The 72,089-nt window shown below is 37.6% G+C and overlaps 1 protein-coding gene and 1 pseudogene across 2 annotated transcripts; both read right to left on the bottom strand.

The window, feature by feature from the left end:
- Positions 1-5,692: 5,692 nt before the first annotated feature.
- On the bottom strand, positions 5,693-5,811 carry LOC120599023 (uncharacterized; annotated as a pseudogene).
- A 22,156-nt stretch (positions 5,812-27,967) lies between these two features.
- On the bottom strand, positions 27,968-60,047 carry MAP3K7CL (MAP3K7 C-terminal like). 2 transcript variants are annotated; one of them, XM_039857685.1, is made up of 5 exons: positions 59,784-60,047; positions 57,620-57,728; positions 47,271-47,332; positions 37,730-37,845; positions 27,968-29,108 (listed from the first exon to the last, which is right to left on the bottom strand). In XM_039857685.1, exons 2-5 carry the CDS (start codon positions 57,687-57,689, stop codon positions 28,928-28,930), a joined length of 429 nt encoding a protein of 142 aa, XP_039713619.1. In that variant the 5' UTR covers positions 57,690-57,728; positions 59,784-60,047; the 3' UTR covers positions 27,968-28,927. The 2 variants fall into 2 exon arrangements, with proteins under 2 accessions (XP_039713619.1, XP_039713620.1); XM_039857686.1 differs by lacking the exons at positions 57,620-57,728; positions 59,784-60,047 and adding an exon at positions 47,812-47,882.
- Positions 60,048-72,089: the final 12,042 nt, after the last annotated feature.

The raw sequence follows: 72,089 nt of genomic DNA, 5'->3' as shown, positions 1-72,089 counted from the left end.
AAAAATATCCTTACCCATCAATTTCACTTGGAACTGAAAAATATCAGAGTACAAGATAAGCAATTGTGTTTTAATTGCAGTCTGTCATGTTAGGTTTAATATTCTCCGGACGTGACCCACCAGAACTCTCTCTGCTTTTTCTCTGAGTTCCCTACTGTTTTTCTGTATGTCATTTGTTATACTTACAAATAAGCCACTTGTTTTTGTTTTATCATCTTAGGCTCTTTAATTAACTCGAGTCAACTATCCTGACACCACGATCCCCTCTCATATCATCTGACCCTAAAACACATCCCTGCAAAGTTGAAGAATGTGTTTTTCTTTCCGAGTTCTCTTGACAGGTATCTGATTCCTCGACTAAAGATTTATAACTAATGGAAGTTCAGGCATGAAGAGCACTGGGTGAGAAAATCTTTTCTTCGGGGCCCCTGTGTCCAGTTGCCCTTTCTGCTCCAGTTTTTCTCTTTCAGTTAGAAAAGAGATTGTCCAATCTCTGTACGGGGAACGCTGTCCACAGAACTCAAGTATAATCAGAAGGGACTTCCCAGGTCTCTGAGAAAAGCAACAATGGAAACTTTATCAGAAAGTGCCAGGAAGTTATAAACAACTCATATATTTTTTATCAGGGAGATTCATTTCTAAAACTATAAATCTTTTGCCTGATACTTGTTCAGACACGAACTCAAATCATCTGAACTCTTTATCACATACGATTTTTCAGTATCATTTCTTTCGTGATACCTGAAAAATCTTAGTCCAATTCTATGCATGGCTAGAACACCCTAAGCAAGGTTGCCAATCATTAATTAAATGCCAACCATTTAATTTCTAATACTTTTAATAACTTCTACCATGTATTTGAACATTAGTCTAAATACAATAGTTCAGTCCTGAAAAGAAAAGAAAAACTTTTTCGCTCAAATAATTCACATTATCCTTCACAAGTAATCTCATCTCCATAACCATCCATTTTCTGAAAATCACTGTCAGTGTAATAGAGCCAGTTTATTGCAGCAAAAGAAAAGTGAAGTTCCTTCTACTATACCAATTAAGTCTAGTTTCTTCTGACCTCCTTAAGGCTTTTAGAGTGTGCCATATTGGCGACAATGTAAATTGTTAGATAATTTTATAATAGGTATATTCTACTTGAGGGACATTCAAATATTTTAAAATAATTTTCTCTTGAAGAGAAGAACCTCTTCTGGACTTCAGATAGGATAATTCTCCTGCATTTCTTTAATAGTAAGTTGCATCATCAAACCCTAAGTGCCAAACCCTCAGGTCTCTACAGAAATAGTCGTTTTGTTTGTTCAGCTGCCCATAACCCCACATATCTCAGCCCCAAGCACACTTGGTATCTTTAGTAAGTGCTCAAGTTGCTTATCTTTCTTTAGCGTATTTTAAAAATAATCCTAAGTAAGAAACTTCTACTGCTCTAAAAGTTTATCCCTATTTTGCTTAGAGTCAGTGAGTCTTGTGGTTTGAGATCCGCTCACCCATGCTTTGACTCAGAGGTTATCACTTCTTCACAAAATTCCATTAAAGGCATTTAGCTAAAAGATGAGATCATATTAGCAGTGTAGGAATCACCGGGTATCTGCATCCACAAGAATAAGCATTGTGGTAACGACGCGTAGGCAGTATAAAAGTCAGAATGACTGGGTCAATGGAAAGCATTGCTTTGCTGCAGAATGTCTTAATTCTTAACATCTTAGTCAGTGATAAGAAGAGTGAGTAAGGGCCATGATGAATTTGTATCAGTATATCCAAAATATTGGTAGGTGCTTTCTGAATTCCAAAGCAAAAGGATATATTAAACCCTCAGTTTTTGTTCTAGGAAGACAAGAGAAGGTTGCTATATTTGTTCTTTTTATTATTGTTATTATTTAACTATGAATAAGGAATGAAAACAACAAGGAAACAGCAACATTCGAGATCTAGGTTCAATTGTGGAAGGATTTTTAGGATGTTTAATTAAATATAGACATGATTTACTGCATGAGGTTATACACCTCCCATGTAGCAGGGTTTTAAGAGGATCCTGAGCAGTCATTAGATAAAAATTCTTTATTTCGGACTTATGAATAATTGCTTAGAAAAATCATAGATCCAGAAGCTTCGATATGTCTCTTTCATTAGTGTTGACAGACTAAGAGTTTGGTTACATGCATGGCCTCTGGAACCCGAGGACTTGAGCTCAGATCCTAGCTCTGCCATTTGTGAGCTTGATCAAGTTAGCCTTTTGGTGACTCATTGTCTGTAAAAGTATCTACCTCAAAAGATTGATTTAAAAATTGAATGTGTTAATTCAATGTGCCTGGCACATGGTGAGCATCACCTGTAATTGCTACTATTATTTTCATTGTGCATCTCGCATTTCACTTCTTATCAGAATAAAATAGTTTGTTTATATTTGATTTTCTTCCCTTTTTTTCTCTGCTATTTGGGTATTTTTACTTTCCCTCTTAAATTTAAAAGTACATGTCTTTATAAATATAACCTACTGTGAAAACCTGACATAAAGGCAAAGACAGATTATTAAGTTCTGTTATTCTTTATTTATTCACTCATTTTATGTGTTCTTTCATTTATTCATTATATATACATGCATATAGACATGTATATATATGGAGGCTGGAGCAGAGGGGGTGTTGACAAAGACATTATAGAAAAGGGACGTTTGAGTTGACTCTTGAAGGCAGAATAAAAGTATTCAATGCAGGAGGAATTCTGTAACTGCAAAGATATATATTACAAAACAATGTATACATATAGATAGTGCAGGACCTTGAGAACACAAAGATAAATAAAATACAATCTTCAGGGAGAGAGAGTCATGTACGTTATCAAGCACATCAAAGTCATAGGCCTTACAGTAGAAGAATGAACAGTGTGCAGTGGAGGTATGAGTGAGAGAAAGATGAAGAAAAATTAGGAAAAGCTCCATGAAGGATGGGATGCTTGAGCTAAGTACCGAAAGATTAGCGAGTTTCCTCTGGGGTCAGGGTTGGCTTGAAGACAGAACATTACCTGTAGAGGAGGACATGAGACAATCTCAGTGAGTAAAAAGTAAGGCAGAGGCCCTCTAGCAACCTAGTGGACAAAAATGACAGACATGCTACATAAAACAGCACAAGAAAAACTAACCAAGCTCGAAGAAAAGAAAGGAAACAAATCACTAAGTTCAAGAAATAAAGAGGGAAATAAAACGCAGACTGGTAAATCAAGCTGATGTAGCAGCCTCCCTTGAAGTTGTCAGCCCTCAGGAGTGGAAGTCATTTCAAAATCCAGGTAGGAAAAGTAAAAAGACGTAGCTATGTGGGGAAGCGAGCTAGAACTCAGACCTCTGCCCTTCACCCAGCCCTTCTATGAAAGGGGAAATATAAATGCTCTACCCAAAGGCCTAGAGAAGTAACAAAAGAAGCTTACTATCTTCCTGGAACTTGGGGTGGGAAAAAATTTGAAAAGTCCAAACATAAGGCACACATACATATGAGGGTCCAATTTATATTTTCCCCATGGTATCAAAATCTCAAATTAAGGTATTAACATAAAGCTAGTCTAGGACCCATGAAACTATCAGCAAACTGGCAAAACTGGTATTTCTACTCCCTTGGGCACTACTCCCATGGAGAAAAAAAATCGACCCCAACTGAAGATGATCTCACAATAAAATAAATAAATAAAAATAAAACATTTACACAGAGACATACTAGGAAACAATCCACCATCATGAGAGTCAGTAAATGTGACAAAGGGAGAATTCATATCACAAAACCTAGATATAATAGATCTGAGCAAGACTACAAAATAAGTAAGGTTTAAATAACCAAGGTGATTAAAAAAATAAAAAGGATTAGAAACAACAAGAAGAAAGAATAAAGGTGAAAGAGACAAAGAGCAGAGGTTAATGCAGCATGGTCCATTTGGTAATTAGATAAAACTCAGCATCTCTAAAGTGGGTAGGTGGGGTGGGGAGTAGAGGAGTGTGAGGTAGTTATATATATTGGTGGTAGGTTAGAGGAAAGAATGAAAAAGACCATCAAAAGATAAGTCCTGAAAGGTAGACAGAATCTTTCTGTAGGATCTTGGCTGTCATCCTAAAAAAAGTTTAACTTTATCCCTTAGTTTCACCTTCATGATCTAATTACCTCCCAAGTTCTTAGCAAAGGGAAGCCTCTGAAAAGTTTTAACTGAGAAAGTAATGAATAGATTTGTTTCATAATGTTTTGGGGGTGGAGGGGCAGTAATTGTAGAATGATTGAAAGGAGACAAGAATGGAAGTATAGAGACCACTCAGAAGATTTTTTATAGTAGACCAGACGTCTTCAGTTCCAAGCTGCATTTACAGCCTCAAAGAATTTTTGTGTACATTTACCAGAGCTCCAAACTTTGATTGCCCTACAAACACCAGCAGAAACCCAGAAGGTGCGGGACTGCTTCCAGATCTATCATACGTGGAGTGATTATGCTGCCAGATGGTTCAAATGTTGGGGATTCGGAAATAAAATTTAAAACAAAAAATGAGCTCTTTGTTTCTCTCCTCCAAATGCTCATAAACTAGCAGGAGAATGAGACACGTAAATAAATAACATTAAAGGATTTGATGTGTGTAAGAGAAGTATGAACAGATGTGAAGAGGCTGGGACAGAAGGATGTTGACAAAGGCATTACATAAAAAGGGACATTTGAGTTAAATCCTGAACAGTAAGAGCATTCAATGAAGAAGGACTTTTGTAACTGCAAAGAGTCATAAGAATAACATTAATAGGATGAAATTTATGGAAAGACTTCCCTTAAACTTTATCTCTTGATGATATTCTGTTATATGAATCATTATGTGAAAAAAGGAAAGAATAAAACTGCATCCTCAGGAGCTTTTAATGTAATGATTATAAGTAGGTGTTTAATTCGAGTCTGGGGTACCCTAGGTTCAAGTGAAGGTAAGACACAGGAGGAAAAGGGAATACACAGAAATCAGATTAATATCTAAGATCGCTCTGCCATATGTGCTGTTGCATGAGAAGGCGACTGGAGTTCAGAGAAGGAATAGCTCATTTAAACTTGGGAAATGTGCCAAGGCAGAGCTGGGCTGGAGTGGAAAAGTGGGATTTGGGGACAGGAAAGGAGCTTATAAATTTGAGGACTGGCGAGATCTTGCAGATCTTGGAGTCTGTTCTCCCACCATCCCCATGACTTAGTGCAGGCAGAAAGAGCCATACAAGCGAAGATCCAGCTTGGACCACATGGAGCTCTGTGAGGAGCCAGGCCTACCAAGATGTCATTAATGTCAAGAGGGACAGAAAGACTCAGAGAAATACAGATCTGTGAGTAAGGAGTACTTCTTCTGACAAGCAGAGGCAGCATTACAATTTTATTAAGTGCATAATTCTTCTCCATTAAAGTGTCCATTCTCTTGATGGCCTGGGAGACCCTAGGGGAACAGATTGTGCTTAAGAATGTACTATTTTCTTAAACAACTGGTATTAATTGTATCTTCTCACTCACAAGGACATTAGAATTTGTGAGACTTAAACTGCTTTCTCTTAGTGAGGAAGCTACATCTTGGTTGTATATTACATATCTTTGTTTTTTGTTTTTTGTTTTTAAGGTGAGGCAACCCTTGGTTAACCTCACAGATTGCAAGGACCTTGTCAGCTTACAATCCCTTATTTTTTTTTTTTATTTTTTACACCTACAGCACCTGGTCTTCCTAGGTGGTCTCCTATCCAAGTACTAACTAGGCCCGACTCTGCTTAGCTTCCAAGATCAGATGGGACTGGGCTTGTTCAGGGTAGCATGGCCATAGATGTATATTACATATCTTTGACTGAACGTCAAATCTTTAGGCCACTGGATGAGAAGATGACTATTATATCATAATACATTTTAATTCAAAGATGTAAAAATACTTTGAGTTCTGAGGAAGAACAGTCATGTACGAATAAACTCTAGGTGTGGAATTAAGTAAAATCAGTAAGTCAATCTTAATTTAGTGCAAGAGCTGGATCCCTACGGCCAAAGCTGGGTGTTGCCTGTTTTTGTCAGTAAAGTTGCATTGGAACACAGCCAGACCAAGTCATTTATGAATTGTCTATAACTACTTTCCCATTACAACAGCAGAGCTGAGTAGTTGTGAAAGTGACTGATGGCCTACAAAGCATAAAATATTTACTATCTGGTCATTGACAAAAAGAGTTTGCCAACCCTTAGCTACTCTTAGTTTCGTTGCCTTCAAATTGTGACTAAGAATACTTCCCAATCCTATCTATTTCCTTCTATCCAACAAACATGTATTGAGCCCAACTATGTGGTAGGTGCCAAAGTAGACACCGTGGGGGAGGGGTACAATGATAAAAAAGACAAGGCTCCTGCCAAGAACATTCGAAGGGCCGAGAAAGAGGTAGTATGGGTAATTTCGAGGTGCGTTAAATACTGAGAACAAAGTATGCTCTTTCATTACGAAGGCAAAATAGGAGAACTCACTGGAAACTGGAGAAGGCATTCTGCAGACATTAGACCACAGCCAAATGACAAAGAATGAGTAGAAAGTTAGCCAATAAAAAGGCTGAAAGGAAACTGGGAGGACTCAAGAGCCTATTTTGGCAGTCAAAAGCCAAAATTGGACTCTTTCTCGTGGCATTTCTTATGTAAAAATCTTTGCTGAGGTAACGGATACAGCAGGCTGGAAGAGGGTGGGGTGTCTTGTACATTATATATTTTGCATAGATTTCCTTCTTAATACTTGTTACTTAAAGACTAATGAAGAGGAAGGGAAGAATGAAAAGCTTGAATATTTATCTTGTGTAAAATGAAGCTTTTGTCTCCACGAAACTCTAATCATATTTTTGAAGACCCTTAGAACTATTGATAAATAATTCTACTTGCAAAAAATGTAGACATCATATTTTTGTAATGTGTGAAAATCTGGACAATATCCATTATGTAACAGGGTATAAAATAAAATTTTTTTCTGTCTCATATTTGACCGAGTTCCCAAAACCAATTCAATAGGTGAAAAATAATCCCCTGGAAGAAATTAATTGTAAACTTGTCTACATGGTGTGAATTAAAAAGAACAAAGGAGGTCCGAAGCTCCGGAAGTAGCTCTTCTGCCAGACACTACAGTGCCTTAAACTCTGGTTATTAGAGGCTCTCCTGTGGGTTAGCACAGTAAAGTTCCAAGGCCATTTACTGTCCAGGTGTGCACACTTGATACCTGGGAGGTATCAACATCAGGGTCTTTCCTTTCACAGAGAACATAGCAGGAATTATTTTTTTCTGACTAGCAAATGAAAAGCAAATTTGAACAGCCTAGGACAAAAGACCACAAATCTTGTTAGAGTTTAGGAGTCAGGAAAAATCTGGAGCATGAGACACAGCATCGGAAGATTTAAATGTATTATATGTTATAGAAAAAAGGCCAGAGAACAAATAGAACAAATATGGAACATAAAGACCAAGGGCTTGTTTTTCCAGATATGTGAATGTGTGTGTCTGTGTGTTTGTGCATTTGTGTCTCTATGTTTGTCATGGGCAGGGGTCACAGAGAGAAGGAAACTGGGAAAGTACCAACAAGAGGAAAGAATGGGTGAGCAGAGTTTATCAAAGAAAATATTTTAAGTTAACAATGGAAAGAAAATATTTTTAGCGTTACATTGTCTGACAATAGCCACTGGCCACATGGAACTATTTAAATTTAAATTAAAAAATTAAATAAACTAGAACTACCACATGACCCAGCAATTCCATTTCTGAATGTTTATCCAAAGAAAATGAAATCACTATCTCAAGAAGATATCTGAATACGACCTAATTTATTCATCATTGACAGATGAATAAATAAAGAATATGTGGTATGCACACACAATGGAATATTATTCGGCCATAAAAGAAGAAAATTCTGAAGTTTGTGACAACATGGGTGAATCTTGAGGGCATTATGCTAAGTGAAATAAGTTAGACAGAGAAAGACAAATATTATTTGACACTTGTATGTGGAATCTTAAAAAAAAAAAAAAAACCTCATAAGTTACAGAGAACAAATTGGTGGTTGCCAAGGCATAGAGGTACATGTGTTGGGGGGAGGGCAAAATGGGTGAAGGTGGTTAAAAGGTATAAACTTTCACTTATAAGATAAATAAGTCCTAGGGATGTGATGTATAGCATGATTGTAGTTAATGATACTGTATAGTATATTTGAAAGTTACTAAGAGAGTAGATCTTAAAAATTCTTGTCACAAGAACAAAATGTAATGGATGTTAACTAAATTTACTGTGGTAACATATATATATATATATATATATATATATATATATATATATATATATATATATATATAGAATCATTACATCAAATACTTAAAACTAATACAATGTTATATGTTCATTACATTTCAATTTTAAAAAATAAATTTAAAAAATTAGATATTCAATTTCTCAATCACTAGCCATGGTTCAAGTGTTCAATAGCCACATGTGACTAATGGCTACCATAGTGAGTTGTGTAGACATGGAAGATTTTTATCATTCTAGAAAGTTCTATGGGACAATATTATTTTAGGGTTTCAGGGCTAATCATTTTTGACATCGAGAAAACAATTCCTGTTTTCTCTGCATGACTAGTTTCTTAATATTTTAATCCTCACTGAATTTGAGCTTTCATAAAGCATAAAGATGTAGTATCAGAAGCTTGTAAGAACAGAAAATTATTCCTAATTATGAAGACAAGTCATGTTCTCTTGAAAACTTTATTTTTAAACAGTCTTATTTGGGCCAAAAGACAGAAATTCAGAGTTGCAAAAATTTTCCTAGAAGCCTGAATGCCTTTCAGATTGCTTGCAAACCATAAAAATTTAGCACTGGGAGATTTAAAATGTTGAGTCAGTGACCTCACACATTTAGCTTTTCTCAGTTTTCATGATTTCTCCTCTAAACACAGAAAGTACTTCTTTGTATCACATTCTTTTCCCATATTTGTAATTTTCATTTCCCTTTTACATAATACACATTTTAATATATTAAGGCTGTGTTATTTGCTGGCATGGATAGATATTAGTGTGAGTATTGAGAAAGAAAACTTTAAGGAACATTTTTTGAATTCTGTCATCTTAGGAGCTAAAAAACCTACAGACTTGTTATTTGCTTGAAACAACAAAAAATTATGAGTTTTGAATATTTTAAATTTCACTATACAGCTGTTCGTTCCCCACCAAAGAACAAACTGAATGAATCTTTGTCAGAATTAAAATTTTTCTCTTCTGGAAAAACTTGGAGGATTGGATCATCAAAAACCACATTCATCGTTTAATGAAGACATGTTCAAATTTCAAAAATTTTATCTAATGTCTAACCAAAATATGTTATTTAATCTGCCTGGAGTTGAAAAAAATCTACATTTAACCTATAGATTCTTGTTATAATTTTTTTTAAATTTCAGTGGATTACGGGGAGAGTGAAAAGACATTGTCACTTATAAGCAATATGGCCACCAGCAGAGCAACACCTCTATCCCATGCTGGAGCAGTGAAGTCCACAGGGAAGTGACCTTGCAGGAGAATTCTACATATGGGCTTCTATGTTTATTGTGACTACCACTACATGATCCTGACAGATGGACTTATAAAAATAAATTATTGTGATAAAGAATGTTATTTTCAAACATGCAGAATTTATATTTTTAACTCTTAGGAACCTTTTTTAAATGTAAAGAGATTGTTAATACACATGCATGCACACACACACACACACACACACACACATGCTGTAATTAAAGAAAGACTGACAGAGACTGACTTTGGAAAACTAATTAACAGTGTTCAACAATTTAGGGAATATTATTATTTTTTCTGAAGTTTACCATAGTCCTTTTAGAATTTTTCCAGGCCCAACCATAATATTGGTGTAAGATAAACCACATAGGATATTAGAATTCAGAGAAGGGAAAGAGGAATGAAGGTTTCAATTGAATTAGATGGTAAAGTTTTTAAATTTCTGGGAAGGGAAGCATCTCAAGGAATTTTAGATGGAGTCGGCAGTGAGAGAAGGAATGAGCTCAAATCAGGAAGAGTAAGGATGCATGATGCTGTAATCAGTGTTTTTTCAGACTTTAAAGTGCACAGGGATCATATCTTATTCAAATGCAGCTTTTGATAAAATAAATCTAGGTTAGGACCTGGGATTTTGCATTTATACCAGGTTCATAGGTATTGTGACACTATACTTCCACAGATCACATTTTGAAGAACAAAATGATCCTGACAGATGGACTTCCAAAAATAAATTATTGTGATAATTTATTTAAGCTGTGTAGATTCAATTGCCATTATCAGTAAATAATTCACATTTATAGCATTACTTTGTTATCTAGGACTGTCCCTCACATATTTTACTTTATTTGATCATAAACGAATAAAATAGGATTCTATGAAATATCTGATTTTATAGATCATCTCAAATCTTCTCCACTTGTCTTTCCAAAACTGGATGGGATTAAATACGCCATTAATAAAAATGTCATGTGCTCAAAGAAGTTTGGGAAATGTTAAGAACAGTTAGATAAGTTTCTTCAAGACTCTAAGACGCCTTAATACAAATATACACTATGAATCTTCGAGAGAATTGACCACGCATCACGCTTTCTTCATCGTACACTTTTAACACTTCCCAGAGAAGCTTCTCTACATCGTGAACAGTGAGTTTTGCATACAAGTTCTGAGGTCTCATTGGTTCTTAAGTTCTTACTTTGGTCAGTGTAATTGGTGACCTATACTTAAGTGTAAGTCACTCATGATAGATTTCAAAGATACCCAAGGCATTAGGTTAGAAATAATGACTACCTTCACATCAGTCAATCACATAGGGTTGAGCAGAGAATGGCTATTGTAGAAAACACTGGGAAGACCACTATTTATTGAAGAAACTATCCTTTTCCCATTGAGTAGTCTTGGCTCCCTTGTCAAATATTAGTTGACTCCACATGCAAGTGTTTCTTTCTGGGCTCTTTCCATTCTTTTCCATTGATATATGTGTCTATTTTTATGCCAGTGCCATGCTGTTTTGATTACTATAGCCTTGTCATATTATTTGAAATCAGAAAGTGTGATATCTCCAGCTTTGTTCTTTCTCCAAAATGCTTTGGCTATTCAAGGTATTTTTTAGTTCCATACAAATTTTAGAATTTTTTCTATTTCTGTTTTAAAAAATGCTATTGGAATTTTGATAGAGACTGTATTGCATCTGCAGATAACTTTGGGTAGTATGAACATTTTAATATATTAATTCTTCTGATCCGCGAACATGGATCCCAGTCAGGTGCCCGAATCACCTCTCTTCCACAACAGGAATCAGTGTCTTATCCTCCCTTTTCTAAGTCCTATCTCCATGGCAAGTACCATATTTCCAGGATAAGACCTATTTCCATTGTCCAGCCAATTGTCAAGAAGTTTGTCTCCTACCAGCTGTTAGAAGCACAATAAAAGGTGAGAGAACCTGTCCCTGGAAACCAAACCAGAAAGCAGAATGTATCTTCCCCACAGAAACAGCACTACACATACTTCAGCTACCTGAGGGTAGCAGATGCTTTGGTGTGCTAATCTAGGAGTTACAGAGGACATGTAAGAAATGGAAACTGCATTCAAACTTCCAAATAGCCAACTTGTAAACAAATGTTTAGATCAGATCCATCTTCTGCTCTTCAGTCAAAGATTTTTCGTGTGTCCTTTTTTCTATTGTTGTTTTTAATCAAATCAATGCTACATTCCTATAGAAAACTCCTGAATGTATGTTCTGAACACTTATCTCCTATGACCCAAGACCTTGGGTAAAGACAGCACAAGAGGAAGATGGAGCAGGGGTTTTCCTGAGGGTAATAGTAATGACTCATGCTACTTCCTTATTCTAACCCTTTCCAACAGTGGGGTGGAGAAAGCTCACAGCCAGCCCTAGGGGAAGCCATCTTTCTTTAGGGAGATTGCTTTTCGATTTTCTTTTGCCACAGTGCAAAGCAAGAAAATAAAAACGCAGAGCAAGATAGAGTTTAGATGTAACTACAAGACAAGGAAGAGTCATCTGTAAAATAAATGTAACACATACTAAAATTAGTTCCCTACTGCACGCAGAAAGGAAAGTCAAACTCAGCATATTTCTCTCCCTCTCTCTCTCTCTCTTTGTGGTCAGGTACTAAATGAATCTTCCTACAAAGCCAATACAGAGAACAGAAAGAAGAAAAAAGGAGAAGAGCGCAAAGAAGAGGATAAGTGCAAAAAAAATTAGCTTTCCAAGTGGGTAGTCTACATAATATCTCCGTTCCACAATGTTTTCCAAAGTTTTCTCCAAATAGTTACAAGTCAACAGTTCCAGACTCTAAATCTGTTAAAGCGAAACACTCAAATCCTTTTCAGGTCTCTCCATCCATTAAAAGAGAAATGAATACCTTGAGAGGTGTCTTGAAGCATTGCAGAGATTAAACATCAGCAATTATATAACATTATCCACGCCTTAGAATGAAAGGGAAAGAAGCCAAGCTGTTGAGGAAGCCAGATCCAAAAAAGGATTGTCACTTAGTTTGCAGAACTGTACTGCTTTTGAAATACTGTAATTCAGAACATTTTATGAAACATGTTTGCTTATATTTTTTCTTCTTTGTTAAAAAAAGAGGGACTTAGAGTGAGGAAGGCATGAATTGTTATTCATTAAATAGGCATATATTTACTACATGTGGTATTACAGAAATTAAATTTAAAAACCTATAAGTAAAATACCTAAAACATTATTAGTAAAACACAGTGTCTGAAACACGTTAAGGGATCAGTAAGACTTGTATGTCTTAATTTTTATTATTATTGCTCTTATTATCATTGTTACTATTATAGAGGTGGATCTGTGAGCAACAGTTGAATAACTCATCCAAATCATTCAAAATGCTTATATTGTGTTTCATGGACTATAACCAGAAAATAGAATGATATTTCAGTTTCTGTGTCAAAGTATTATTAGTTAATGCCAGACTCTCAAAAAAATTCTCAGTTTTTGTTATTATCTAAAATGAATTTCCATGCCAGATTCCAGTATGTGAATATTTGACCCCCCGCCAACTAATTTTATTCACTAGCTTATTGATGAATCTTGAATTATTTATACACACAAAGATACCAGATGCACCAAAGAACCCTTCAAAGAAAGAATATTTGAGGGAAAAAAAAATGTGGGACTAAAATTCATTAAGTGTCCTGTCGAGCTCATGTATCTGGGTTATCTATCTATGCCTGTATTCTCCTCTAACTAGGCAATTTTATGACTTCTTATTTACAGGTGTTAGCTTGGAGAAAATTGATTGTAATGAAGATAATTCCTGTCCATAGAAATGTGAATTGTGTTTCTATGAATGTTGACCAGTTTTACCACTTTTGCATCTATTTGTAAATTTATTTCACATTCATTATCCGACTATAACTGTGTGTGTGATTCTCTTTTGAATTGGTCATAACACCTACTATTGGTCCCTTATTAATTCTTGGGTTAAATAAAATCTTTGATACATGCTTGTTTCATATTGTATAAAAATTGTGATTTTATCCTCAACGAGAGTTTATCCTTTAGTAAGTATAAACTTGAAATTTATGTAACTCCCTAAGAAACACATCTGAAATTCAAACACGTTAACTTCCTTGCAAATTCTCTAGTCAGAATTACACCCTTCTTCCTGTGGCTTCTGAACAGTCATGGTTAGAAATCAGCCAGTCAAAGATGGCTGTCTAAGCTTACTGAGTAAAGAGCAGTGCCCTGGGCATTTTTGAATAGCTTTTTCTATGCTAGAAAAATGTGCAAAGCTTCGAAGGCAACATACAAATAAGTTAAACAAAAGGAGTTAAGATCTGTCTAGAGGGCTTTCCACAGAGAGTACTTAAAGCCAGAATTGGGTTAAAAAATGATAGCAGTATTAGCTTACCTCACAAGAGGTATTCAAGACTAACACTCTTTGATGTTTTACATTAAATTTTGGTTCATGTCTTTTGAGAAAGCAAACCATTTAAAAACATTTTGTTTTCATATTTTATCATTATAGTTGTATTTTTAAAAATCAAGAAATAGAACTCCAGCTTTTCTCTAGAGAATATGTTGCTAAAACTTCCGGCCTTTCTTTTTACTTACTTTAATCTTACATAATTACAGAATTGAATATTTTACAACTATAATATCATTCCAGTTATGTAAGTAACATTTTATAATTGAAATAATTATGTGGGAGGAATTTAATCAACCCAACTATATAACCATTCATGTAGGTTATAGAACTATGAAGATATTTTGAACATATTTCTATGTGAATGTTTAGTGTTCTAATAAAAGAGGTACCAAACTATAATCATATAAATATCTGAGAATTATAAATAATGACCATCTAATAAATATGACTAATGATATTAATGGATGTTTAATAGGAAAAGTGAGCAAGCACGAAAATTTAAGTGTGTGCCATCAATGTGGAACATTTAATAAAAGATTACAGAAACCTAACAAGAGCTTTTTAGAATGAATTACAATATCTGTTTTAACTATTGATACCTTTTTTTTACTTGTGAGTATTCTTCTTACATTGCATGTTATCAATCTTATTAGAAGGCGAAATCATTTTGTCAATCGCTACTCAAGCACTGCCTCCTCTACAAAACCATTCTTGCTGACCATTAAGGCAGAATTAGATGTTGTCTCCTTCCTGTTCCCACAGTGCATAGCCATAATGCTCAGTAATTGTTGTTTATCCTGGGTCTATATCTCTAAGTGTGATATAGTGGAAACAATATAGATGTTAGAGTCAAATCAGATTTGAATTCCAGAATAATTTATTGCTAGTCGTGTGGTCATACAGGAGCAAATAAAGATTATGAACCTCAGCAAGATGAATGTAATGATTGTTATAGTATTATATCTACTTATGTATACAATAATGTTATAGTATTATTGTATATCTTACACATACAATAATATTATAGTACCGTTGTTAAGATTAAGGAAAATTGCATATGTTGCCTCCTCAAAAATTGCATATGTTGCATAGTAAGTGCTCAATAAGGTTATATAAATATTTCCACTTCTTTCCTGTATCATAAACAAGCTATTTTTTCTGTTTTATTATATTTTAGCTATACGGCATTATATATTTACTATACAATGCTAAATAGATGCTATAATAGAAAATTGAAAAAAACTAAAATTGCAGGTATCTTAGGTTAGAAGTTGTTAGTATTTCCCATGCCATCCCATTTTGTTTTGATAAGCCATCACTACCATTCACTTTTTCCTCAGCTTGGCTAGAGATGCTGTTTTACACCAGTGTTTGAAAAAAATGCAAATGGTTGAGCAATTCATGAGCCTTGCAAAATGTTCCTGGTGTTTCTTCTTCATTGTTTACACAGAGAGACTAATGTCCAGCCCTGCTCAACTGAGTAAATGAAAATTTTGCCCATGCAGAAAGATCTAGTCCTGCCTGTTCATAAGTTTGACTAAGACAAAGCGACGGGGCTGCTCAGGGGACTAAGGCTTTGACACGTGTGGAGTCACCAGGTCCTGCCCAACCATCCAGCTGGGTTTCTCTCCACCCAGCTCATACCTTCTCACATCGGCCAAACCAGATTTCATCCAATCTCCGAACCTGCCACTGCCTTCTCACCTGAAAAGTCTTTACCTAATTGCATTTCCCTCACATTTTGGCTTGCATCCTTTGCAACTCTACTTGGTTTTCGGAGAAACTCTTGAATCATCTTGTTCTCTAATATCCCCCTTATGCCGTCCTAAAATAACAGAAATAATTTCTTATAGCTATGTTCCTCTCTTGTAGGGTTGATAAAATACAGGAGGCCCAGTCTAATCTTAATTTTAATAAATAACTAATAACTTTTAGTATAAGTATGTCTCAAATATTCCGTGAGATATATATGTACTATTTGATGTATACATGAAATTCAGATTTAATTGGGCACCCCGTATTTCTATTTATTAAATAGGATACCCCTACTCTCCTCACTTGTGCTACAGTATGTATTGTATGTATTATATCACTTGTCTTGTATTACACCATGAGTCATAGGTGTTATCCAGCTCTTTGAGGCCAGGAACAGTGTCCAGTTCCTTTATGTCACCACCATTGTACCTCACTCTTCTTGATGCTCCACTACTAAACACCCAGCGTGGTGTCTTAAATACCATCGAGAGAGCAGGAGCAGGGTTCTCCTTCATTCTTTCATTCTTTCTTTCAGCGAGCAAATATCTCTTAAACTCCTACCAGGTCCTGGGCACTGAAGTCTAGTCTGAAGATACAACTTTAAACAAGCCACAGCCATTGTCAGCAAAGAACTCCCAGCTCGTCTAGGAAAACAGGTATGTCGTAAAGCAATTTCAAACAGTATAATTTCCGAAACAGAGTGAGATGAGAACACATGGGAAGGACACCAAACCCAGCCTCCAGGGGTCAAAGACTTCTGAGAAGAAATAGCAGTTAGGCTATAATACCTAATAATCGTTATTTAATAATTGTTACATACCTAATAATACTATTAAAATTATTAACAATAATACTACTAATAATTATATACCTAATAATTAATAGCAGTTAACCAGGTGATGGCAGAAAGCGAAGGCATCTCAGGCAGATAGAACAGCATAAACAAAAGCTTAATGTTACCAGCCTTCACGTTTAATTAATGGAACAAATCTGCCTTTTAATTTTTAGCTTGTTCTGACCCATGGATGTAACTATCTTTTGAGGCCTCACGCCTCTTAATGGTTTTTCTCAAGGAATTCAGTAATGACAGCTCATTTATCTCTTACCATAGCAGCTCTAGGCTAGTCTCTTTCTCCTTGGCATAATCTAAGCATTTTCTTCAAGAATGTAGGGCTGAAAGGAGCCCACTGTCTCAGCTCACCTCTCTTTTCTCCCATTCAGTCTCTCTCTCTTCTGCTCCACCTAAGGCTCTTTCTTCCCTCTCCCACCCCTGCCCCAACCCCTCTGTTTACTCCTCCCAACTCTTATTGCCCCACTGAAACTGATGCCTGGAACCACAGGTACCTTCTAATTCCAGTCACCCCTCATTCTGTATTTCCTAAAGAACCCGACCATGTGCTATAAGGCAGTGATGAGGACATCTGTAGGGCTCTAACTCTAAAAGCACAAACGCAAGAGAAAACCAAATTGCATCCTGGTGAGAGAGGCAAAAAGTGAAGGCAGGGAGTTCTCAGGTGAAACGTATTTAAATAAAGGTGCTTCTCAACCAGCATCCTTTGTATTAACGCACTGTTCTTAGTCATTTTCGCACCCTTACCTGTGCCTCACACAAAACATGCACTCACTAAAATGTAAGGATTTACTTTTCATTCTAATTAAATATTCGGTTAAGGCAAGATAGTAGAATTGAACAAACATGAGTGGTAGCTAGCTATCTGTACTAAGCAAAGTCAGGAATTTTAAGTGCTCTATAGAGTTTGTGATGACAGGGTATCTGGGATGGTTAATTTTATGTGTCAAATTGACAAGCTACAAAGTACCCAGATACTTGGTCAAATATTATTCTGAGTGCATCTGCAGGGGTATCTTCAGATGACATTAAGATTTAAATAGACTGACTAAAGCTGAGTGCCCTCCCTGACGTGAGTGGGCCTCATCCAGTCCATTGAAGGCCTGAATAGAACAAAAAGGCGGACCCTCTCAGAAATAAGAGAGAGTTCTTCCTGCCTGAAAGATATCAAGTTGAGACATCAGCTCCTTTGGTTCTCAGGCCTTCAGACTCTGATTAGAAGTACATCATCAGCTCTCCTGAGTCTCCAGCTTACTGACTCATCCTGAAGATCTTGGAACTTGCGGACCTTCATAATCACGTGAGACAACAACTTATTATACATGTATATAAAATATATTTACACATATGTATTAATATATATCCTTTTGTTTTCTCTGGAGAAACCTGACTAATACAATATCACAAGGAATAAGGCAATTAGAAGCTACGTTGATTATAAAACTCGCCTTTAATTTGCCCTATAAATCTTCGATGATCCAAGTACATCCCATCTCCCTGGGTAATTAGTTCATGCTTTACTATATATTGGATGATTTCATTCTTATAGGTCATTTTTTTTTCATATTTAATGTGAAGGATCTTTGAAAAATATTCCTAGTTTATTTGATAGGCATTAATCCCCTACGAAGGGCCCCATGATGGTAGGCCACATATATATACAGGATGATGAAGCTAAGCTGCCTAAGGGACTGTGTCATATTAGGGGTGGTCAGAAGACAGAAATGTCTGAGGGCTCTGATCTTCAGGAATAAAAAGGAAAAAATATCTAGGATAAAGCCAATTAATGCTTTCTATAAGACCCTCTTATGTCCCAAGGTGTTATATAAAAGTAAAGATTTCAGAAGAAAGATTCGAAGACATGAGGGAGGGGATGAGGTGAGAGCTTTGCGGGCAGGTCAAGGAAATCTAAGCTAAACATACTATGCTAAAGAGGGCTGGCTCATAGATGTGCCACGTATGCATTGGATTGTGTGCTGGCTTTAATGTAGCATTGTCACCATCTTGAAATTCTTAATAATTTTTAAACAGGGGGCCCCAAATTTTCATTTTGTACTTGGCCCTGAAAATTATGTCATTGGTCCTGACACTAAGTAAAGCTTTCTTTAAGTTTGGTAATCAATTATAAATTAAAAGTAAATGTTTCTTTGATTTTCCACCTATTGATTATTCTAATGGCCTTAAGCTTGGATCCAAGATTAATAGCAACCAAACTGTGATCCTATACTCCCATGCTTTTCCCACGGATGAAAAGAACAGGAAGCAAGAACAATTTTAAGCAACAACCATCAGAGCCATGTACAACTGGTCCTTATGCAGAGCTTGAGAAGACATGCAAGTTTCTATTTGCAGTTCTTACAAGATCTTGGATACCTGCTTCTAAAGTCAGGAATCAAACCCGTAATAATGGGGTGACAACTGCCGCAGCCATAAAATGGCTTCAAAATCTCCAGTGTAGGGACTGAATAATTTAGTATCATTGTCAAAACCTTTTGTCATCCTTTGCCCTCGATGGACTTCACCTGGTGTAAGAAAAAGATAATGCCAGCAACCTGGGCATGTATTACTCGCTATATGAAAGGAATCATCCTTACTTCTATTTCAGGCTTTAAGATGGACCAAATATTCTATTTCCATGTTTTCTACACACACATTTATATAAACACAAATGTGCATCACTACGTGAAGTGACAGAGCTTTCTATTTATAGAGATAATTGTATTTAACATACTCTGGATAGAGATATTAAAAATGAAGGAGTTTGGATCTGACAGGACAGACAATTTGATACAGGGAGAGCATGACCTGAGGACGTGGCAGTATCTTGAACAGCTCCCAAAATGAAAAACTGCTTCAACATCACCATTGATCCACGACTACCTTAAAGGATTTGAATTCCCCTCCTGGGGCAGAATCCCCTATTTGTACCCCCAACATTTCACCCCTTTTACTTGCTCTCCTTCCACACTAAGTACCAGGCAATCGGATTATATTAGTCGGACTTTCCAGAGAAACAGAAAGAATAAGAGATATATACACAAAGAAACTTATAAAGAATTGGCTCATGTGATTATTCAGGCTAAGTCCCCAAATCTTCCATCTGCAAGGTGGACACTTGGGAAAGCTAATGGTGTCATTCCCACCTGAAGCCAGCAAGCTTGAGACCCAGCAAGAGCCATTCCCTCTGTTCTAGACTAAAGGCATAAAAGAACTGATGTCCCAGCTTAAGGAAGTCAGGCAGGAAGAGTTCCCTCTTACTCATGAGAAAGTCAGCCTTTATGTTCTATTTAGGCTTTCAACCGATTGTATGAGGCTCATCCCCCCCACCCCCCACATCAGAGAGGACAATCTGCTTTACTTAGTCTACCAATGTATATGTAAATCTCATGTAAAAGCACCCTCATAGACATACCCAGAGTAATGTTTGACCAAATATCTAGGCACCCATGACCTAGTCAAGTTGATATAAAATTAACAATCTCAGGGATGTAACTGGAAGCATTTGTGGCAGATTCCACTATAGAGAGCCCACTCCCTCGGCCTCTCCTCTGGCCGCAGCCATCTTCGGCCATGACAATGAGAGACATACCTCAACAATGGCAGAGAAATTTGAGACCCTGAAGATTTAATGGATCATAACCTTTTATCAGTCCAAGATTCTAAATTCTAGTCTTTTATATCAGAGAAGAAACTTCTACCTCATTTAATCCACTGTTATTGGTGGTGGTGGTTGGGCAGGGGAGGGTCTACTCTTTGCAGTTGATTCTAATTCTAAATGATTTAACTCCTTTTACTCCCATTTCACACTACAAGATAGAATTATGGATTGGGCAGCAAATGAGCTAAAATACCTATGACTAGAAAGAGAGAAAACCGTAAGACCTCTGTAACCCACCAACTCTACCATGATGGTTATTAATAAAACTTTGTACAGCAAAGCAATATTTTTTTATGCAGCCTTTCACAGCATTGCTTCATTTCTTTCCAAAAATAACCTTGTGAAGCGGAGAAGGCTGATGTTTTATCCTCATTTTCTCTCTGAAAAATCTAGGATTGTCCCTGCTTGAATTATAACTTGGTTTTAACTGATTCTTCATGTTAAGGCTAAGCAAAATCATGCAGGATCAAGTGGACTAATATCTTCTTAAACAGAATGCTATCACTTTAAAATGTCTTTATAAATGCAAATTAAGTCTTAAAGCAAGATATGATGGTAAAATTCTGTTTTAATATGATGGACACCAAAATGACTTCGTTAAATTTAAACTGAATTTCAGTAGAAACCTGTGGTTACTGTGGAACAAAAGGACATTGGGCCTGTTATCTGTTTGTTGTGATAGTTTCTAAATAAAGCAAGAAAACACTGTTATTTGTGTCACAAAACATGTTAGCATTAAATGCCGGAAAAATCACAAAGCTGGGAGAATAAGTTTATTCAGCGTGGTGTTTTTCTAACTTATTTGAGCAAGAAAGAATTTTTTTTCTTTCCTTCTTTCTTTCTTTCTTTCCTTCTTTCTTTCTTCTTTCTTCTTCCTTCCTTCCTTCCTTCTTCCTTCTTCCTTCCTTCCTTCCTTCCTTCCTTCCTTCCTTCTTTCTTTCTTTCTTTCTTTCTTTCTTTCTTTCTTATACTTGACATTTCAAACACTGGTGTTGCAAGAGCACAGTTTTGGAAACGCTATAGCACATTTTACTTCCGGGGCACTTTCTTCTGACTAAACTGCAGTGAAGGATGGGGTTGGTGGGGAACATGTTTACACAGAAACACTTGCAGACGCTCCTCCCCAACACCCTCCCTGGATCACCAGATTTATTCCAATAAAAATCCAAGATTCTTAGTTAAAATTGAACTTCAGATAAACAGTATTTTTTTTTTTTTTTTTTTTAGTGTAAGTATATATCATGTAATGTTTGGGACATACGTATAGACAGAAAAAAGTTATTCATTGTTTATATAATTTCTGCAATTTAATTCTAACTAGACATCTTGTATTTCATCTAACAATCCCACACTTAGCCTAACCCCAGGGAAGAAATAGATGCTACTGGTCCTCCTGGTTCATATTTCCAGACATGTAATGGATTTTATGTCTAGAAAGGACCACAGGATTAATTATAAGCCTGGCCATCTTGCTTTCCTTCTTTTGTTTTTTAATTAGATTTATTGGGGGTAATATCAGTTAATAAAATGATATAAGTTTCAAGTGTACAATTCAAAAATACATTATCTGGATACGGCATTGTATGTTTATCACCCAAAGTCAAATCTTCCATCAGCATATATTTGACCCCTTTACCCTAACCTACCTCCCTATTCTCCCCTTTCTTTTACTAGCTTCTGAGGCATGTCCATGTCTTTAGCTCATTGGTGGTCTGTGCTGAAGACTCTCCACATGCCCCTGCAAATCTACTCCTTTTTCCATCCTTCCCTGAGCTCTGAGAGATGGGCTATATGGACCACAGCAAACAGGCTTCCTTGCCATTTGGCTTTTGGTTGGTTTTGGCCAATGGGAGCCACCAGCAGAAGATAGAAGGACAGAAAGAGAGAAAGACTAAGGTATTTATCCTCCTGGCTTCTGCTTGCCAGTCCTGGGTCGGTCGTGGCTTCACTCCCCAACCAAAGGACGAGTTCTTGGGGAGTGCAGTGTGTGAAAGCCTCTCATACAGACAGCTTCTGCCCCGTTCTCGTACTGCTTCCTCTGTCCTTTGCCTGTGAAGACGTGGGAGAAACTTTCCTAAAGCTGCCAGACCCAACACCTTCACCAGCCCTCCTGATTTTCCTTAACTCTGCCCCCAACTTTGTATATAATCCCTTCATTAAATTATCTTTCATTTGCCTCTTTTGAGTATACTTTTGTTTCTTACCAGGACCCTGATTAATACAGGGTAAGACTGAAATTCCCCGACTTCACCTAAATCCAAAATCTCAAACTCAAACCTAGGTTTTCAGAAAGCCTTGCTTTGGGGGTTTTAGCACAAACAAAAAGAAGTTCCTTGTTTTCCATTTCCGGGTCAGTTAGCTACAAATCAATGAATGCCATTCAGCAAGCATCTTATAAGCTATGGATACTCCTACCACTATTATTAGCACCCTAAATATGTCTGTATTTATAATATTGCACTGGTCATGTACATGTTTGGGGAGCAGGGGCTTAGTGTAATCAAATGCCATCAATAATCATCTCTCTCTATTACATAGAAAAGGAGAACATACAACCAGACAGAGATTTGCATTCAGTCCACAACGACCGATGGTAAGTCTTAAGTCATTTGCTGCCTGGGATCCGAGATCAGACCACTGCGTTCACTGTGTTAGTTCCCAGAAGTCATAAAACCCTAAAATTTGGTTGTCAAGCCACAATAACAAAAAAAAAAAATTACAAGAGAAAAAAAACATAATTTTTTTTTTTTTTTTTTTTAAAAAAGAAGAGAAACCACCCTAACTTACCCATGACCGATTTGTTTTTTTTCCAGCTATTTTAAATACTCAAATCACCACAGTATCTATGGCATTCTGAAGTTTGCAGAGTTTGTGAGTCACATCCTTATTTACAGGAACGATGGAGGGAAAGTCAGCATGTTCAGCATTTACTCTATTTTTGAGAAATGAGAGGGCAATTAAGAAGCTAGGGAAAAAGCTGTTTCACACATAATTTTACCTTGCCCTACTATATCTTTCCCTTTCCAAGCTTCAGACCTGAGAGAACAGACGCTGTCCAGACACATTCAGTGACAGATCAAATTGGTCAAGTGCAGCAGATTGCAAACGCAAATTCTTCCTCCTTTTGGCTATGGAAAAACTTGGTTCCTTCTTTATTCACACTGGCTCAGGTCCTTCCACTCAGAATTCTTGTTCTAAACTCCTTAGTCTGAAAGCAGCCAATAAAAAGTTGTTAACAAACTCTTTAGGAAAAAAAAAATTTATTTTTCAGCTTTTGTGACTCAGGCTGTCAAATGACAGTCATTCTCAGAGCCTGAATAATCTACACATGTAAACTAACCGACACTCGTAAAAGCTTCTTCTGGCTTTATCTACCTGCCCCAGAGCTGCCTGAGAAGTATGCATTACGAGGACTGGCTAGGACATTTTCAAAGTTTCAGACAGCAAAATGAAATGGATAAGATTTTAACGCTATAACTTAAAACTCTCGACTGAAAGACATTTTTCTTTCAGGGAAGATTTGTTTAGAATGATGAAAAAGAATATATTCTCAGTTAATCGAAACATAGAATGTTAGATCAGGAAAGGTCTTCAAAGAATCCGAAGGTTAATACTCTCAGCTCCCTCCTTTGCCTGTGGATGTTTCACTTTCCCTGTTCATCTTCAACATGATCTGCACTCCCAGTTCTGGTTATTTCATTCTTTAAAAATAACAAAGACAGGTGAAAAATATCTTAAGAGTTATAATTGCTTAGAATATTCACTTAGCAGCTCTGGGCTTGGCAACTTTATGCATGAGGTAAGTATTAAAAAACAGGAGACTAAAATTTTTCATAAAAAAGCAAGGTTATTAGTGTCACCTAATTAAATATGCTAATGGTGACAAGCAGAGATAGACTCAGTTTGTCTTTAATTCTGCCAAGCCACATGATACCACTAAGGGTATACTTATTCTGTAGGAAGAACAATATTTATTAAAATAACTTCAAATAAAACATGTAAAATAACATTATATAAGTAGCCCATCATCCATCTCTCTCTCTCTCTCTCTCTCTCTCTCATCTATCTACCTATCTATCTAAATACGTACATATAAATAACACTACAGTCATGCACTGCATGACAACGTTTTGGTCAATGATAGACCACATATACAATGGTGATCCCATAAGATTATAAGGGAGCTAAATAATTTCTGTCACCTCGTGATGTTGTAGCTATCATAACATCACAGCACAATACACGACTCACATGTTTGTGGTGATCCTGGTGTAAGGAAACCTATTGCCTTGCCAGTTGTACAAAAGCATAGTACATACATGTATAGTACATAACACTGGATAATGATAATAAACAACTATGTTACTGGCTTGTATAATTACTATACTATACTTTTTATTATTATTTTAGCGTGTACTCTTTTTACCTACAAAAAAGTTTATTGTAAAACAAGGTACCATATGATCACTTCATAAGTTACATACATGTCTGATGACAATGTTGTACACCTGAAACTAATATAATATTATATGTCAACTAATATAATATTATATGTCAATTGAAAAATAAAAATTATTTTTTTAAAACTAAGAAAAAAAAAACCGGTATGCTTTGTTACACCAGCAGCCACCTCGTATAGCTCCTGTTTTCCACGTCTCCTCATTGCATCATTTTCTCTTGTTCTTTATTTAATCTCATGTTGTCTTTATAGTAACATGAGGTACAGGCTTGTAGCTTAGGAGCAATCGGCTACACTACATGGCCTACGTGTGTAGTAAGCCGTACCATCTCGGTTTGTATAAGTGTACTCCATGGTGCACTCCATGGTGTTACACAATGACACACGTCCCAGAACGTACCTCTGTTGTTAAGTGGTACATGACTGTATTTAGTAGTCTAAGCAACTTAAAATGAGGAAAACTCCTAAAACATGTTACTCTACAGGATAACATGTTAACATGTTACCTGGTCCTTAAAATTCTTCAATGACTTCCCATTGCTTTTAGGATTAAATTCAAAATTCTTAATGTGATCTTCGGGTTCCTGCCTTATTCTACAACCTCACCTTGTACCTCTCTCCCTCCCTCTTCATACTCAGCCACACTGGCCTCCCTTCAAGTCTTTGAATATGCCCCAGGGCCTTCGGACATGTTTTTACTCTATCTAGATTCCGTCCTCCACCTGCCTTCTTTGCCTCTTTAGTTCTTACTCACCTGTCAGACCAGTTACTAAATTGGAAGCATATTGAAGGCTCAGAGTGTGTCTTTCATTTTTGCATCCTCTGTTGTTATTACTCTGTCCTGAACTTGGTTAGTTGTTGAGGAAGCTCAACAAGAAGATGAATTATAATGTTATATACCTGAAACTTATATAAAGTTATTGATCAATATATTACTTCAATACATTTAATTTTTTAAAATCTTTACATCTGAAAATAATTTGTAGGGTAGTTTTTACTCACTTATCTTGAGTGCCTATAATGATTGCTGAGAAATTAAATTTTTTCGTGAATTAAATGTGTGACCCAGGCCAAATAATTTCAAAAGCAAAATTAATAAACTCCTTTTACATTTTTACAGTTAAAAAGAAGTATCACTTGTTTGACCTCAGAGCTGGACCTAGCCAGGACAATTGGAGGCTCCCATCCCCTCCCCTGTCCTTAGAATGTGCATTCTGCTTGCCTTCCCTGCTTCCAGAAGCTGCCCCAAGGATAGAAATGGGATGTTAAACTATTTGGACTGAGGAAGATCAGTTAAAGCCCCCTGGATGCATAACCGAACCCACTTAGAGCCTCCACGTATACTTTGAAGATTTGGCAGGAGGGTGTGGAAAACCATTCATCTCGTTGCTGCCCCAAACAAACCTCATAAGTAAGTTATCTTGCTTTTTAAACCTGTCACCTACCAATCTGGAGTGGCCTGCCTTTTTTCTGAAGTCTCTCCCTGCCCTCAGCATATGGAGGCCAATTTCAGATTATGTCTGGGAAGCTCCTGAGAAGGTTGAAACCCAACATAAGTGTATAATAAACTTTTGTAGAGTCGAATTTGAATTCCACATCTCTTTTAGTTTTCTTATTTGTACTGAGTTAATGATACACCCAAGCTCAAGTACCAGAATGAGATAAACATGCTCTGCCAACACCAATGATTAAAGATTTGACTTCTAGCCACGTGTAACTAGAAGTTTTATGTCTACATAAACTAAATAGCCTACAAATAGCAAATTCTTTAGTAGAGCAATTGCAGAATATAATGCCACTTAGATTCTTTTATTTCTAGCTCTAAAGCAGGCATGTTCACCTAATACTAATAGGATCTCATTGCCCATTTTTAATACTCTATAACATTTTCATTATGCCTAATAGCAGGAATTGGTAAATATATTTGAAGACAGAAAATTCATAAATGATTCTGTTATATAGATAATATGCAGTGGTAAATAAGACTGAGGTAAACTTGTCAAATGAATGAAAAGATAAGCTCAATAACATAAGACATTTTGCTTTAAGATTTCTCTGACAATGCTACAAAAGTAGGTGATGTTTTCATATTATTAATAAATAAAAGTCTTCTTGAAACACACACCTATAAAAATACTTGCTTTTGAGTCATGAATGGATATCTTTTGGAAACACATGGTAAAATTTCAGGCTGAGACTAGCACAGATATGAAAACTATTTACTCAGTGTCTCCTTAATAAAATACCAGTAGTGTTCAAATATTTTGACTCTGTTAAATTATTTTTATTCTGGTAGAACAAAGAGATTTGGGGACTCTATTTCCTTGTCCCCCATTTTCTATAAGAGGCCATGACTGCTTGAATTCTATAAATATATGTAATTCTCTTCAGATGGTCTGTGACCAAAAAGTAATCCTTGTATTTAAAGGTTTGTAACTTAGCCTTCCTCCTACCATTCCATTAACCCTGGATTTGCATAAATTTAGTGAACAATCTTTCCTTTGTATTAGTGTTTATAAGCCTTGGGGTTAACAAAAAAAAAAGTTCTGTTGGGATAACAGGGACTTCCATCTTTGGTGAAACGTTAAAGCAACTTCGGGGTGAATGGGCTCACATAACATTAAAATGTTGAGATCTATTGAAAAACTTCATTTTACAAGTGAGGAAACAGAGTCAGGATGCTTAAAGACCCCATGGACTCCATACCATAGGGCAAGAGACTTGGGGCCCTACAAAGCACTTTCCTTTCTAATTTCCCAAACTGCCCATAATGAGCCCAGCCCGGGTCACACCAGCCTCAGCGCCATTGGCCAGACACTTCTTTGTTGTTGGGGTGTTATCCTGTGCATTGTGGGATGTTAAGCAGCATCCCTGGCCTCTATGCTCTAGAGGTCAGTAGTATCCCCTTATCCCAGCCAACAAAGAATGTCTCTAGACTTTGCCAAATGTCCCCTGGGAATAAAATCACTCACACACACACACACACACACACACACCTACCCCACCCCACCCATATAAGTTGGTAACAACTGGTCTATTCCAGGCCATCTTACTGTTTTAATCAACTTTCTCTTTTATGTTTTCTGGGCAAATACCTTAAGACGTTAATGCTTCATATTCAGGATTAGAGCTGAGTTCTTTATATGAGAAACCACAGTCTTTCCAAGAAAAGGGATTTTGCTGCTTTTTTGACACATACAAACACAACAAATTCTAGCTAAGGTTAGCCAATTCTAATGTTTAGCATAATGGAGGTTAAGAAAGGGACAAAATAAAGACTGGCAGTTTTGATCCATGTTTAATGAAAAAGAAGTTACATGAATAGAAATGGACATAAAACAAAGAGATCAATTTGGGAAAATATGGTGATAGGTAGAATAAGGGCAAAATCTTTCCAATCCTGATTTTACTCATATATTTCTATTAGTTATTACTGATCCAAAACATCTCCTTAAATTCAAAACAAAATATTAGTTATAATTTTACTGATGTTTACATGGGAACTCACAAAAGTGATGTCTAAACGATTCTTTTCCGTTTCTCCCATGCCCCAGAACACACACAAGCAAAGGTGGAGATGTTTACTGGAGGGTAACGTGCCGTGAAGAAAATGCCGCCTTATCTGCTTTTTATTAAACAGCAAGTTAGCACTGGCAAATGTGCTTTTGGCACAAACATGCTTTCTGCTAATATTTTCATGAGAAAGCTTTATGATATGCAACCATTTATTCTTAGTACAGTCAATCACTGAGGGATTAAATCTAACTCTGGTGAACATAAATACATGTGGAGAAGTTTCTGACAGTTCAGATTCGACTACAGTTGAAATATTAAAGACGTGAAATTTAAAAACACGCTCATGTGGAACTGCAGTGAGCATCTCACTGGTTTGTTTCATGGTTTAATTCTGTTTACGATTCTTACTAGAGTCAGTCAATATTCTATTTTTATCATTTTCTATCTCGATGTATAGTATGATCACATCTTCCTAAATAAGATGAAAAATAACCTTTAGAAATGAATTATGACCTCTGAAAACATACTTTAATTATCTTATTTAAAATAAAATATCCCTCCTCTCAAACAAGATCGAGCAAGCGCTAAATTCATTACAGACGTTTGCCACGTGGGTAATAAAGAGAAGTGATCGATTTGACTCACTATCCCTATAAAATAAGAATCTTTCGGCCAGCACAGAGCAGTCACCAACCTTTGACACTCACGCTGAATAACTGAAAGTTAGGACGAGCCCTGTCTCTTCTGATACTGTATTCTAAGTTTTTCCAGTTGCTCCACACACTGTGACTGGGCCAACTTCAAGGTCCGATTCTCCTCCGTCAGTGCCTCGAATTCCCGAGCCAGCTGAGCAGCATCCACTTTCTCCTTTTCTGCCTGATCCAGCTTGGCAATGAGCTCCTTTCTGCAGACCCGCGGGCAGGCAAGGAAGACGCACAAAATTTAATGCAAACAAAATAAATTATACAGTAATGGCATCATGGAAGCAGACTGTTTCATTCTGTTTCTCTAAATTTTACCCATCTCTACTCACCTCCAATTACTTATTTTTATTTTTCCCGCTTCACAAGTCTTAGATCCCTATTTTATTCTAGCACCTCCACTAGACACATCCAAAATACTAAACATATACCATAAAATACTCAATAAATATTTTGACAGTCAAAAAAAGTGATCTTTTTAAGAATACAACACATTGTAAAAGTTATAACTAGTTTAGGGGGAAAAAAAACAGGAAAAAATCTGTTTCTAATTTAAGATGTTAACTATTGTTATTATGGGTAGGAAAAGTATAGTTTGTCCCTTAGGTAATCTTTGTCCTCCAAATTTATTTTTTTTTTTCTGAGTTTAACAAATCTTTACTAGTTCTTTGGACTATAGACTTCCACCTCCTTCCTGCAGCTATTATTTTCCATGTCTTTCCTTAGTTCTTACACGTATCTTGCATCCCTAAGTAACAAAACAATATACTTACATTTGGAGCTAGCCTGACTCTAGAATCCTAAGCAGGTTAAGGTTATTGGAGGAAACTTGTAGTGATAATGCCTTAAACAGATTCAATTCTCAGTAAGTATTTGTAAATAATTCATTGATATAAATACACATAATGAGGAGCTCAAGCTTCGCAGTCCTTATTTAGATTAATTAAACATGACAACCTAAAACAGGTAGGGGGATCATTTTATAAACTATATAAATGTCTAACCAATGTACCATATACTTGAAATTAATAAAATAAAATTTAAAAAATAAAAATAAAAAATAAAACAGGTCCACTCCCCTTATGTGAATTAGTTAATTCTAAACTAGATCTGAGTTCTCCTTTGCCTCAATATAAGCATGTCACGTTTCTTCCTTCTCCGTAGGGAAAAGTTCAGAGAAACCTGGAAGACGACTTCAGTCAAGTGATCAAAACTGACATCACTAGTAACGAGATAGACATCACATGCACCAAAGGATATCACAATATCCTTTCTATGGTATTCCTGCCCAAAATGCATATACTAGACAACCTCAAAAGAGAGAAATTTTACAAAATTGCTAGCCCGTACTCTTCAAGATGTTAAGAACTGTTCCATATTCAAAGAGAAATGATAACTAAATGTAATGTGTGATTCTGAACTGGAAGAAAAATAGCCGTGAAGGACATTATTGGAAATTGATGCAATTTAAATATGGACTGTGATTAGATAATAGTGCCATATCCATGTTAAAAATTCTTCATTTTAATTATTGCACTGTGGTGAAGTGAGAAAATGCCCTTGTTCTTAGAAAATACTCACTGAAGTATCTGCGGGGGATGGAACATGATTTATACAACAGAGACAAAGAGAAGACAATCTGGAACACTGATATGCACCTACGCAGAGTTCCTATGAGCTCTTATGGATCTCTGAATCTTCTATGGCACTTAAATACAAAGGCTCATAATAAATCCATTCAGATAACTGAAGGCAGGTGCCTCTGAGACAAATAACATATTTCAAAGTGTTTAATTTTATCGAAAAAGTCATACAGCTAAGAAGAAAGAGCCAGAGTCAAAGTCTCTTTCTTATTAAATGTTCAGGGCTCTCTGCCTCTAAGTGTAGTTGAAGCAATAAATGTCAATAATTAAACATTAGTAAAGGTCCTTATGTAACTGTCTTAAAGAAATTGATTAGGAAAATTTACATAAGTAAAAAAGAGACATGCCTCTAAATCCTCCACCCATCAAATCCTCTATTCCTGTCTTTCTTTTCCTTTCAAATTAACTGTGTTGCACAAATAATTCAGGAAGAAATAAAGTTTTGCTTTCAAATCATGATTTGAAGAGTTGGTAGTACTGGGTATAGCAATGACTACTGTCCTGGTTCCATATTTAACTCCATTTAAGACTCCTGAGGACATCTGTTAGTAGTTTTGACTGGCAGAGAAAATAAATCACAAAATCACACATTTTAGAACTAAAAGGAAGGGTCATTATTGTCTAGTCCAACCTTCTTGCATCGGAGAAAGTTAGTAATTCATTTCTTCCTTACTGGAATCAAGGAGACTTAATTGACAGGTATCTAAATTAATTTCATATATTTGATAAGCAATTATACATACATTCAATGAATACTGTCAAAACATCTATTGTCTCCTGTCCAGGACCTATTTACATAGATATATTTATGCTCATCCATTAGCAATTCATAATTAAATATGGCACATCCAGCTACAGAGACAATCTTGTAAATAGATGATCTGAGGAACAAATCACTATAATTGGCTAGAATGTAGTCTTGCCTTTGACTTCTTGTTTATCGTTTCTATCGTTCCCCTTCAATATAGTGTGATATAGGGGTAGAAGACCACACAAATCTGTTACAGGAATCTTATTTTTGAAATCAAGAACCTGTTACATAATTTCTCACATGATGTACCTCACCAGTGAAAAGGTCACAACCTCGGGTCCTTTATAAATTACCTGCTGTCCCCATCCTATGCCACATGCCTAGAAAGGATTTTATTTGCTAAAACAAATGAGAGAAGGGAAAGTCCAAGTAAACTGATAAAGAGGACTTTGAAACTTTGTGGAAACTGATTCCAAAATTAAGGAGATTTTTTATGTTGTCGGAGGTTAGGACATGGATTCATCATTAGGATAAATATTTCTCTCTTTCTGGAAAGGCTACTACCATGGTTCTTGAGACTTTCGAAATTGACTGAAGACTTTTATTTGGAAAAGACAAAATCCTAGACAGTTTGGCCCCAATGAGCTAAAGAGTTTTGGATAATATAATAAAACAGTACCTTTATCATAGGGACAGTTTTATTTTAAATAACGATTTAGACTGTACAGTTGGTTCCTGAGAGATATATGTTCCAGTACAAGCATTTATACACAGGAGTGAAGGAGTAGACCCCTTAAGAAGAAAAAAGGGATGTAGAAATCTATCTTTATTTTATTCAGGTGGAGGAACAGAAAATGCAATTGAAATAGAGTTTCCAAAGCACAGTCTAGACTGTGGTGTTGAAGCTCTACAAATGAATAATGCATGAGGAATAAATGTATTCTATCTTTTGGAAGCCAAAGGCGACATTATACCCTTTGGGGAAAATGTGAGATTAGCTCTAAAGAAGAGTTTCTCAACCTTGATACAATTGAACTTTTGGGCCAGACAGCTCTTTGTCGTTGGGCTGTCCTACACACTGGCATTATAAAAGGTTTAACAGCATCCTTGGCCTCTACTCACTAGATGACAGTTTTCTCTCTCCCCACCCCCAGTGAGTACAACCAAACATATCCCAGTCATTACCAGTGTTCTAGGAGTGGGAAATCAAGGAATTGGCCTGGTTAAAAATCACTAGTCTAAAGGAAATGGAGATTTCCACTATAGTCTCCAAAAGAGTTAATCGTGGGATAAGAATAAGGTGAAAGATAAAATATTTCCTCAGTCTACTCTCCCAGAGATTGGAGCCTCTTTCCTTAGCAAGGGAGACCTACTTAAAGAAACTGTCATTGAGGAAAGGTATGTATTTTGTCCCTTTTAATGTCATTTCAGGGAGAGAATTTGATGGGGGGATACCGAGGGGAAAAAATCCAGTTAAAAGATTGGATTACATATAATTAGGTGATTTGAAAGGCTCAGATTATTATGATTGGGGATATTAATGGAAAGTGTAATCTCACAGCTTGATAAAGTCTGGGATATCGGGATTTCACACAAAACTAAACGCTAACTCTGCTCTAACTCTGCCTTCTGGAGCAAAGCGAGGAGCCAAGACAGTTCTTTGTTCTTTTTTTCATTCACTCAACAAGTATTTATGGAAATCTTATTGCAAACCAGGATATCCTCGATTCTTGCTAGCTCTGTTAGTCTCAGGAAATACATCTCGACTCAATAAAGGACAAGAAAATCCAACTTAAAAAATGAGCAAAGGAACTAATGGACATTTCTCCAAGAAGACAAAGAAATGCCAAAAAGCACATGAAAAGGGGCTCGACATTTTAGCCATCAGGGAAATGTAAATCAGTACCACAGTGAGACATCATTCCACATGCACTAGGATGGCTATAATCTAAAAGACATTATAAATATTGGCACAGATGTGGAGAAATTGGAACTCTCGTCCATTTCTGATAGGAATAGAAAATGGTGCAGCCACCTCAGAAATGATCAAGCGGTTCCTCAAAAGGTCACACATTAAGTTATATGACCCAGCAGTTCTAATAGGTACACAACACAGGTGAATTGAAAGCATGTGTCAGCACAAAACCTTGCACGTGAACGTTTGCAGCAGCATTACTCATAGTTGTCAAAAGGACAAAAAACTCGAATGTCCATCAACTGATGAAATGGATGACAAAAACATGGTCTATCCCAAATAACTGGAGTTGACATCAGCGATATCATGCAACCGTAAAAAGGATAGAAGTCTCAATGCATGCTGCATGGGTAAACACTGAAAACTGAGTCAAAGAAGCCAATCACAAAAGACCACATGTTGTTTGGTTCCATTTATGCTGAGTCAAAGAAGCCAATCACAAAAGACCACATGTTGTTTGGTTCCATTTATATAAAATATCCAGAATAGGCAAATCCATAGAGACAGAAAGTAGATTAGCGATTGCTGGAGCCTGGCAGTGGGGAGGGAGGAAGAGGGAGTGACTACATGATGGTACAAGGTTTTTTCCCGGGTGATGAAAATGTTCTAAAATTGTGATGATGGTTACACAACTCTGAGTATGCTGAAAACCACTGAATTCATTTTTCAAGTTACATAACATTTCAACCTGACTTTTCTAAGAGTTTATCACTTTTTAAACGCCACAGCGCCCAGCACAAAGTTTCGTGTATTGAACAGACAAGTGGTTTCTCCTCTGAACAAGATAAAATGCTTCCTCTGGAGCAAAGCCACCTTACTAACTGTAAATCTAACTGTAGATCTAATTGTTTAATGGTATATTTTAAAAACTCTCTGTCAAACAATTCGGTGATAAATTTCAAAAAAAAATCAAAAAATGTCTATATTTCACTTCCATGTGTTTCCATTACATACACAAAGAACTATGTGTGTTATATAAAAATGCTTATAATATATATTGAAAAAAACCATGTACACATTTCACATTACTATACATGTAATTATATAAAAATATTATCCACATGCATATGGCCTAGCAAGAGGCAAAAATGATATAGCAGGAATTCTGTAAAAATGTCAGAATTGTTGGTAATTTTTAAAGCTTTCAACAAAGTTGCCTTTTTTTCTCAATTGAGAAGGAAAAAAATTCCAATAAAAGTAAAAACAAGCTTTTCTTAACATTATTGGTTAATAAGCCAGAGGTGATTCTTTAAATTATTTCCATGCTGAGTTTATAATCCTAGAAAATGTTTGATTCTCTTTACCCATGCGATAGATATGATTTAAAATAATAGTTATAATCAACTCTTTTTGTTCCTCTGCAGTCTCCCAAACTTGATCCAGGGAGACCCCCTCTGGAGATGAGAGAGAAGTTCAGCTTAACTTGGGCCCACATGACTCCAATGAAGAAAAACTCTTCTAAAACACAAAAGTTATCATAGCTCTTTGAACCAAACCCACACTAGACAATCACCAGAGGCAACATGATCAGCCACACTTCATGAAATGATGAAGAAGAAAGTTTTATCTAAATTATCAAAAAACAGAGAGTCAGTTACTTGGGTTAAATCTATTTGGTCCAATTAATCTTGCTTGAAAACAAAAACTATTTAGAAAAATATCTGTTGCAAAATGAATTTCCACTTCAGTGAAGTGTTAATGAAAACAGTGATCACCAATAATCCTTGGAAGACCAACCTCATTCATTTATAAATATAAGATATAACTATACTTTCTATTTTAACAATTTATCTTAGCGATGCTTTATTGCCAACATTGACTCTATTTTAAATAGGGACCAAAGAAATTACAAATAAAACATATACACAGAGGAAGTTACTATCTCCTATATTCAGCCACTCTAAATCATCCAGACTCATATTTGACCCTATGCACAGCTCCCTGCTCAGCGATTAGGATATGACCGGATGTTAATGGGTGTCTATGTCTATAGGGAACTAAACACAGAAAGACAGGACATAAACTTAATTGAATAACTACTGATAGCACTAGCTTTAAAAAAGTACCCATAGAATCTTTCCAGCGAAGTTTCCTCCGCTTGGAAAAAGAGGTGATCACTGCAGGGATGAGAGCTAAGCCTTCCTCAAGGAAGGGTAGCATTGGGCAAGCATAGAGGACGGAAGGATCACTCTCAACCTTGAGCTTGATGAGCGCAAGGGCACAGAGGCAGGAAAAGTGAATAGACCAGTATGGCTGAAGATGAGAGATGAGACAGAACATTCTACAGAAGTACTAAGGCCATACATACTAAGGTAGGTCTTGAAATCCAGGCCAAGAATTCAGTGTCCTTTACTAGCAATGTGAAACCATAGTCAGGGAAACCAGTTATAATATTATATTGACCAAGATTTGAAGTACCAGGTCCCAAACCCAAATGGCAGAAGCAAGAATGGAGAAAAAGGAATTTGAAAGACTTCATGACAAAGAAAGGAAAAAATAATGAGAGAACTTGGCCCTTACCTCGCATCTAGCCAATTATTTAGGAAGGCTAAAGTAGCAGCTAAGTCGGGGGTTTGGCCAACATTTTTGTGGTTTGGCAGGTTGTATAAAGTACTTCTGCTGGTCTGCTAGCCACTGTTTTTCTAGAAGTCAACTTTGCCTTTTTTTATTTTAATATTGTGGTGATGCCCACCGTTATCACTGCTCTAAACGCAAGCAGCAGAAATATGTTTCAATCAAGGACCAGATGAGTCACTCTCATATTGTTCTCATATTGTATTTTTTTTAAATGCAATTTACAAAAACATAAACTTACAGAACATATAATTTGGTGGGTGAGTCTTGCATTGCCCACTCCCACAATAAAAAGCCACACATTGGATAATTTAAATAACAAAGTCCTCCACTAACTTCCATCTAGAGAATTTACATATAAATACATAATTACCTGGGTTTTTTTCTGTCACAACATTACAGTTCACACACACACACACACACACACACACAGGAAGAGACATTTATAGGCTGCAGGTTATATAAATCTTCCTTTAATTTCACCACTGGTTATATTATCAATAAGCTTCTTCAGCTCTTTTCTGAAACTTTTCTTAGGACTCAGATTGTGTGTAAATATGCAAGATGCACACTCCAATTTATGAAAACATCTTAGACCAAAAAGAAAGTCTCAGACATGAGGAGGAAGTTATGTTTCTGATCTCATAAACATCTTTTAATCCCTTATAACCAAAAGTCAAGGTATAATTTTATGTTTAAAATACAACAAAGCCAGGAAGTAAGAAAAGATTTATAATGTGGTAACTGAGGTGTCTCAGTAAGTGCAGAAGTGTCCTAAAGCCTGTACCACTCCTGACCATGTTATATTGTCCAACCGCCATTCTGGAGGCCTCCAGAGAGTCCCAAGAATGTCATAAGTTTCTCAAGACAAAATATATTTCACTTCCTTTGATTGAAAAATTAAGTAATAACTATACTTAATTTCTTCTTACTGTCACGCCAGTAAGAAGTAGAAAATTAAAGACAATGTTTTTAAACTCATTCAACACTCAACGTGTCACTCATTCAACAAAACCTTATCCAGCATCTACACACCATGGACTGTGCTTGGCTTCAGGAATACGATGGTGGGCAACACCTGACTATCTCTGCTTTTGTGGCACTTACCACTTAGCAGGAGATGCAAATATTAATGAAAAGATCTCCCTGATAAACATGTAAACTACAAACTGACCGGTGCTATGACAGAAAGGTGTCTGAGGTTTTGAAAGTAGGAGAGCTTAGGGATCACTGGGGTAAACATCAGCAGAGTCAAGTTCAACTAAAAAGGAAGAGAATTCTGAAACAAAAGGTTATGACTGATTAAATTTGAGTGCTTTCATTAATAGAACTGTATAATTCCCGACAGTTGAACTGTAAGGGTAGTAGATACACTATCTCAATCAAAACTTACTCAGACTATTGGACCATAAAGTGCAGATGGTCAACTGATACATCCATGTGATTCCAAAGCGCTATCTCGCGGCTTCTTAGCATTGGGAACTCCTCCATAAGCATTTGTTAAAATGCGCCCAGCGCCAAAGTGCTCTGGGGCCTCCGGACACGTTCACAGGGAACGCAGCATGGCTCTGGGTGGTATTTTGGCATATTTAATTTCCTGAACTAAAAACGCTTATGAAAAATTAAATTTGGGAGAAGGAAACACTCCTGATGTTCCTCTCACTATTCGTGAAGTTAAGCATTTAATCTACAGCAGTGCCATTCAGGTCATTTCTATAACCAAACATGACATCCATGGAAGTCGTCTAGTGACCTCTGAAACCTGGAATGTCAGTTCTCCTCCCCTCCCTCCCTGTCGCCCCATGCTCAGCCTCTCCTGCCCCTTCTTGCAACTCCACCCCGTCCGTGACCAGCAGACAGTGGACAGAGCTCAGCACTTACTTCCTTTCCTCAAGCAGGGCGATTTCCTTTTTGACCTCATGGTATTCTTCCGCTATTTGGCAGTGCTGTTTGTAGACCTGCATGGATTCCGGGGAGTCATGACAAGGCGGCAGAGGCTTCACAAACAAGAAGAAGAAGTCAGTCCATTTTCTTGCATCGGAATAAATTACCAACCGGCGGAATAAATTTTGCTCTGCTGAAGTTCTTTAGAGAGAGTTTTTTTTTGCACGAGAATGGCATTGTCAGTCAACATCGGACAGAATTTAGCTGATTCTACTTGACTAAAAATAGAGAAGTGGACCGATATTGCCCAGTGTCACTTACGGGCATTGTCAGGCCGGAGCCAGAGCGGAGAGACCCACTACATGTCAGTTACCTGCCACGCATTTGAGTCAAAATAGGTCCGCTCACGATTCTGCACTTCCCCGCAGAAGTCTGGATTTCTGCTTCGGAGAAGGGCAAGGATGGGGAAATATTTCAGTTGTCTGTTCCAATGACCCCTTGCTTTCTGGTCTTGCAGCCCAGAGTCATAATGTCATTGTGCAGAGTGGAGCAGCCCTATAAGAACGGCTCGCTTCTGAGAAATGCATCCGAACTGAAGAAATGGTGGTAGGCCGGGAATAATACAAAGATTAACGAGCCATATGAAAGACCAAACCTCGAGTAAAACAACGTTTATAACATGTGAGAGCATGGAATCATTCGCTTTTCTCCCATTCATGAGGGAATGGAAGGCCAGCACGGCAAACCTTGCTAACCATAACTTGTTTAAAAAGCCCACTTTTAGAAATTATTTTTTAAAGTACTAGCTTTCCCTGAGTTTGTAAATCTGATTTCTAGTTAGCGACACGTTATTAAACCCATTACTTTTAGAAACACCAGTTAATAGTCTTCTAAGGAGTTTGTAATCACCTTTTAAAATTATTCATAGAAAAATATTATATAATATCTGAAAAATACTATTTCATTTTTAAAAAGGCTCTTCGGCCTAATTCTTTCTTCACAGTAGTCTGTACATGTGAGGTATGTGTCTAAGTCATATTCTCACTACTTTTATATTAATACATTGAGAACTGACAAATTTCTTACTACTTGGTCCTCATTAAATTCTTCAAGGACACAGATTTCTTTGGGGGTGTCATATTTAGCAACCCCATTTAGGATACAAGAGAAATTCTACAAAGTTTATTGTCTGATTGATACATGAGATGACTTTTCTCATTTCTCATGAGGCCTCTAAGTAGAAATCTTCTAAAGGAAATAAATTCAAAATAGATTTGGAGAAAAATTTACCTTCATGTGGAACATCTGTTGTGTCTTAATTCAGGGAAAGTCTAATAATAATTACATTATATAGCATCTTTCCCTATTGCCCCATGAACACAGAGCATAAACTCAGCCTGTTGGAACCATTACCTCTTTTTATGTAGAAATAAATTGAAAAGCAGTGCCCAGTAGATTTACAGTACAACTCACCCCATGAGATAAAGCTGTTGCCAAAGAAATTCAGAACTCCTGGCTCCTCCAAGTCTAAGTCCTTGAAATCACCACCCCTCATCAATTTTCACCTGTTACGCTGGCAAATTACCAGGTATAACAGTAAGGAGAATGAAAGCAATTTACTCTGGGCCCCCTAGCCAAGCTGCTATTAAATTATCCATGCCCTGTTAAAGGATTTGCCTATTGGAAGGCCCTCAGGCTTCATGCATCCTATTTCTTGTCCTTATGAAACGCATAATAGTTACTCAGTTCAGTCCATAACTTGCCACACGTAGGTACCTGAACCACAAATTCAGCATAGTTACCTATGTGAGAGCCAAAGATTTATGAGCCTGTGTAAAGGATTTGCATGCATTAGAGGCTATAGATGAGAGCAGCCAGATAAAGAGAGAACTGCCCTTTGGAGCTATAATTAAAAACGAAACTGAAAATTACATACACAATTTTCTTAAGAAGAGAGAGGCCTCTTTTGCTCCCTTAGCTTGCCACCCTGCAATGTTTTTAAGTGGAAATTTTTTTCATTGGTTCTTTTTTTTTTTTAATTGTTGCTTCTTAACTGTAGAAAATTTGGAGATATTATATATGGGTAGCATGATCATGCCGCTAAGGGTATGTGAGGATGGGGAGTATTTCAGGATATATTCAGTGTCCTCATATGCTCTTAGCAGGATAATCATGCTACTTATAGGTAGTACTATTTTCAAGATTTCCCACAATTAAGAAGTAGTGCCAATTGAGAAAGAACAAGCCAAAAAGGACCTAATGGTCAGTGTTTCAGGAAGTAGAAGGAGACCAGGGGTCACTTCAACCTCTACTCCTGTGAGCTGTCTCCACCCCAACCTGACAGAGAAACTCAGCACCACTTCACACTCTCTCGATTTATATGAAAGCATTAAAGACAAGATAGATCTTTTTTTCCAGCAAGTATGTAAGTTATATTGCACAATCCACCACATTGTAAAATTATTTTATAAGTTGCCAAGGGCTGGCGGGAAGAGGAAATGGGAGTTGTTTAATGGGTATAGAATTTCACTTTTGCAAGATGAAAAAGTTCTGGAGATTGGTTGCACAACAATGTGAATATATTTAACAGTACAGAACTGTACACTTAAAAATGATTAAGGTGGTAACATTTATGCTAAGTCTTTTTTACCACAATGTAAAAAGTTAATGCAAAAAAAAAATTTATCATTAAATCTTCCTGCTGCCCCTAGCCCATTTTCTAAGCACTGCTATTAGGATTGCCCATCTGAGACTCACTTCATTTGCATTCAAACTTTCTCCTCAGGGAACTTAAAATTTCTCACCCCTTTATAATCCGGAGCCATTCACCACCAGGGTCCTCCTGGTCAGAGAGCATTTTGATTAATGTTGCTGGACAAATCAAAATGCCCTCTGACCAGGAGGACCCTCTGTCCTTAGAAGACATATGACATTCCTGGACATTTACTCCAGCCCCGGAAACTCACCAAAGAATTTTTTGAACACATGTTTTTATCCCAACAGGAATTCTAGTGAATAAGAATACTAAGATATTTAGGTTTTATTCCTGATATAAAAAGTAGAATTATAGAGTAATGAAATGTATTGCTCTGTATGATATAGAACACTCTCATTACTTCGCGATATGTGTGTTTGTGTGTATGTGTATAGTGTCTTAAGGTCCTCACTGAGAATGACTCTCTTACCTTCTTATAACCAACCTTTCAAAATAAGAGACAATACATGACCGACAGCGTTCATTGACATTTTCGCCTGAGGAAATAGACTCCTAAAATTCAAGCACAAGAATCAACTTTGCAGTTTTAAAATGAAGCTACCAGTAAGCTCATGTCATGCGACATTTAAAACACTGACACTCATGAATTAATTGGCCGCACATGGGTTTAAGATACTCTTGAATACATGTTCATATTAAAAACTAAAAAATAATTTAAAAGAATGCCTGTGGTAACCAGATAAAAGAATCTATTAACTTTTTGGAATACAAATTAACACTTTTATTTTTGTTTCAATTCTACTTGTATAATTTTAACTATTCCTATCCAAGAGATTTTTGCAGTTATAATCCCGTGCTGGGAATGAGAATAGACAAGCAATAAAAAAAAAAACTCTTCATGTCAACAGTGAATTTCTTCTTGCATCAGGAAGAGGAAATATTGTTACTATCTCTGTGATGATGCTACATCCTTCCACACTTTGAATACATTTATCCCACACTCTTCTTAAATAATGAAACATTACATCCCAAGGAAAAGGAATCCAAAGATATTTGAATTGAAAATGAAAAGGTAAAGGCATTCTTCATGTACTAGGGCACAAATTCTGTGGGATCACAGAAAACTTTTCAGATGTACCAATGCCATGCTATCTGGTCTACTCCTAATACAGCCAGTTCTAAGAAGTTTAAATTAAGACATTCTCCTAACAGTGTCTCAAGCCAATTTTGAAACACTTTTCCAAGACACCGATTGGGGTTTGGATGAGGTCAGAGTCCGGGAGGGGGCACTTCCTCTTCACCCCCTTTCCTCCAGCTGCTGCCTGAGGACAGAGCTCACACAGGCTTTAAATTACATGGCAATGCGGGTGAGCCACTACTATCTCTGGTATCCACCCCACTCATCAGGACCAATTTAACAAGATGAAGTAACAGAGAAACCACAGGCTCCTGTTCCAAGAATGCCAGCTTGAGCCACACCATCCCATCTCCGCTCTCTGCCCAGGCCATGAGTTTATAGCAAGCTCCTCCGAAATGGACTCGGTCCTCTGGAAAGGGCCCTGTGGGAAAGGATGCAGCCAAGCATCTCCCCACAAGGGGCAAAGCCAGCTGAAGAGCTTCCGTTTTCTACTTGGCTTCTTCAAATACTACTGGCCCCATCTACTTCAAAAATGCAAGAATTTAATTTTCCTCTCCCAGCTTCCCACACACAAGATATATTTAGGAAGCTAAATATTCTACAGTTGCCGAGCAGACTCTGTATTTATTCCTTGATTCTCAGTGTTACCTTTATTTTGTGGGGGAGTGGGGATGTCTAGTTTAAATTTACATTGCACTTTAATGTCCCCAAATTAACAAACATAATTTGTTTAAACTAAGTGGAAAAACATAGTCAGGACTAAATGCAATATTTGAAAACTCTGTTATTTTAGAATTTTACCTATTTTTTAAACATTTTAAGAACTGACACCCCTATAGTATGGTCAAAGTCTGCATTAATAAATATATGGCACATCCTATATAGTATATAACACTGGAATGAAGAATATGTAAGTCATTTCTATTGATGTAAGCAATATCGAAGGGAGAGATAACCCAAGAGTGTCTCGGACTTTTCCAATAAGGTATATCCTAGTGATCACTGAGTTTCTCAAAAAAAAAAAAAAAAATTAAAGGTACCACTGTAAAGCTCCAAGTATCTATATATATTTTCTCTGCGGTCACAGTAGCCAAAGAACACTGTAAGATACTTTTCAACATGTGTGTGAGAGAGAAAATAGCAGATATCTTCTGTGTGTTCTATGGGCTGTTTCCTAATTGCATTTCCAGCTGGCTGTTCAAGAATCCTGGAATGCTAAGACCTCAATTTTCTACCATTTTCCTTTCCCAGATTTCAAGCAACATATTGATGCAAGATCTAAAAGAAGTTTCTGGAGACACTACTCGGATAACAAGATATTATAGTACACAACTGAAGCTACGAATTGTTTATTTGTGGAGGTGACATCAGTTTCTGGACTTACCAGACACTGTCTGAGAAAAGGCAAGTTCAACGTGTACCACAGAGACACCTGTCACTGTCCTCTCAGATTAGATGGGAGGACTTCAGGAAGGTTGAAAGTATTGCTCAATTTGGTTAAAAACAAAAAGTCTCACTGTTTTCCAAGTACCTTAGCTTAATGAAAAAAAGAGAGCATTAGAACCTCTACCCCAACTCAAAAGTCCAAGAGATGTTTGTCTTATTTCCTTTTACACGTATAATTATAAATTATTAGTTTTTAATTCATTCAATAAATGATTTCACTAGGGAAGGAAATTAATATTAATGGAGCAATTATTTTGCCCAGCACTATGCTGGATCTACTCATCATCACATTTAATTCCCACAACAACATGAACTAGATATTGTTCTCTCCACTTTGTAGTTCAGAAAAGTGAGGTTTAGCAGGAGTAAATAGCATACCCCAGATCACAAGACTAGTAGGTGTGAGGCTGAGGTCCAAATCTAAGTCGATCTAAAGTCAGTGCCCGTTGCTCCAGGCCTCGCAATTCCCATTAGGAAGTTCATTACCATCTACTCGTTAGCATGTCCTCTACCTGATTTATAAAAACATATTCCTTATTCCAATGCCAATAATTAAGACCACATTACAGCTTAGTTTTGGAATATCTGTATGTCGAATCAAAATCTCTAAAACGTAACAACTCTGTTAAATTTGAAGACAAATTTGGTCACGACCCAGACCCCGGGCCTATTACAGGACTGTACTAGCCTTCAGAATAGAGAGAGATGTCAGTGGTTACCTCTTTTTTTTAAATAGAAGGAAACTAAGACCTACAGAAATGTAAAAGTTTTTCATTCATTCTTAGAAGTGAACATAAAATTGGGCCTCCTTTCTTTTTGACTGTATGATCTAAACTAGCTCTACCTAAACTCTGCCTCTAATGGGCACAGAGAATTTAGAAACCAATTTCCAGGAAAAGAATCCACGTGAAATAGAATTAACCTACCACCTGCCCCTGGGCTGAGGCCTCAGGCCCACAAATGGACATCATGAAGAGATGTTCATTTTAACACCCACCTTGCCCCAAGGTCTCTTGCCCAACATTTTGCATCAATAGAGACATCAAGAGAAATGTTTGTCACTGCTATTCTGGCACAAGGCTTTTTTTGGCTTCCGTGAAAATAGAAGCACCATGAATTACATGCTCAAACATGTCCGCATTCTTGGCAAAGCAACGAAAAAATCTTGGGGGTCAAATTGGCGCTAGAGTATCTACTAAATAGATATTTTATAGCTGTATTTCATAAACAACAACAGAATGTGTAATGGATATCAGAAAGTCAGAACTGATTTTACGAGGTTCTTCTATAACCACATTATGGCAAACCTTGAAAACCAGAAACAAAAAAATCTCCACCTATTAAAGTGATTTAAGCATAGGTTCCACAAAAAGTGTAAGGGAAAGAAAGATACCTAGATTCAGAATAAGAGACTTAATCTGAATTAGCAAATTTATTTAGGCCAAGATTTGACTTCATGTTTCTCATCTCTGAAGTAGAGACGTGCTGGTTAGGCTTACGCAATTAGAGCAAGGATCAGATGAAATCGTTTGTGGGGAAATCCCCCTCGCCTAGGAGTATTCGTGTGTGTGGGTGGGATTTAAATCTAAGAGTATACAGTGAGTAGGGCCGGCAATTATCACCTGGCATCATTTATTTTTCATTAGGCAAGTTTTTAAGTCCCCACTAGAGATAATCAAGAGTCAGTTCTTCCTCAAGCAAATAGTGACAACCACGAGGCACTTCACGTGCCTTTGTAATTTAACTTTTATTCTTCCATAGAGGATTACGATGGTTGGTAAAATTTCAAGAGCTATTACTATGAGATGGAAGCGCATGAGCCTGACTATAAAGATGGCCTTCTGCGAGGCTGATTCTTCCTTTTGTATATAAAGCATTTTCATTGCTTTCAGTACAGAGTTCCTGCTGCAGAATGACTCAAGTTTATATGTTTATGCTGAGCATAGAAACAAGAATTTGCTTTTAGGTGTAGTTTTCTGTGTTAGCTTCCCCCTCTCAAACCACATCATCTTGTTTTTTAGTTACTCGTGTCCTGGAGTGTAGAATACAGGTAACAGGCAACAGCCCTAGGCAGAGGCAACTCTAACCAAATGGCTTGACAACTGGTAAGTGTTTATAACAAACTCGATCCTATCCTTCACCCAATAAAGAAGCAGTTATTTAAATGCTTTGAGCTGCAATACTAGGAATGTTCTCTGTTCATGAAGAGGAAAAGCAATATCATATTTTAAGGGTGGGGAAGGATCAAAACCCATGAGCCAGAAAGCAGCCTCTCGATCAACTGCCTAACTCATTAAAGATCGATAAAGATAAAATGGTCTCGCTGGATTAAAATAATTTAAAAAACTTAATTTCTAACATATGTCAAGTGGAATTAAAGTTATAAAATTCAAATGGATCTTCCAATACTTTGGCAGAAAAAAATTATCTGGATAATTGCCAGGGCATGATCCACATGCCAGGGAAGACCATTAATGTTCCCAAGGGAAAAAAATTTTTGACCAATACAAAAAAGTCCAATTAACAGTCCACAGTTTGAAGGAAGGACAAGAATCTGAATGTGTTCTTATTGTTTGATTTTCAAAACAAGTTTATTCTTTATTTTCATCTAACTTCCCTGGTAACAAAATAGCTTTGACGTGACAGTAAAATAAAGGAGAGAAAAAAACCATGACAAGGAAAAATGTTTAGTTATTATTTTACAGTCCCAACTGCACCACCAGCAGTGCACACACACAGCCCTTCTCTGAAGACAGAACCTAAGCAAGGAGCATCATGTGTCATGTAAACATGCTGGACAGAAAAGCAGACAGAGAGCTGAGTTCTCCATGGTGACAAGAAGAGATATTGGGAGGATATGGTTAGATAACAAGAAATGGGGGAAATGGGTTGAAAATCCTGCATGGGATGTAGGAGAAGAGAGAGCTAAAATGGCTGGCAGCTGCAGAGGAAATTAGAGGAGAACAGAGCTGTCTTTTGACAGCTGTGTGGTGATCAGTACAAACTTCCTACCTCCTAGACTGTCTTCCATAATCTCAGAATAAGTGATATTGCTCTGTCGAGTAGGCTTTCTATCGGAGGGCTGTGACAATGCCCGAGACTGCAGCATAGGTGAGAATGAGGGCTACTCCAAGAGGTTCCACACCTGAGTTTTGTTGCGTTGATGTTTAGAGGCCACCTCAGCTGTGGAGCATCAGGCTCCAGGTTTTCAGCTCAGTGTACTGGGCACTGAGATGAGAACCAGAGCCAACAAAAAGGGACACGATCTTGGTTCTTTCCATCTCTGTTGAGGGCTGTTTGGGACCAGTGGTCCAAAACTCAAACAATTTCAGGAGACCAGGCACACCCATAGATGTGAAAAGCTACTGGGCATGAGATAACAGAGAACATCGGGGCCAGTTGAGAACTGAGGTTGCAGACCCCTCCTAAAGGCTTTCGAAAACAATATTTAGAGGGGAAAAATGATGACTAAGCAAATGTCTGTACTCAGGATTCAAGACCCATATCAGACTTGTCCAAACGTGCCTGCAAAGTGAAGTATTTAAGTGAACGTCTGACCCAATGCCAAAATCCAGGTATTTTAGGCAGAACCTCTTCCTCAAGCCGTCTTTGCCTAGAATCACCATCTATCATCTAAAGAAAATTAAAATGTCATAAATTAGCTCCTTTCAAATAATTTCAGTGTATTAACATGGAATATCCTAGATAGATCATCCATAAACTATGTACACGAAATGTTTTTCGCATGGACGAAACCAGACAATATTCAGAATATTTAACATAAAATCTCTACATTCTAGTAAAAGCTGTCAGAGAACTGGGGACAGGGTTAGGAGTGGAGTAGAGAAAGGAAGATTATTCTGAAGTCTTGCCACATGTGACAAATATCCTCAGCACAGTTTGTTACTAAATCTTAGCCCCAAGCATCCCAAAGTGCACTGCCTGGAAACTTCCACAGCAAAGGAAAGGCGGGGACCAACCCTGCTCCCAGGCTCCGGAACTCCATCTGAGTGGAGCGGGTTTACGCGTTAAGTTCTTGGCATTCTGGCGCTGTCGCCAGAAAACTAGACAGGGACACTGCGCGAGGTTTTCAGCCTGACTTCGGAGCTCTAGAAATGTAGCCCTCGATGGCGTAGAAGCTCCCCACTGTCTCTAAGTCCGGATGGTTAGGCTACTCCTCGGTTCACTGGATTCTATGAAACTAAGAAGGAAAGAAGAGAGACTAGAAAAATCCTTACCTGTAGCTGCTGGTCTAATTCTGGAAAGACCAGAGGGCTGGAGTCTTCAGGAGGTGTATCATCTAAAACATAAAAATAAAATAATCCTTCACTACGGAGCCCTTTCTGTCACAAGAGTTGTCCTGCTGTTAAACCATCTTTAACTCGCAGAGTTAAATCATCAGTATCTGCTTCAGTTATTTTCATCGCATTAGTTGGGGACAGATAGAATGCGGAAGACAATTTTGCTCATTTTCAGTACAAACAGAAGCATGGATTGCTTAGTCAGCCTGACCAAAATTTTGCAAACAAATATCAGAATCCTGAAATGTTCTCTGGCAGTTCTCCAATTAAGAGGTACTGTTTGTCTTTCAATACTACTTTAGCAAAAAGAAAAAAGAAAAAAAAGATACACAGAAAAGTGCCCTAACAAGGTGCTAATGAGGTAACCAGAACAATCTGAGTTGGACAGAAAAACATATTAGTGAAAAATAGAAGTGTTAGTTCTTCTCTGAATGGCTCCCAGGGTGGCAAGCTTTGATGGTTTTCTCTCTGCTCTTACCACAAACCACCACTAACCGGCAGTTAACCAGAGCCTCTTTCTGATTACAGTAGGTACCAGGCAGCAAGCAACTCGATCGAGGTGTTTCTTCCTAACACAGCAGGCAGAACCCCAACCTGAGGCCCAGCCCGCTGCATTGATGTGGGAGAGCCTGAGCTGAGAGAGATGGGTAACTCTGTCTTCTGTTACCTTAAACTGACTGACTGGCACTAGGCAGGTGTTGTTGGGTCACAAGATATAGTTCTCAGAAGCATCAGAGGAGACCTGAGAAAGGTTCAGCCGAAATACCCAAGTTACTACTCCTGAATGTCTTCAATGTCTTCAAGAACATATGCTGACCCAGCCCTGGCATGAGAGCTCAGAACTTCTGGATCTCCAGGCAGATGCTGGCTCTGCAAGTCCATTGGCCATTCATCTCCCATCCCTTCCTTATTGAAAATACCTACCCCAAGACATGAGACTACGAGAATAAGACAAAATACAGGGCAAAAGAATAATTAAAAATCCAAACTATTCTAAATTATAATAAAGAAAAGAAAGATAATAGTTTTTTTGTTCTCACTACCATCATCAAAGTTATTCATAAAAACTGTTAATGTTCTCTTTGAACTAGAGGAAGTGATATGGGCCATATGCAATGGAGAAGCAAGTATCTTCTCCCTCGTCCCTTGGAGTATAGTCCAGAATGAAGCGCAGCACTCAAGGAGCTTCTGGCTTCTAAGGGATTACATGTCTGTGAAGGCACCAAAGATAATCACCAGGAAGATAACTCAAACAAGGACAGTATTAACCTTAGCCAAACACCTCAAAGGCCAGGTCACTTAACAGCCACTGGTATATTTTAGTCAAGAGTAGTATAATAATACTCCCATTTAAAAGTAGCTTAAGACAATGCATCACCAAATCTGAATCTATTTGTTCTTCTAACTGCGCCAGACTGGGTATGGAAGCCCATGAGTTCACTGATGCTAATTAGCTTCACGGAGCACGAAGAAATGGGCAATCTTCCCAAGACCCTTGCTGCAAGCTGGAGGACTGTCTTAGAGGAAACAAGATCCAATCCCCAGGCCCTTTGAATGCTCTTATCCTACTCAGATTAGAGGTGACAACTTCTGCCAAATACCGTGGCTTTTTAAATCCATCCCTCATCATCTGCAAAGAATTAGACAAAAGACAGAAATACTCACTTATTGCCACTGACCCTTTAGAGGTAGCCTTCATTATTAAAACTATAGTTTGTAAAACTAATTTGGGTCAAAGGCACATTTAAATGTATTTCAATAAAATATCAATAATCCATCATGATTATTTTAGCTCATTGAGTTCAAGGCCAGAGCAATTTGGCATGGGTAAATGGGAACATATTATACTTTGGAGTCCCAACCCTAATAAACATAGATGAACAGGCACTCGCTAGAAGGAGAAATCACTTCTGTAAAGTACCAGAGCAGATAGTGCATTCTAGAATTCTAATAAAATAGCCAGGACTGGAACTCAAGGCTTCCTGGGACTTAATCCACCTTGCCCCTGTGAAGTCACACTCCTTCCTGCTTAATTATAGAAAAGAATTATATATGTCCATTTGCTTTATTATAGTAAAGTAAATAGCAAATACCAGGTATGAACCAGAATTAATGAAGCCCATTATAGAAATCTACGTCATTACTTATAGTCACGTCATATTTAGAGGCGCATATCTGTGACCATGCTGATAATTCTGCAGACAAGAATGGCTTAAAATTGAATTCCTTGAGTTGCTAGAAGAGCCTGATTGATTGGCATGGAAATACATAAAGGATATTTTAGAATGACAATCAAAATAAAAGTAAGACTCCTGTGTTAAAAAAATGAATCAAGTTGGATTAATCCAAGCAGGAAATAGCGGAAGCAAGAAAACCAAAGACAGATGTAAGGAAACTATTGAGTCTTAACCTCAGTCCTGTATTTCATTGCTTGATGCCATCTGGTTTAGCTGGCATCCCTGCCAGCCAAAAATTTCAGCGCTTGCGAAGCTGCTTACCAAGCTGCCCCAAGTTGATGTGTGGTGTGTTTACTTTTAAACAGTGGCTGCCTTCTTTGACTGGTTTTAAAAATAGGCAAATATTCTAAAAGCAGAATGATGAATCACAGGATTGGGCCAAAAGAAAAGAAGGAAAATGAGTCAGGCAGACGAGGAGCACAGCTGTTCTACAAACATTTGGCTGAATCGTTGTAAAACATTTTGACAGTGATATTGGATCAGAGTTCCTAAGAGCAGTTAAGTTTGTTTTGACAATTCCAGAAGCACAAAGTAGATTGTACAGTAGCTATACAAGATACATCCCTGGCAAATTTGCCTTTTTAAACAAAAAAAAAAGAAGAGTACTTGCCAGATATGTCTATAACATGACAAAATCAGAATGCAAGTACATTTTTATTAAAATATATTTATTTATCAAATAGTTATTGAATGCCTATTATATGCAAGGCAGTGACAGAAGACCTATGCTAAATTGGCAAATCACTTTATCATAGTTTTTAAGGTATTAAGGAAATAATTCATAGGCTTCCTTTTCAAAATGGCACAGCAAGCAAAACACATCCTAAGAAATTTTTTAAAAGATGAAATATAAAGGAGAGAATTAAAGAGGAATTTTTTTAATAAGCAGATGTTCACTGCCTGTTCTGCAAACATGATGTGACTAAGTCAATGGTACTTAAAATAGAACTTTCTTATTGGTATCCCGACCATTATGACATACCATAGTACATTTTATGATGGGCTCATCTCAGCATCTACTGAGCAGCTGTTGGGTTGTTTTTGTGGTTATTCTGTTCCAGATTTCCTTACATTGTCTTCCCACCGTTTCTTACGAATTCAAAAATTAAAAATTTCACGGAACATTGGGAAGCATGCCTTTGAGTGTCTAACTTTTTATGTAGCTAGTAAAGATGATTCGAAAACAACTACCGTGTATCATTAGACTCTCTTTATGAGAGAGAGAACATGTTAACACAGAAATCATAAGACAAACAATCTTAGAACAGAAGTGGTCATTATATTGGATAAATTTAGCTTTAGAGCCAAAAACAAACACACGAAAACACCTCACAGCTGCGTCCTTGTTTCTTTTTACAGCGGAGAGGTGAACGCTTCTTCAAAGCCAAACCAGACCTGCGAACCAGCCTGTGAGAACCCCTGTCCTAGACGATCTCCTGAATGGACTCTGGAGTCACTTATTCCTCCTCTTATGTGCTCTCCGTCCAAGACATAATTGCCTAGGAAATTGTAAATCCATAGAGAAGCCACCAGGAGTGGGAGAAGCCACACTCAGAAGACAAGCTCCAACTCACTCCCAACCAGCAACTTGAGAGGCAATCATGCTCAGAATCCACTCAACCTGACTACACTTCCAGCAGCTGGGGCCTGCTTTGCGGGCATGCGCCTGCGCAGTTGAAGGGAGCCCTTGGACCAGGCAAGCCCCACACTTGGTTTAATAGTATCTTGAAATTCTTAATTTTTGAACAAGAAGCTGCATAATTTTTTTTCACTGTCCCTCCACAAATTAGGTAGCTGGTCCTGACTGCAGTTAAGACCCCTGAGTGCTGGTGTCCTGGAGATCATCCTTCAGGGCCCAGGGACAAAGTGACATTTACAAGGCCAAGTGAGTTAGAGAACTGGCTAAAGTGAGGAGGCTTCTCTAGGAACCATTTGGCTCCTAACCGATAAGGACACAGTGGGCTGATCCACATTCTATAGTGCTGGCCTGGGTTGGAAGCTCAGCTCAGCCACTTTTTTAATTTTGGTGAATGTGGACAATCAACATAACCTCTTTGAGACTCAAATTTTCTCCTCTACAAAATAGACGTCATATTCTCTGTCTCAGAATCTTATTAGTAATGAAACGTAGAGGTTAATCATTTAGCTCAAAACTTGGCATCTAGGAAATAATCAGTAAGAATAATGAATGCTTGATATAATCAAGTTTAGTTTCCATTTCTTCTCACCTTAAATCTGACCAAAAGAGTGACTGGGGAGCAAGGCACATGTGCGCGCGTGCGCATATGTGAGTATGTGTGTACTGGTGGGAGCTGAGAGTATTATTCATCATCGTCTGAATAATACAAAGAGAATAGACAGGTCTAATTACTTAGATGCCAGTTAAGGGAGATTCCCCTGGTGCAGCCATAACCTCAGGTCCTACGGGTTTACTCTTTCCATTTAAATCTGAATTTAAGGTTTCTCTTTTACTTCTCTGTCAAAGCGAACATTTTCTATAGGGAATAGTGTCCAAAAAAATTTAACTCATGCATGAAAGGCCTTAGAGCACTTTCATTTAAATATAAATGAAGATTAATATTTTATTTATAGAAATAAAATACGTAATATAAGCCTGCTAACCCATGTTTATAATACATTAAACAACCTTTTTAAAATGTCTGGATACCTAGGTTCTTGTTAGAGCATCATATCATTTTGAAACACATCAAAAGCTTTTTAAAACTTTGTTTCCTGCTTATTAAGCATTAGAGATGTGAATTCTTTAATACACATTAGGTTTTCAAGGCCCATAAAATTAAAAGTATAGATATGAATATGAATATAAATATAGATACAGATACAGGTAGAGATTTGGTGATACCTAGAAGATTGTCAACTCTTAATAATTAATAATAATCACCATGTTACCTCAACCAGTACCTAAAAGTACCTAACATGTACCTAACATGAGGAGTTTGTTGTCACTGCATACTGAGGCAGCTTTAAAGGTAGTGTCAGAGTTGAGACAGAATGCGACTTGAGAGAGTTCAAAAGGCTCCCGGCCCCACTTCCCCAAATGCCATCTTTACCAAATTGGCTAGTAAAATTCCACTAGGAACTTTATCCCTCGACTTCCTACTGATTTCCTTATGGATATGCAAAACGACAGCAAAACAAAACAACGACAACAAAAAAACATGGAAACAAAAACAAACCCCTTAAGAGAAGTAATAAGATAAACCTCATATTCATTTATTGCTTAGTGTAAATGAGGCTTTCCAGTCTTTCCAGAGAACAAGGATTGAGAGCATGGAGAGAAGAGAGTACCGGAAACTTTGGGGGCGTTGAGGAGGGAGAGAGAAGTAACACCAGAAGACACGAAAGGTAGAAAATGTTAAAGGAAGGGGGCAATGACAGGAGACATTTCACCTGCATCACAATTTTGCTGAGAGCCAGTTTTGCATGTGTACACACAAAAAGACATTCACACAATGTCCAATGAATTTAGATTCAAGGGTAGTTATTCCAGCTACTTCACATAGTTCTTGCTGCCACACAAAAGTATCCTGATCTGTGAGGAGAAAAATAGTATTATTTAAAAGAGACACCAACAGAATATGCCCTGGAATTTTTTTTTGAAAACTAAATGTCATATGATTAATTCATGCCTAGCTATGAAAAATTCTGATAGCTTGAAAGTACTTTTTAAAAACAAAATGTTGAAAGCTACCAGCTTAAGCTGATACCAGTATCCATGACTCTTTCTAAATAAAAACTAAAAATCTAAAAGCAAAACAAAACAAAACAAAAAACCCCAAGGGCAAGGATTAAATTTATATGAGAGTGTGCCAGATTTTAGCTCTGCTGAAGATAAAGAAAATTCTCAAGTAATTAACATCAAATCTTCATATCAGTCCAACTCTAAATTCTCTCTAACTGGAGAAAGGCCAGTGATTCTATAATAACCCAAGAGGTGGGATTCATATTTTCCTTCCACACATTTCTGTTGAGAAAACTAACTCCATGCAGTTCTGCACTTAGAAAGTTAACTCTTTAGGATTACCGATTTGGAAGTAATGCCAATCATATCATTAGCTTATTAAAGACAGGTATTGCCGCTTCCAGGAATTATGGTTAGCTATGTGTTGCTTAATGAAGAGTTCTGATGATAGGCTAAAAATGGTGATTGTCTTTTAAAGGGATTCCCCCCCACCCCCCAAAAAACTTCCTTCCTTTATTTAAGCCCCTGGAGATTCATCGTCTATTTGGAGTCTTGCACCTCACTCTGCTATCAATAAACAATGATCAACTTCACATGTACCAGGGCCAATCTGTCATCAAGTCCTTTCAACCCTTCCTTCAAAATGTACTGTAAATTTGGTCATCTTGTTCCACAATTTAATCCAGGCTCTCATCACTTTGTCTCTGTACCATTATAAAAAGCCTCTTCCATTTTCTCTCCACATCCAGACTGTTCCGCCAATCAAACATTTACCATTTTCATCGCATTGCTCCCTTGCTCAAGAACTGTTGACATTCTGTTGCTTCTGATCAAATCCAAACTCTTTTGCTGAACTTTTAAGATTGGCTTGGTAACTCTAGTCTACTGCCATCGAAACATATGCTCCATAGACGGCAGCACGAATGCCTGGCCTGGCTCAGAGCAGAGCTCGGTGAATGGCATGCTACTTTTCCACATTTCAGACCTCTGCTCCAGTTCACAAGAGTTTTAGCATTTCTGAAATATATCATGCTCTTCCAAGCTCTTATGTTTAGAAGGAAAAGGAAGAATTATTAAAAGATGAATAGCTCCCTTTTTTTGTACCTGGTATCCAGAAATGGCATCTTTCTACACTGCCTGCCAATACCCTACCCACCTGCAAGGCCAAGTTGACAATCGCGTCTTCCGAGAAGCTGTCCCCATCTGCTCTGGGTAACACAATCTACCAACTGGATACCTAGTCCCTACATTACCTTGAGTTGAAGTAGAAGTGTGAGATGTAAACAGGACTCAAAACTGCCTTGTGGTTTATACTTTCTATAATACTCCAGAATCAATCATCGTAAACACAGGGACCAGCTGACTACTTGATTTGTGTCAAGCACTATGCTAAATGCTTTACCTATAGTGTTATTTGATTCTTATGACAACTCTCTAAATTACCATACACATTGTATGGGAAACTGAAGTTCAGCAAAGTTGAGTGACTTACCCAAGATCATACAAATAGTGATGGGAATGAGTCTAAAAACCATGCCTTGCTGACTCCAAAGCCTAATGTCCTTAACCTCTATACCAAATCATCTGAGACGAATATGAGAAAAAAAAAAAAGAAGAAAAAAAATAGTCCTAACATAACTGGAGGATAAGCGCTATATTGGGCTCATAAAAAATGAACAAGTCAACATTCATAGGCAACTATGTCTCCTTTTCTCATGGACTCTGCTTAATTCTTCAGCAATAAATTCAACAATACAGAATTACTCCTTAAAAATCTACCTTAGTCATCCCACTTACTATAAAAGTCTAGGATGTTTCCCTTTGTTTTTTCCCTAAATGTGTGGTCTGCATGCCACATGCACTGGAATTCAAAAGGCATGCACAGTGTGCACGATGGCAAGTGTTGCTCAGTAGGACACCACACACGTTCCTTATTCAAGAATTCAGAGGGAGTGTCGCCAAATATGTGCAAAGCATCTTTCTGTGCACTTGCAACCTCCTGTGCATGAAAAAAAAAAAAAAGACGGACTTCTTGGCCCACTGCATCAGAACATACAGGAGTATGGCCTCGGAACATGTACTTTTGATAAGAGCTCTCAAATGATTATTTTAAGAAAGGTTGAGAAACACAGAACCTCAACTCCTGCCTTGCATTCTCTACCATGTTGGGTGACCTTTCTAGAGATATAATGACACACTGATCCTAAGAAAAAAATTAATTTTGGTAGGTTCTTCATAAGGCTTCATATTCATTTTTTTGGTGGAAGTATAGGGTGGGAATTCTTGAAATAAATGACCACTCCTATTTGAAGCTATCCTATAAAAAAATTCAAAAGTGGGCTTTTTTGTGATATTTGAGAGACACTAGAACAAATCAATCTAAAGCGATTGATAAAACACATTCGAGAGCTCCCAGTCAGGGGCCAAAAGAGTTTAAAAGATGGTGGCAAATTAATTACAAGTTGTACATGTCATTCAAGGAGGAGTCCATCCATGCAACCCCAAGATCAAGATTCACCTCTGCATGGCTCTCTTCTGTACGTAAATTAAATTGTTAAAATGAAGATGAGGGAACAATATCTTTACTTGTCTTGTCCTAAATTATGATATAATAATACTGCTTGGAATAAACAAGCTTGATACATTGAAATTTTCTTCGTAAGGCTGTTGATTGTAACAGGCCTTGTGCTACTTATATGTGACATAAACACAAGGGAGAAAATTATACATCTTCTTCCTCTCCGGGTTTGGGTTTACATGTGTCTGTTTTGAGAGCTAGCTACTCAAACACTGACTATTCCTCAAAATCTTTCATTTACCACATGCATACAAATAAAAAGCAGGTTTTCCTTTTTGGTTTGTTCGTTTTTAATTGATAGACTTTATTTTTTTAGAGCAGTTTTACAGATAAATTGAGCATAAAGTGCAAAGCTCTCATGTACCCTCACTACACATACAGTTTTCTTTTTCTCCTTAGAGAAGCAGCATGGGATAATGCAGAGAATTCAGACGGTCAAGTTTAGGGAACTGAGTTTAAATCATAACTCCATTACTCACTAAAAGTGTGGTCTCTGGGCCTCAATCTCTGTCTTTGCAAATTGGGAATATTTATGCCTACATTGTAGGGTTATTTTAAAGATTAGAAATCACATGTGATGATGCCTAACACAAAAGACAAACTGTCCTTCACTACTGTCTTTCAAAGGACACATATAGGGACACATATGTGGTAATGAGAGGAGATATAGGACTAGGGCAGGCCACAGGGAGAGTGTGGGAAAAACAGATGATGAATTGTCGAGGCTTCACCTCTTCCTGCTCTAGAACAATCCTCCACTGCGGGCTGCACAGTCCAGGAAAATGGGTGGATGTGTCACCATCATAATCACTTGGTATAAGAAAGCCCAAACTGCCTGTGTAAAGTCAGACTTCACAGAACCCAGATCCTTGCTTTGCATTATATGAGGATAAACCTGTCCTTTTTCAATCGTTACTTTTCAAAGCAATACCTCGACATGGACATTGTAGGAAGAAAGATAGATGATAGACGGATAGATAGATAGGTAGATAGATAGATAACAGAAAAAGGTCAGTCCTCAAAAGAACCAAGGTTTAAATGTTAATGTTGTTTGAGCGTGCGATTATGTGATATTAACAAATGACATTAGACTGAGGGCAATGGCCAACACCAGTGGAAGAGCTCTCTTTCTCACCGCTGTGACCCACACCACCTGAGGTCCCCTAACAAAAGTAGTGCAATTCGATATGTGTGTTAAGAGGTCATTGAGGGGAGCCATGACCTAAGTATGGCAGCCTCGCCTCAGACCTTACTATTTTGAGAAGGTCTGCCTCACCTGTCCCATTCATCCCTCTGGCTGAAGTCTGTTGATTTAGTCGGAAGTGTGGGAACACCAGTGAGAAACCAGCGTTAGGGACTTAGGTTTCAGGAAATGCTGCTGGAACCAGGACAGTGATATTTTTACATCCCCCAACCAAATGCCAGCTCTTAATAAATGTCCCCTCATGAAATTTTAACAATGACATACTTTGCTATCATTTGAAATTGGTATAGCCCCATGAATTTTATAATAAAAGAAAGATAAAATGGGGAAAGAAAAAAAAAAGAAGAAGAAATGTCTTAAGCAACCAAAGAATGGGAGATGGGGGAAGCATCATCAGAGGCATTTTGAGAAGCCACCCTCGAACAAGGCACGATGAAAACCACACTCCCCATCACTAGGTCACGCCAAGCATGCATTTTAAAATGTCCTTTGTGGAACTGGAAAGGATAATGGTAAAAAGGCAGCAGGCAGGAAGGCAGCCCTTTCTCTGTGAGCAGAGTATACCTGAGGCATTATCAAGGCTGAAGGCGATGCGTACTGGCTTATCCGCAGGTACCCTGGTGGTGCTGATCATGTGGGCACCTGAGCCTCGGCCTTCCCCTGGGTCTTCCAGCTGTTAGGACAAGAGAGAACCATTGTCACTTTACTCAATGTCATCCCTCAAATACTCAGAGGCCCTTGAAAATTAAGAGGGGAAAGTCATTAAGCACTGCTTTCTTATTTTAAAGATACTCCTAGTTTCTAGCCTACTTTCCCTACCTCGAATGTATTCACTTTACATGGAAAGGATTTCCATTTAAAATCCTTTCTCTGGTGTATAAAAAAATTGCTTTGGAAATATACAACTAGAATAAAATATGCAAGATGAAGCAAAATCTCCACCCATCTCACTTTTTTAGTGCCCCTTCACATGACTAGTCTAATCCTGACCCTTCAAGGTCTTGTATTTTAAATTTAAGGAAATAAAGAAATCTTAATAGGGCATCAGACATCTCCAGATTAAACTAACTTTTCATGCTCAGAAGTCTAAATTGGATGTGAATTATTGATCTGAGAGTGGTAAAAATGAGTATTATGGAATCATTTGAAGAATATAAAAGACAATTTAAAAATATCCCACAGTTATATTATGAAGATTATAAATATCTGATTAACTACCTGTAAATCTATCAACATTTCTCAGGTTGATCATTAAAACCATTGCATGATGCAAGCAAAATACAAAACTAAAAACATTCTATTAATGTTCTACCTCACCTATTATATTATCATTTAATTAATAAACTAAGGTAGAATGAATGGAAAATTATTCTACAGATAAGATGAGTTAGGGTGGGCAAAAACACATGAATATTTCTGTTATAATAAAAGAATTTAGCCCAAATATATTTTCATCAAGATACATGATAATTTTTGATCACTGGGACTAGGAAAAGATATTATTATAAATACATATATTTGATATTTAAATACATATATTTAACTTTTCTATTTTGAGTCATGTGTCCTCTTAACTCTCTACTTTCCTTTTCATATAGACAGTAAACCAAAAACTCTAAATGATATTTTAAGGAAAATGTCTCTAAAAATGGAAAAATATAAATCATCTCTTTAGCCATCCTTAGAAAGATTCTGGGAACTGCGTGAGCAGGGCATTTTCTCACAGCAAGGTTCCTGAATCTTTCCCATAACTTTTCTCTATCTAAAAATAGTGTCTAGAACACTGAATTTTGTTTTTACAATTATTTATAGAGCCAAAGCGAATGTATATATACATACATGTATTTTTAGAAATACACACATATGGAATCATCTTACTTAGTATATAGAAAGGGAACAGGCTTACATTAAACATCTAGTAAAGCTTTAGGCGGGGGGAAACAGCAACTGTTTATCATCCAGTTACAATCATATTTAGTTCATTCATTTAACACTACAAATAACAAGAAACCCTAAAGCATTCCAAGTCATGTCATTCTAAGTTAGAAAAGAGTGGTAACATGAAATATTCAAATTAAAAAAGGGGGGGGGTAATATAAAATTGCTGTTACTTGACTCAGGATTTGTTTTATCTTTGCCCTGACATACATTTCTGTGTAGTCTTATCTGCTTAGAATCAAGCGTCTCGTTAACCACCTGTTCCTGAGGAATAGAACAGACTGTCTCAAATGTAACAAAACAAACAATAAAAATCCCCTTCAAGTTGTAGCTAAAAGAAAAAGTCTTCTTGTTACACACCGGACAACCATCAAACCATTTTATCATAACATCTGAGGATGAAAAGCTGCACTCCTCTTCTGGCTAAGATTTTGCTGCACCAAGAAATAAAGCTCAAGAGGTAGAAATCTGCCTCCAAGATTTTGTGAATAGATCTCTGGTGCAGTTTACAGCAACGGGAAATGAAACTGATAAACACAGCTAATTAGAGCCCCTCCCTTCCGCGCAACTTAGAGCATCTGTCTGCCTCCGAAAGGGATGGCAGAGGGGACGCTGGGTGGACTTCGAGTTCCACACGGTGTCGACCACAAGAGCCCCTGAACCAACTTGCCTTTTCATCACACTGCCTGGGGAAATGGGCCACCGAGTCCTCCTCTCGGCTGCACCAGAGCTTTGGTTAAGTTGCTGGTGCTCTGAGCGTTTACTTGGGTTTTCACACCTGTTGCCTTACCTCACTTAGTTGAGTGTCTGCACTTCTGTAATCCAGGGCCAGCCACTGCCTTGGCCAGTCGGTGCCTTTGTGGAGCAGAGACTTAGAGAGAGAGCAGGCTGCACCTGCTGCATAGCAGCCACTGACAATCTGAGGAGCAATGACAGCTGTCAGGGCAGCTTGCTCCTACCTGCTCTCCCCCAGACCCGGCGTCCCACGGGGCCTCCCTGTTCCGCTTCCCGCTACAGCCCCTCTCTCCTTTCCTTGCCTCTCCAACAGCCAGGATGTTGTCATGTTTCTAGAAAAAGCAAGAGCAAAAGAAAACCCTCCTCCTGTCAGAGGCATTGATAAACAGCAAGTTGCGGAGAGTCCAAATGTTTTAATTCATTAGTCCTGGCAAACCTAAAATACAAACAGACTTGCTTCACAAGACAGGAATGTCTTCAGCGTGACCCAATCGGTGTCTGTGTCTATTCCAGCAAACTGGCAAAGATAGCATGACTCCAGTCAGCAAAAATGTCGGCCGCTCCAGTCAGCTTGGCGAGGCCCAGCCAACTTGGACGGGCCACAGGCCGACTCTCAGATGATAGCAGCGATGATCCCGGTTAAGAACGTGAGGTTTGAGGTTGAGCCGCTGATGGGCTTGATGACTTGATCCCATCTACAAATGCAACCGACCGCAAAGTGAGTCATTGGCAAATAGGAAGAGAATGTTGGGACTGTTTGGCCTTTTTAAAAGCTAGAAACCCCAATGTCAACAGTACTTTAAAACAGTTAGATGGTAATGGTGAAGTCAAATAATTAAAGATAAATAAGTATTAAGAGAATGAAAGATAAGCCACAGACTGGGAGAAAATCTTTGCAAGATACGTACCAGATAAATGACTGGTACCCAAAATGTGGAAAAAACTCTTACAACTCAACAATAGGAAAACATACAGCCCAGTCTTAAAATGGGCAAAAGATCTAACAAACGTCTCACAAAGATATACAGACAGCGAGGAAGCATGTGAAAAGATGCTGAACACCATATGTCACCAGGTGATTGCAAATGCACACACAATAAGATGCCACCACGCACCTATTAGCATAGCCAAAATCCAAAACACCGACAGCGCCATATACAGTGAGCATACGAAATGGCACAGACACTTTGGAAGACAGTTTGGCAGTTTCTTACACGATTAAACGTACTTTTACCATATGTTCCAGCAGTTGTGCTCCTTGGTATTTATCCAAAGGAGTTGCAAACTCATTTCCACACAAAGACCTGCACATGGAAGTTTATAGCAGCTTTATTCATAATTGCCAAAATTTGGTGGCAACCAAGACGTCCTTCAGGAGGTGAATGGATAGGCAATGTGGTATATCCCGACAATGTAATATTATTCAGTAATAAAAAAATGAGCTCCCAAGCCACAAATGGACACTTTAACTTAAGCGTATATTATTAAGTGAAAGAAGCCAATCTGAAGAGGCTATATACGGTATGACTCTGACTATACAACGTTCTGGAAAAGGCAAAATTAGAGAGACAGTAAAAGATCAGTAATTGCCAGGCATTGAGGGAGAAGTAGAGAGGGAAGACCAGGTGGATCACAGAGGATTGTAGGGCAGTGAAACTATTCTAAATGATACTGCAATGGTCGATCCGTGTCATAATACATTTATCAAAACCCACAGAGAGTATGACACCAAGAGTGAACTTTAATGTAAACTATTGAATTTAGTTAATAGTAAGGTATCGATATTGGCCCAACTGTAACAAATGCACCACACTAATGCAAAATGTTAATAATAAGAAAAATCAGGGGGTAAGAAATATTTGGGAACTCCTGCTTTTCACTCATTTTTGTTTTTCTTTAAGTTTAAAGCTGCTGAAAATGTTGTTAAATAAATAAGTAAAAGGACTTAGCAGGTTTCCTTGAACTAATGAATGAAGAGCTAACTTATTATGATATATATAGCTATAATCTGCATACATTCAGGTGATTAGAGCATTCACATATAAACCTATTTGCAATTCTAACTGCGACTACTTCCAGGAATTATTATTACTGTTATGATGTTATTTTAAAGTTAATAATGTCGCCTTACGAGACACATTATAATTTATCAAAAGAGTCTCATCCACTGTCTCATCTTCATCTTCCCTATAATCCTATAGAATAATCATGGTCTGTATTGTCAGCTCTATTGGACAGATGAGCAAACTGAGACTCAGATAATCTAAGTAACAGGCTCAAGGATAAATGATCATTATGGAACAAATGGCCCATATAGGATCCAGGTTTTTCTAATTTTCAGTTTATACTATTATCACTATACCAAGATGTACTCTGTATGACTGATCTAATGCAATTGTTTCATTGACAGTAAGTCTGGCTCTCAGCTTTTGCCTTAGAGGAGACAAAGGTATAACTTTCGTCAACAGTCTAGTGCCCAGGTTCATCTGACACCAGCCATCTTTATCATAAACCCTAAAGAAATCAAAGTCGTGCATCTTATGTGCACCAATGGAGGAATGGATACCATATCTATACTGGCTCCCAAATCAGCTCCCGGCTCTACTTTCAGAAAAGCTGATGGTGACACTGACATTGCCAGCATCATCAGTGACTGGACGTGTCTGGATTCCAGTGAAAATGTCCCTTCAGAATGGAAAAACCCAGAATGCGGTAGCACCTTCTTCCTCTGCTGTGATCACCAAAGCCCTTGGTGAATGTTCCAGAGATAAGAAGGGAAGTGACACATTAAATCCAATTTATGATATCGTCAAAAGTACCTGACAGATTCAGCCTAGACTGTTATCCAGAGACTTTTCCAGCATCATTAAGGTAATGCTGGACTGCCAGGTACATGAGCTGCCATGGTGATAGCCTGATCCTGATGACATCAGCAGTGGTGCAGTGGATGTCCAGTTGGTAAAGAGCTACAAAGGAAAAGGTTTCATGAAAGGATAATTTAGTAGCAATAAGAAACAAACAAACAAACAAACAAAAATGCATCTAAATAGTCTAAATGTGTTCTGTCCAAGTCTTATCATGTAAGTTAAAGATTTTCAAATAATAATTAATATTCACCAGTTCTTCTGTTCCCATAGGAACAACAATGTATTTCTTGGCTCTTTATCTAAACACTTCCAAGAAAGTAACCATTCCGAAACCCAAGTGAAATCCCTTCCCACAACTATAACCCAAAATAACCACATGGTATTTTGAGAATTCAATAGAATTATACTAATTCAATCCAGAAGGGATTGTGTGTGTGTGTGTGTGTGTACATCAAAATATTAACAGATTGACAGTATGACTCAGTAGCAATGTATGATTTTTATTTCCTTCTTTTTAGCAATAAATGTGGAAAGCAATTTTTAATAGTATTAAAGGAGCTTTTCAAAATAACAAACTCTAGACTTGTTTCTGAATTATGGTTTAGAACATGCACAAGCAGTTCATGTTACAGACTGTTGCCACAATTAATGTGACCTCACTAATTCAATAAGCATTTTGGGAAGACTTAGTATGTTCCAGGCTAGTTCCCAAACTGGCCTCAATATTGGATTTATGCCTTTTAAAAATGCCAGGCTTTGCCATGGCAGTGACTCAGTAGAGCTGGGGTGGTCATGGCATTTTGTAAATGGAAACAAGAAATATGAATTTCTATGCGCAGTGTTTAGAGAACCATTTAAAACATATTTTTGCCAACACATTAAAGTTAGGTCTCCACTGCTATAAGACATATGCAGCCTACAGTCTCCAAAAAAGAAATATTTCATGGTGGTTAAATAATCAGTCTTCCCTTACAACCATCAGTCAGCAATTTTTTTCTGTAAAGGGCCAGATAATACAGACTTTACACTTCATGGGCTATTACGATCTCTGTCAGAACTACTCATCTCTGCCGTTGTAGCACAGAAGGAAGCACAGACAAGGTGTATTTGAAAGGATGGGCTCTAACTCTACAAAAACAGGAAATAAATGAGCATGGCTGTGTTTCAATTAAAACTTATTTGCAAAAAAATGGACCAACAGCCAGGATTCAGCCCTCAGGCCATAGTTCACCAACTTCTGTTCACTTTACCCCAATCTGAACATCCGGTGGACAACCAAGGCACAGCCCCCCAACAGTGCCACGTGGCATGGGCAGAATCTTCTTGGAAAAATATAACTTCTCTTTTTCTGCTGCTCTCAGTTCCCTCTCTTTCACTCATCCCTCCAACTCTATCCCCACAAAAAATCCTAATGTGTCACATTCTTCAGTGACTCAAAAATCCCAAAGCTGCTTATTCACCCTGCTGTTCTATTAAACACTGATACGTCTGTTTGAAACAAACACGAGTGAATAAATACTTAAGTAACTACAAGGATCTAATGAATGGAAAGCTGATTTATTATGAGAGACACCACCGTAAAGCTGTATACATTCAAATGATGAGATCCTTCCAATTGGCCCACAAGACTTGTTGTATGCCGTGAGCTGGTCTCATGTGATTGTTCTTTTGAGTGGCCTCTTCCTCAGCTCCAGATCTCGGTCAAGTCTTAGGTAAGATTTGCCATGTTCCCCAAGAAGCCTCTCTGTGGTCCTTACTTGCAGCGACGTTGTCACTCCTCTTCAAACCCACTTGTCAGGGTAATCCACTGAAAGATCACCAAGCAAAGAAGGAAGCTGAAAAACAAAACAAGGCAATGCCTCTCCGAGAACTTCCAGTCATACGCTGTCACAGCCTTTCACTTTAAAGATGACTGGGGACCACTTTCTTAATCCGAGTTCATTTTCGGCTTACGATAGCAGAACAATTCACTTTATGCCATTTTTGTCTTACTGCTCAAAAGAAGAATGAGTGGGACTAGAAACATTAAGTCACTCAACAAATTCTCTTTCCTGGGCTTTGCATTTCACTCACTGAAAGAGACAGAACAGTGTGCAGTGTTTAAGAGCCATGCTGTCTGAGTCACCCCCTCCCCCCCAAACCCCACCTGACTCTGGCTCTTGCTGGTGTGGGGATTCAGCAAAGTTACTTAATTAATATGTGCCTCCATTTCCCCAAGTCTGGAGGATAATTATGGTACCTATCTTATGGGCTGTTTTGATGATTAAATAACTTAATACAAGTAAAATGTTTACAATGACGCAGGTAAAACAATAAGCACTACATAAGTAGAAATTATTATTTCAAGGGGATAAAAATATAGGAAAAACCACACCCAAGGTGTTAGAACTGAGTTAGAAAATGTAGTTTTGACGTGTGGTTCTGACTCCAAAAGTTAGAACTTTACATCAGACATGTACCTCCAGCCCTCAGTTTTTTCATCCAAATCACAGGTCAGCAAACCTTTTCTGTAAATATTTTAGGCTTTAGAGGCCATACAGTTTCTACCACGATTACTCATCTCTGCAATTCCTATTGTTGAAAGTAGTAATAGACAGTATATAAATAGATGGGTGAACTCCAAAAAAAACTTTATTTATTAGAAAAAAAGTAAATAAATGGGCAAGCTAGTCCAGTAAAACAATATTATGAACACTAAAATTAGAATTCCATATAATTTTTAAATGTTATTAAATATTATTCTCCTCTTGATATGCCATTCTTAGCTATGGGCCATACTGAAAGAGGTAATCAGCCAGATTTAATGTGAGAGCTATAGTTTTCGGACCCTTAATTTATAGAATTAGCTAAAACACATGCATGAGATAACTCAGGGTTTTCCAAACTAGAATTGAAATAATATAGTGTGTGTATGCACGTGCGCATGGCCTTTCTTTTTCCTTTTCACGTGATTTATAAAAAATTTAAATGGTGTTACACTGTATGAGTTTATAACTTACAGTTGATTAGATGTGACATGTATGTTCCCATTTTTATAATAATTTAGACACCAGGCTCTTCGAGAGAGAATAAAATGTCCTTTGATATTCTTGACTATGAGAAAATCATATTTATCTTATATTTCAACATCTGCATCTTTCCCAAAAATATAACCTAGAAAGACTAAAAAAAAAAAATAAGTTTTAAAACTTGTTACTATAGTACAGATAGATTTATTTTATCATTTTAATGTCATCCCAAGGAAAATACGTATTTATCATCTGTAAATATCCTGGTGTGTACCCCAAAAGGTAAGAATACTTGGTGCAGATTCATTCAGGTTCTTCCTCTGCCCACTGCTGCAGGCAGGAGGACTGGTGCCTTATGGGACTTTTCCTGTGACCTCTCTGAAACTCACGTTTGATTGGTGCCCCACGATATCCTTAAGGGGCCTTCGCACAACAATCACACATTGTGAGAAAGGTGCTGAGCACCTGGTGTCTGTAAACATTGGTCTCCTTTTTTTTTCTAACCACAACTGCTTCTTTTGTACCACATTAACCCATAAACACAAGCCTGTTAAAGTCAGAAGGCTAAGCACATGTCTCCTGAATGCCTTTCAGGCTTTTCTCAAATGAGCTTCAGTTTTCAGGTCCTAACTTTACTGGAATTATTAAGGAAACTCTTTAAACTATTTCTAAAAATCCCAAACAATGACCTGTGTGGTCCATTAAATACTGTGGCCATCTGCCCTTTTGGTGTGTCTTTACTTTGAAAGTCTCCTACTGCAAGAGGGGACCAAACACCAGTCAAACCTCCCAAGTGAATAAGGGGAAAGAAAAAAGAAGTTTGGCTCTAAATTAGAATTCTTTTAGTTGATGAATAAAGAACCAATTTAACATTAGCTTGACTATCAAAGAGTATTCAGGGGCTCTCATGACTTCAAGACTGTGGGGCCTTATAATTTCAGAAATGGATTTATCCAAAGGCACAAAGACATCAGGAAACTGTCTTTCTGCCCCTCCTAGGTCAACTTTCTTCTGAGTTAGCTTCTCAGATGGAGTCTCCCCCAGGAGATGGCCATGAACTGCCTAAACCTACATCCTTTTTTCCTCAGAATACTTGAGTAGGAAGGTCATTAGCCAAGCTTGGGTGTCATATCCATCACTGTGAATAAGAAGTAGAAGTACTTGGACAATTGAGGCCTGCATCATGAGTCCACTCAAAAAGTTGGATAGGGGAGAGATTATTCCCCAGATTGATAAATTGATGTTGGACACAAGAAAGGAAAGGAAAGGGAAGGGAAGGGAAGGGAAGGGAAGAGAAGGGAAGGGAAGGAAGGAAGGAACAAGGAGAAAGAAAGCAAAAGAAAGAAGAAAGAAAGAAAGAAAGAAAGAAAGAAAGAAAGAAAGAAAGAAAGAAAGAAAGAAAGAAAGAAAGAAAGAAAGAAAGAAAGAGGGAGGGAGGGGAGGGAGGGAGGGAGGGAGGGTGGAGAAGGAAGGAAGGAAGCTGAAGGAAGCAGGAAGGAAGGAAGGAAGGAAGGAAGGAAGGAAGAGAGAAAGACAGGGAAGAGAGAAAGACGAGGAAGAGAGAAGAAGAGAAAGGCCACTTAAAAATTCTATGCTAATACCTTCATAAGTAGAATATGTCAGCGTCCCATGAGACACTCGGGTGGTGAGAAATGATATTGATGGGGCAAATACTATGTGCCAAACACTCTGCTAAGCTCTTTTCATACACATGACATCACTTAATGCTCAAAACATCCTTTAAAATAGTTCTGTCATTCCTGTTTTATAGAACAAACTGAGAATCAGAAAGTTTCAGTAATTTGGCTGAGGTTCCAGAGCTAATAAAATATCAGAAACAATTCGTTTGCCAAAAATAAATCTCTTCATCTACAAACTAAAATCCTGTTCCAGGCCTGTGGCTAAAACTGCCTTTGTAGAAGATGCCTTTTCTTAGTGCCAGAGTGGGAGTCTCAAAAAGCCATTTCAAAATGAAGGAGAAATGTGAAGTCTTGGCTAAGTACAAAGAAATTTTCTTAGTTCAACTATTTGATACCAGTGGATACAAATCTGGTCACTTCTTTCTGTGAATAAAACCACGAGTTATTCCATGTACAAGAAATCAATATGAATCCTCTATAATGAACAATCATAGAAACATGTAATATTAGAGGGGAATAAGATCTTAATCCAATTCCTTCTTAAGGAAACTGAAGTCCAGAGAAAAAGAGTTATGCTTTTGGACTGAAGAACAAAAAGGAAAAAGATTAGTGCTAAAAGTTCACACCTGTTCCAGCAGCATCATCCACTTTATTAACTTTAATTTATGCAGGAGTACATATATACCAACCAAATACCACCTTTGAAAGCAGAATAAGACTCTGTGAGGGTAGGGCTTTAAACATTTAAATTTTGAAGGAAAGATAGAAGTGAGGTAGGAAAAATTCTTAATCTTACTAATTCTTCTCACACAAGACTTCCTCACCATCTTCTCTCCATGCAGAACTGGCAAATTGGGTGAATTCTCCCTAAGAAATGCTTCACAATATCCTGGTGGTGACTTCACCATCCAAGCTCCGACCTTGATTTTCTTCTAGATCAATCACCACTTAGCCATCATTGTTAACCTCCCTTTAAAAAGAGAGGACTGAGTCACTACGTACCCTGATGGAAGCATCTGTTGAGCAGAGGCAGCTTTCGGGGACCCTAAGCCACACAGATCCCTTCTAAGATCTTTGCTGGGGCCCTTGAAATGGGTTCACATGTTCTTATGTCTTTGTAAAATTTGCAAAAGCGAGATATTTTAACTGCATCAGTTAGGACTTGTGTCTCTTAGCATTCCAATTTCCTCTCTGTCACACTTCCCCTTGTGTTAAGTAGAAATGGAGTAACTGTGGGAATTTGACTAAATAGAAATTGAATTGGGGATACATTTACTAGCCATATATTTATGTGGTTCTCTGTCTCAGTATAGAGTCTAGAGTATGTTGCTGGCTAAGCCAGTGTAGAAATCCCTTTCAAGATTACCCCATCACCCACTGTGTCAACTCGCATAACATGACACAGCATGAAGGTGCACAGCCATCAGTCACCTCATGGTATGAATGTGTCCTAAAGGGCATTTATGATTTTGTAGCCTTTGTCTCCAATAATATTTTGTCTCCAAAAACACACCTCCACTTCTAAAGAACTTCCAGGTAAAGATGGCAGATCCAACATTTTTTATTTCTAAAACCCTACTACGATGATAGTAACGTTTTGTTGTTGTAATTGTTTTTTTGTTTTTACTAGTTTCATTTTGTTTTTAGGCATAAATCCACGAGGATGAGGAGATAGTAAAGGAAAGAACACAATGGGAACAAAATTTCTTAAGCTGGAGAGCAGGTGAAAGAGTGGTAAGAAATAATTAGCAGACTGAAAAGTGCTGAATCGAACTTAAAGCAGGGAAAGCTGAGAATCAAAGTAGATTACATTCTTCATAACTGGAGAAAAAATAAAATAATCAGTAGTCAGACGTGTGTTAGGAGTTCTCAATAACAACACTGGAAATCACAAGGAAATTGAGCTAGTCTTAAACATTCTAAAGGAAAAATTATGTTCAACCTAGAATTCCATACCCGACCAAACTATCATTCAAGTCTGAGGATTATAGTCTCAAAAAAAATTTATATCCTGTGCACTTTTCTCAGAAAGCTACTGAAAAATCAGAAAAGAGAAAGCCTTCGATACAGGAAACAGAACAATTCAATACAAGAGAGTAAAATAACCCTTCAGATGACAGTAGAGGAGATTACTGCATGACCTTGTATGTAGAAGTAGAGGGCAGCCCTTCTCCAGTCCCCACAGAAGCAGGTCCAAAGGCCACAGGAGTGGCTCCTTAGGCATAGGAATCAGTTAGACTCTACTGGTACTGTATGAGAAGAGATTTAGACGGTTGGCAGAAGGGCAAAGATTTTTAGGGTCGAATTAGTGACAAGTACGTGAAACAAAAAAATAAACAGAAAACATGAACTTCGTGGGCAGTCTGTAGCAAAGTAAAAGTAATTGTAGTGGACTATTTGCCTTAGCTATGAATAGCCTTTACATGACCTTAATAATGTAAACATTGAATAGTGATCTCACTAAAATTATATTATCGAAAGGAGATAGTATAGGGAAGGTACTTGTGTGCGTGATGGGATGGGGTACAGGTATAAAAGAGCCAAATCTCCATCCTCTATGGTGGGAAGCCAAGAGATAATGGCTCCAGGAGGTAACGCAGACACATCTTGAATAAGGAGAAGGCCAAGGCCAACATAACTGTCTAGAGAGTGGTTACCTCTGGAATGGAGAAGACAGGAAGGAGGAGGTCTGAGCCCTGCTATGTTATTTTTTTGGTAACAAACCTTTCATGTATGAGCATGTAAAACTTTGATAAAAATTAAACTGTTTAAAGGTCCATTTGTTGACTCACTCTTGCCTAGAGGATGACAATCAGCACTCAAAGTCCTTCTCCTCTTCTCCTCTGTACTCCTCACATGTCCCACCCTCCCTACAATGGGACCACCTTGAACCTCTCTCAGTGCCCTCAAACCACCTTGGTGTCAGTTTCATGTCTTTGAAGATCAAGGTCATCTCTGCTGCCACCTCCTCCATGTAGCCACTCCAACCTTGGTGCTCCCAAAATCTTTCGTTCATTTTCACACTAAAACATTCAGCAGCATGTAGTGTTGCTTCCATCTCTTTGCAGGTTGACCCCTTCACCTATTAAACTACTAGAGCAAAGACACATGCACAGTGTCCAGTCTATAATAAGAGCTCAATAAATATTCCTGGAACTAAGTTGAATATGGAATACCAGTGGGATGGGACCCATAGAAGCCAGGGACACAAGAAAAGTTAAGAGATGTTGGTTAACGTCACCTATTTGTCTAATTTTGTCTTCTGTTAGACTTGGGTCCAAATTAACCTTTTAACTTTAGATCTGTTTTTGTGAAGAATCAATAGCCAAAAAACCACAGGTATGACCAAATGAATTGAGACAGCCCTGCCCTAAAAGATACATTTGAAGAACATACCCACTATTTACCACAGGCCTTTGTTTTCCTAAGGGCAATGTACTCTTCAGACCAGAGCTGAGTGGCTCTAGTATGTAAGAGAAAGGAAGTGAGGACAGCAAACCAGAAAATAGGATGCCAAGAAGAGAAACATGAAATTCCAAAGGGACAGTCTAAGTTTTTCTGTGTCGTATGTGATAAAGCCATCCTCTCTAGCTTCCTAGAAAACATTCAATAAAATCCGTATTCACCAATGTTTTTTGGGTTGTGTATTTTGAGGATATAAAGAAGTAGTGAGTCTGAACTCAAAGTTGATTGCAGGAGACGACATACAGCATAGGTTACCCAATGGGCACAGTCATTTTGGGGTATGACACCATTCCCGAATAGTGTCACAGAGATAAATGACATGGAGGGTTGCAGCATTCACCTAAATGAGAAGTTTCTGGTGAACAAAAAAGAAGCTACTTTGGTGAGCCTAACAAGTTCAGTAACTGGAAGTAACCATACAGGATGTTTTAATCATAAAAAAAATTCTGAATTGAGCGGGTTATAACGGGAAGTCAATTCCTAAGGCCTCCATGATAGATTAATCTTTACCTTGAGCAAGCCCTAGCCACTGCTTTTACGCATCTAGAAAAACACACTTAAACGGTCAGAATCATCTCTTCTCCAGACCTCCAAAGGTAAACACATCTGGTACTGGGGTGAAACAACCCCAGCATTCCTCACTGTTATCTTAAACCTGCATATTTCTGTAAACTGTGTATGTGAAATATCCTGTACTCACCAATGTAAAACAAGTATGTGTCTCCCCATTTCACTTTTTATCCAATCCTAGAGATTCCCACACTTTACTTTCTCCCACCCTTTAATCTACCACCAATGGATTTCATGTAACCTGCGTTACGTCTCCTCCTTTGAGTCTAATGTATAAAATAAACTGCAAAACTGCTATTCCTCGAAGCATTGTCTCAATCCTTTGAGATTTTGCTTCCAGCACTGGTCTGTAAACCTTCGCTGAAACGAACTCTTTAAACTTTTCTTTAGGTTTAGAATGTCTTTTGTTGACACTGGTATGGAAACATTTTACTGTGGCTGGCAGTGGTATTTAATTAATCAAATTACCAACTCAAACTTCTCCATTTGATTATCAATTTATATATATTCAATGTTTTTAGAGGTTGGGTCAAAAGCACAATGACACAGAAGTGCAGTGGGCAGTGAGATACAGCTTAGCAATTCACCTTTTTGTGGAAAAAATCACTAACACAAAAATATCAGAAAGATATCTAGAAAAATATCTAGTTCCATAAATGGCATTAAACCATTTTAGTAACCTTTTCATCTTGGTTCTGTCTCTAACTCATTTAGCCACGTTGAGACTGTGACATCACATTCTCATCTGGAAGGCAGAGACTTAAAATTGATGCTCTCTAAAGTTCTTTAGAATTCTAAGTTCTTTCATTTT

The sequence above is a fragment of the Pteropus medius genome, unplaced genomic scaffold (genome assembly GCF_902729225.1).
Source record: "Pteropus medius unplaced genomic scaffold, Ma_sr-lr_union100, whole genome shotgun sequence".
Taxonomy (NCBI): domain Eukaryota; kingdom Metazoa; phylum Chordata; class Mammalia; order Chiroptera; family Pteropodidae; genus Pteropus; species Pteropus medius.
This window is presented reverse-complemented; position numbering and strand designations above follow the sequence as displayed.

What these genes read in the sequence shown, in the direction of transcription:
- MAP3K7CL (XM_039857685.1), bottom strand. Translation starts at nt 57,689, where the DNA reads ATGATCAGCACCACCAGGGTACCTGCGGATAAGCCAGTACGCATCGCC. An exon ending in CAGCCTTGATAATGCCTCAG is followed by an intron (nt 47,333 to 57,619) that starts GTATACTCTGCT and finishes TTTATGTTTTAG; the next exon opens with ATGATACACCTCCTGAAGAC. An exon ending in AATTAGACCAGCAGCTACAG is followed by an intron (nt 37,846 to 47,270) that starts GTAAGGATTTTT and finishes TTGTTTGTGAAG; the next exon opens with CCTCTGCCGCCTTGTCATGA.